The 58,304-nt window shown below is 47.0% G+C and overlaps 1 protein-coding gene across 1 annotated transcript; it reads left to right on the top strand.

Moving 5' to 3' along the window:
- The first annotated feature begins 10,890 nt into the window (after nt 1-10,890).
- Nucleotides 10,891-32,411, top strand: Bmf (Bcl2 modifying factor). The gene is given in 7 exon segments (XM_047534103.1): nt 10,891-11,014; nt 11,397-11,441; nt 11,444-11,524; nt 13,656-13,787; nt 13,790-13,951; nt 15,520-15,680; nt 28,299-32,411. Coding segments are annotated over 7 exon segments (807 nt in total). The 3' UTR covers nt 28,401-32,411.
- The last annotated feature ends 25,893 nt before the right edge of the window (nt 32,412-58,304 follow it).

The following is a 58,304-nucleotide window of genomic DNA, read 5'->3' on the forward strand; positions in this document are numbered from 1 at the left end:
TGAACCCAGCAACATTCTACCTTTGAGCTATGTTCCCAGTCTTTTTAAAAACATTTTATTTTGAGACAGGGTCTCACTAAATTGCTGAGGTTGGTCTTGAACTTACGATCCTCCTGCCTTAGCCTTGCAAATTGCTGGGATTACAGGTGTGTACCACTGCACCCAACTTAATCCTTTCCCCTCATCTTTTATATTAAAAGAAAAAGAAACTAGAACTCTAAAAAGTTAAGTAAATTAGAAGATGCACGGAGGATGTCCATCTGTGTCTGAGGATTCCAAATCCATTCATGACTAGCTACTTTTCAAAAAAGTGTCTGGCAGTCGAACGCTTCACCTTTTCTGACAAGCCCATGGCCATTCCTTCTCATTGTGGGTGAGTCTGCAGGTGAAAATCCATGGTTTCCAAAGACTAAATCTTGCATTTACATAGGATGGCACACAGGCTCTATGTTATCCCAGCTTCCATGTCACTTTCATAACTCTGCTGAACTCCACCTCAGGTTCTCTTTCTTTTTGAGAAACTAATCTGGATTTTGGAGGCACCAGGATATACCAGGTTGGGCAGGGTGTGTGGCTAGGACTGGGGAATGGTAAAGGATTGGCAGCATCTTGGGCAATCTGGTTCAAGCTCCTGGGGTGCACAGTTGGGCTGATAAAGAATCTTCCTTGTTTCACGAATAAGTAAAGGATTTGGGTGACACAAGACTCTCTTGTCCTAAAGAGGGAACTAATCATGGAGTAATTACAAATGAACACCAGGCACAAGCTCTCAGTGTCTTTTCTCTGGGATGGCAGGACATGGCAGTGTCTAAGGGGTGGGAACAGGGTGCATTGTTCTAAGACCCTTGGCTCAAAGTCAGGTAAGGAAGAGGCTCTGTTTTCCTCCTGGGTCTCTCTTCTAGTAAAATAGTATTATGGTTTAGTTATTAGATGTCCCCCAAAAGCTCATGTGTGAGACAATGCAAGAAAGTTTAGGGATGAAATGATTGGGTTATAAAAGGTTCACCCTAATCAGCGCATTAATCCCCTGATAGGGATTAACTAGGCGGTAACCCGCAGGCAGGTAGGGTGTGGAGGGAGGAGGTGGGTTCCTGGGGGTGGGCTTTCAGGGATATATACTTTGTCCTTGTTGAGCAGACCTCTCTGCTTCCTGGTGTGATGTCTTGAGCTGTTTCCCTCCACCACACCCTTCTGCATGATGTTCAGCATCACCTCAAGCCCGGAGGAATGGAGCCGGCAGTCTGTGGACTAAGACCTCTGAAACTGAGAGCCCCAAAATAAACTTTTCCTCTAATATTTTTTTTGTCAGGTCTTTTGCTCACAGCAGTGAAAAAGCTGACTAAAACAGGTAGATTTGGAGGAGGACATGATGGGAAAGGGGTATTTTAGGGCCTCTTCTGTATCCTGCATTAGAAAGCTTACTAACTTTAAAGTTTGAAGCTTCTACTGTTTGTTTGTTTGTTTGTTTGTTTGTTTATTTCTGCAATACTGGGCATCAAACCCAGGGCTCCAAACAAGCTAAGCAAGGGCTCACTGCCCAGCCCTATTTTATTTTAAAACAGGATCTACACTGAGCTCCCCAGGCTGGCCTAGAATTTGCCATCCTCCCACCTCAGCTTCCTGAGAAGCTGGGATTACAGGCCTGCGCCACTGCACCCAGCTCAAAAAGTTTATCTTGTATGTGCTGCGTTTGTCTCCCCAACTAAAACACATATCTTCTGGAAACAAGGTCAATGTTTTGGTTTTTTTTCATTCTTCTTGTGGACTTTCTTTCCCTATCTTATGGTTGTCACACAGTGTTGAACACATAGTAATAGCAACCATTTGTTGAGCATCTATTATGTACAAAGGCACACTACTAGGTATTTTGTATACTTTATTACATTGTCTACTTCCCAGCAATCATATTTTGAGGATGCTATGATTATTTCCACCTGATAGGTGATGTAATTAAATTCAGAGAGGTTAATTTACTATACCCAAATCACCAGCAGGTGCGTATGCTAGAAATTGAACCTCTCTTTGTCTGACTCCAAAGTCTTGTTCTTACCCTGTTGTACTGGCTTCTTAACTGAGTCACATCATTATCTCACAGTTATCTGTGGCCTCCTAAGGAAGTCATCCAAGGAGTCCTGGCTTCTTTTTCAGTGGCCCCTGGGCGTAGAGTGGAGGAAGGCTGGGACAGGCAACTGGGAAGGCAGGCAGGAAATGTGTCACACTTACCTCTGGCCTACCCAATCCTCCTTATGTGGTCTGTGGCACATAGTAGGTCCTCAATAAAGACTTAATGTAAAGAAAGAGGAAAGTAGTAATTATTTCAGTTAACCATTGGAAGTGCGTAGAACTAGGAAGGAACTCTGTTGGCAAGGAATGAAAAGAGATAAAATGAAACAAGATTCCTTCCCCCCCCCAAAAAAAAAGAGACTAAAATGTTTTTTAAAAATCGAATTTCAAAGACAGAAGCAAAAACTGTGTTGTAAGTAACAAAGAAATGGACTGGGGGTGTAGCTCAGTGATAGAGCATTGCCTAACATTCTTGAAGCACTGGGTTGAATTCCCAAAAGTGCAATAAAAAAAAGGTGGTGGGGATGTAGTTTAGTAGTAGAGCACTTGCCTGAAAAGCATGCATGAGACCCTGGGTTTGATCCCCAGCACAGCAACAAATTAAACAATTAAGCAAAGACTTCCTGTAGACAAGGAAATTTATAAACTCCAAGGATGCTTTCCAAAAAACTAATTCCAAAGCAACATCAAGATTCTTTTCTTCTCACTTCTGAGAACTTTTCCTAGTTCAAAGCCACTGTAAAGGGCATATTCTATGACATGTTTTGGAGTTGATATAAACTGGAGGAGTAGTTTCTTCCCAAAGTCCCAAAGTGTTTTTTGTTTTTGTTTTGTTTTTGTTTTGTTCCTGGGATTGAACTCAGGGGCACTTAACCACTAAGCCACATCCCCAGTCCTTTTTTGTATTTTATTTAGAGACAGGATCTCACTGAGTTGCTTAGGGCCTCCATAAATTGTCAAGTTTGGCTTTGAACTTGCCATCCTCCTATCTCAGCCTCCTGAGCGGTACAGGTATGTGCCAGTGTGCCCCATTCAGTGTCAGTTTTCTATATTTTATACCCTCATTGTAAGAGGAGTCAGGATTGAAAATAATCTATTCAATTCTGCAACATTTTTTGTCAGTTTTCTCCAGTTGTGAAATCCAGGATTGATCTTGACATTTAGCTTCTTTATTTTGAGGTCACATAGCATCAGATGATGTGTAGGAGTCCATGAAACCTGAAATAGCCTCAACTTCTTCTGGGTGGGGGGGGGGGATTCAGAGTCCTTGAGATCTCCATTTTTTAGAGGTTTAGTACATCTAGAACAGGCTTAAAAACATCAAGGCCTTAGGAGAGAGCCTGAAATAGCCTAGGTTTGGTCCCCAGCATAGCAACAAATGAAACAATTAAGCCTATCATTATCTAGTTGGACATTCTTTAAACAAAGTAAAACTGTATCGATAATTTAAGGCTGGACTGGTTCTAAAAGAACACTTGATACTTGCTCAAATCACTGATCTGGGCACTCTAACCCCTGTCATGGAGTAAATCAGGCTGAGTATGCCAAGAGCAATCAGAGAGCTGGGAGGTTCCCGTATAACAATCTTTGGTTTAGTGTAGATCCTTCACAGGGTGAAGGATAGTGATAACTCCACTTGTACAACCACTTAAAATGTCTCTTGTACTCAAGAAAACCATTCTGAAATAGAGATGATAATATTACAAGAAGCAGCTCTCAGACAGCTGTGGTGGCACATGCCTGTAATCCAGTAACTCCAGAGGCAGAGGCAGGAGGATTACAGGTTTGAGGCTAGCCTTAGCAATTTAGTGAGACCCTGTCTCAAAATAAAAAATAAAAAAGATTGAAAATGTAGTTCAGTGGAAAGCATCTCTGGGTTCAATCCCAGTATACTCCCCACCCCCACCCAAAACACACACAAAGAAGCAGACTCTCCACCTGGGATGACTTCCACTACAATGTGAAGTATTTTGAGTCGATAAAGGGCTGACTGTTGTTGCTGTGGACCAAGGTGTGGGCAGAGAGAGGTGATAGACGCAGGAGGAAACCAGGGTAGAAAGAGAGATTAAAAGATACAGAGAGAGATGCATGGGGGAAAGAGAGAAGGAAGTTGGCAAAGAGGGAAAGTCCAGGATGGGCATAACTATAGGGTAGAGGATCTAATCTAATCCTCTGTCCAGCAGATTCCATGGCAGTATAGGGAGGAAAGCAAAGCCCAGTGCTGCATGTCTGCCAATCTACCCTGCTCAGACACCACCAGAAACGTCCTGGCTCTGTTGCCAGCTCTTGGGGGCCTTCCCCTTGCTGGTTCACCTGACAGCCAGACCTGAGCCAGACATGGGGGCACTCATCCTTGAAAGGTAGATGTGAGGTAACGGTGGCTGCCTGGGACTCTCTTCCTTGCTTATTTCCTGTACCCAAGAGGCCTTTTCTCTGAGCGCACAGGATCCCTAGATCCTTAGTGGGGAAAGCCCCTTTAGCCAGATCCCCCTCCACCATCTGGCAGAGTTCAGAAAAGAAATGAAGTATCTATACAAATTCTATGTGGGTGACAGATATTAACCCAAACCCACGGGGGCAGGGCAGAGACCAGAAGATAGGGCAGTGTGCTGAATGGAGGAAGGGATGGAAGTAGGAACTGAAAATGTACCCCTGCTGATGCTGGGCCACGGGCTGCTTCCTGTGGGTGATGCAAGAGCTTCTGCCACAGGTGGTGTCGTGGTGGCAGTGGTGGGAGTGTTTGCGACTGAAAGACTGGAATTTACCTCAACAGAGCTGCCTCAGGTTTGACCTTCCTGTTCTGGGGGCAGTGAAGACAGTGTGTTACGGATGAGGGAAAGGGAGAGAACCCGGTCTGTGGGGAGGAACTGGGTGTGACTTTAAGGCAGTGGATCCAGGGGATGCCAGCACCAGTTTCCATGCTTCAAGTTGTAGTTCTGTTGCTGTTTTCCTGTCCTTGGAGAAGTGACCTTAGTTTCCTTAAATGTAAACTAATGGTAGTAGCTCCATCTTAGGTTGTCAAAGATGGCATGAGACACATTTCATAACACTGCGTCTGGCACTTAGTAGGTGTTCAACAGGTGGGAATTGGGACCTGGGTAGGATTGGGATAAGAGGCTGGTGTCAGTCTCAAACCCTAAATCTGTTGAACCTCACCATTTATCCAAGTTCTGCCACCTCTGAGTCCATAGGGGTAACAATATAAGTGTGAGTAAGAGTGAGTGTGGAAGACCATCTGTTGTTGGCAGAGCTGGAAACTGAACCCAGATCTCCTGACACCCCACCTGGAGCTCTTTCTACTCTAATGATAGGTGGGCTTTGACAGCAGGGAAGAAGTGGAGCATCAGATATTTCTAGATCACTCCATACAAGAAGAGGCAAGACCATCTGGGAGGAGACTCACCCTTCTTGGGAAGGTTATTTTTCCTTTGCTTGCCCAGGTCTAGCTCTTTCTTCCTTAACCCAGTGTCTTTTTGAGTTTATAGTGTACATGTGAGAATTCATGTTTGGGAGGAAGGCTGCTGACATGCTCAAAGGTCTCCCCAGGGGTTGTATGTATACCTCCAGTCCTGGTGTGGAACCTAATACACGGTATATTATACCTATACCTAATACAGAGGCATATGTTGGTAGACTCTCAGCTGAGTGATTGAGCCCCTCCCTCATTACCAGAGAGAGACCCTTTCCCACTCTAGGAGAGTGGGGAAAGGGGCTGGCTGGGAAGCAGCTGATCTAATTTGCCTTCTCAGTTCAGGGTCTTTTGAGCACCAACTTCAAAACCTGGGAGAATTTAAGCCAGGAAGGGACTGGCCCCAACTCTTCTGGGTGGCAGGTTTCCTTGATAACAATCAATCATTCTCTGGCCTCAACTGGAAACTGAGATTTCATAATACTGTACCTTTGTCCAGGAAAAAAGCTGCCATCTTGGTGGTAACAGAGTGAAAGGAAGCAGATGTCAATTGGATTTTTCTGTCCCTTGGCAGGATGAAGCCAACTTCTTTTCCATGAACTGGGCAGTGGGTGGGAGGGGAGCCAAGGATACTGCTCAGACAGCCTGGCTTGGAGTTTTTCTGTAAATTTGTCTTCACAGATTTAATGAGTGTCATGTGACAAGGCAGGAGGAGTGGTCTGAGGGTACCAGGAGTAGGTGGCATCACTCTTACCTCTTAGGAAGATTCTCTCTGCTGGTGACAAGGAACTAAGGTAGACCAGGCATCCTGAGGGGCAAACACAAGGTAGAGACAGGATATTTATTGGAAATCCCCCACTGCAGCTTTCTTCCCACTTTGCAACACAGGGCTAATTGTACTTTTTTGTGTGTGGTGTTGGGGCGGGGGGTGTTTACCCGGGGATTGAACTCAGGGGCACTTGACCACTGAGCAACATCCCCAGCCCTATTTTGTATTTTATTTAGAGACTGGGTCTCACTGAGTTGTTTAGTGCCTTGCTAACTGTACTTTTGAAGTGTAAAAATGGATATTTGTTCACTCACTCAGCAAATATTTACTGAGTGGTCCCCAAAATAAAACTGAATGTATGCTGCATGTCATAATCCATAGAATCCTGAACTTCACCCTTGTCTTTCAGACTGATCTGGGCTCTAGCCTGGCAGCCTTAGTCCTTAGTTTCTGGATCCCAGTTGTTCTGCTTAGTACCTGTTTTTTCTATTTGAATCCCACTGACTTGGCGATTGGCACATAGAGACCTTATTATCTGGAAGATCGGGTCTCCCCACTTACCCAATTAGTGGAAGCCAAACTGTCTTCTGTTCTACTCTATTATTTCTGTCTGTACGTCCAGCTGTCTGTCTCACTCTCACACACACTGTGCAATTCAGAAAAGAGGAACTATCTTTTGCAGACAGATGGAATGATGCAGAGATAAATTCCCTGTGCTAGGGCAAGTCCATTGAGGGAAGGACACCACACCTTCTAGGTTCCCAGTCTTTCTTACATACATGGTCCCTCCTAGGGGGAGTTAAGAGGTAAGAGGGTCAAGCACTGTGGACTCTCCAAGACCCCCACCTTACCCATAAATCAGTTTCCAATCCATCCCCTCCCTGGGGATTGGGTTACAAACCTCAGTAACCCCAGGGCAGCCTGCCTGGTAATTCGTATTATTCAGCTGTCAGCTGGGTTTTTAAAAAACCACCCTTCTTAGTGATCCAGTTACTGGAGTTTCAGAGCCTATTCCTTTTCTCTGAGAGAAATCCTATAGCCAGGTGAAACAATGGAGAAGGCTCCTGCCTGTTTTCTACAGGGAGCTGGCTTTTCTCTTTGGTTGGGAGCTACCTGCCCTTAACTCTTTACACACCTCTCAGATTGTTCGGAAGGACCACCAATCTCACTCTCCATGCTGCTGTCTTTTAGAGCAACTTTGCCTTTCTCTGGGGGCCTTCCTTGTAGAGCTGGCATTGGTCAAGAGAGAAAACATATTAAAGTAAGGGGTGACAAGAGAAAGGGGAAATTCTCCAAAATAGAGGTTGTTGTGGCTGTAACGGTCATTTGCTCCATTCCCATTTGAAAGTCGGGGTTCATCTATTTGCAGAATGCTGCTGTTGGTCAGAGGGTTTGGAGCTCAGTTATCTAGTCAGTAGGTTCTGACACTGCTGAGCCCCTGTGTTGGAAGAAGAGAAAGGGCACAGAGGGGGAGGGCCCTGCTTTGACACTGATGAGAGGTGAGGGTGAGTCTCCTGACCTTCCTGACCCCTTTATCCCTTCTCTGACAGCCCTTCTCTGCTCCCTCCAGCTCAGAAGCCTGGGCCTCCTGCTGCTTGACCTAAGAGGCAGAGAGCACAGGAGGCCAAGCCACAGGTGTCCTTCAGAACCAGCCCGAGGGAGCAGGCTGGGAAGGCATAGGAGAGAGGTCTTAAAAGCAAGATCCTAGCCAGTGTGACTCTACCCCCATCTTCCAAACTTCCCAGGCCCACTAGGATGACCTCTTCCTGCTTCCCAGGTCCCCTTCCCCTAAAATGATGATTTTTAACTTTGTGTATGTGTGTTTCTGGGGATTGAACCTAGGGTCTTGAGCATGGGAGTTAAATGCTCTACCACTGAGTTACACTCACAGTCCTTTAAAAAAATTTTTTTTTTTATTGACACAGGGTCTTACTAAATTGCTCAGGCTGGCCTGGAACTTGTGATCCTCCTGTCTCAGCCTCCCAACTAGCTGGGATTATAGGCCTGTGCCACCAAGTCCAGCTGATTTTTAAACTTTTATGAGGCCTCAGGGAAATTGGTGTAAATTATATTTGTGTGCACTCACAAACACAGTTTAGCCATTTTCAGGGGTTTAGAGACCCTGAATCTCAGAACTCTGGTGAGCCTACTGAGTTTGTGGATGTGGATGCCAATTAAAAACCCTGCCCTCCCCGCTTCCTTTCCTTGTGACCCAGTTCGATCATACATGACTGTGGTGAAACAAAGGACTTTAGCATCAGGTGGATCAGGAAAGCTAGCATGAGCCTTACCTCTCAGGTCTGAGCTGACTCAGAGGGCAGGTTTGAAGCCACTTTGTCCATCACTTCCACTCTTGACCCCAAGGAATGCTCATGGACACCACTGGCCAACCTGAGGCATTGACCCAGGTAGAAAGTCAATGAGAAGGATGAAGGGAAGGAAGGGAAATAGTGGTGGGTACCTAGTACCTTTCTCAGCAGCTGGACTTGGTCTTCTCATCTCCCCACATGTGGCATGAGTGCAAGGTCACCATGACCAGCTCTGATACTCCCTCTTAGCCAAGATTCCTGGTAGAATAATGTACCTCCTTTTGGCTCTAACACCACTTACTGGATATCTATCAACTCCAGGGCGGTCTGGGCAGCTAGCCAGCCTTGACTCTCCCCATTTCCCTTTACTCTCTTCTCTGACCTTTGGGGTCATTATTTTCCTACTCTAGCAACCACCCCCTTAGTATACCTGCTTCATTCTTTATCAGGTGCATTCTGAAGGAACTGGGGAAAGAATGGATTGGAAAACTGTACAAGGAGACTTCAGGTACCATTGGGCTGATAGTCCTGGATCCACCAAATTTAAATCTGTCTGAGTTTATAACCCAGAGAGAGCAGCTTGGTGGTCAGATCACTTCCTAACCCCAGTGCCCCTGTGGGTCAGGTCCTTATCATGGCTCATCTAGGCTGTTGCAAAGATTGATTCTCCTCATTGATTTCTTTTCTTGAGGGCCTCACATATGCTAGGCAAGCGCCCTACTTCTAAGCTATACCCCCAGGTCTTATTATGTTTATTTTGAGACAGGATTTCACTAAGTTGCCCAGGCTGGCCTTGAACTTGGAATCCTCCTGTCTCAGTCTCCTGAATAGCTGATGGCATGCACCCTATATCTGGTTTCACCTCACTGATTTCTGCTCTTCATTTATCTTGCCTGAAATTCTGGGTTGGTCAAATCACTTATCTTCTATAAAATCTATGCTGTCTCTCCATTATATAATATAGATTCCTCATCTTGGTATTCCAGGGATACCTCTGTAATCTAACTTGAACCTACCTGCCCATACCCATTCTTCCTAAATCACTGTGCATCTGATGATTCAGTCATCAAACCTGCCTCTGCTTTCTGCACAGGATCTCCTGTTCAGGACTTTATTCTGTCTGATTTTGTTTTGTTTTGTTTTGTTTTGTTTTGGTACCGGGGATTGAACTGGGGGCCTTGCACAGGATACACAAGCATTCTACCACTGATCTACACTCCCCACCCCCAGTCCTTCTGTAAATTTTATTTTGAGACAAGGTCTCACTAAGTTGCCCATACTGGCCTGGAACTTGTAATCCTCCTGCCTCAGCCTCCCCACTTAATTGGGATTACAGGTGTGTGCACCACTGCACGGGCCTGGGCTGTTTGATCTGGTTTTCCTTATCGAAAAATTTCCCCATCTTCAAGGCCCAACTCAAAAGCCCTGAAGCTGTCCCCAGTCTTTGCATTCTGACCTTTTCTGCATCCCTCAGCAGTCATTGTGCCTGGAATGAACACAACTCATGCTGCTTCCCATTATTTCCAGGTGGATTGTAAATTTCCTCAGGGCAGGCACTTAATTCAGTACCTGGCACAGAGTTGGTGCTCAATAAATGTGCCGTAGTCCATAGACTCCCCTGCAGATAGTGCTCCATCGATCTGCGGAACGTTTTGCTCTCCTGGCAGCACTAATACTATCTTTAGATGCCGCCATGAATAGGGATGTGTGTCGACAGCCCAAGGAGCACCGGCCTTGATCGCGCATCTCCTCTGCCAGATACTTATTTCGCCTGTGTTCTCACCCGGTAAAAATGAGGACAGAGGGGCCTGAGCTTGATCCGAATGTCATTCAGTAACAACGCCACAGATACACGTGTTCTCAGGCTTTGGGGTTGGAGTTTTCTTCTGAACCGCCTGAAAAGCGGGAGGGCGCTTTTCCAGCTGCTCGGGATCCACCAAGACCCGCAACTTGTACCCACTGGACACTGCCGGTCGTGTCTCAGAGCTCCCTGCCTCCTCATCTCCCTTTCTAGAGGTGCCGCAATTATTCAGTTCTTTCGCTAAAAGAAGACAAAAGTCACTTTGGCGCCCCCTCTCCCCACCCAAGAGAACTCAGGGACTCTCTAACGCTTCTCTAGCCTGCATTTGGAACGGAATCCACAAGAGCGACGGCGCTTCAACTGCGCTTCTGGCGGCGGTCAGAAATTTGTTTGGCCCCTTACAATGTTTCCAAGGCAAGGTTCCACATTTGTGGCTGTCCCTGGCAGCCTCCCAGCCCGGGACTTGGGGCTCCACTCTGCATTGGCCAGAGCTCGGCGTGACGCGCTGGGAGGCGGGGCCTCATCAGCTGTTTGCGGGATGCCCAGAGCGGGCGTATTTTGGAAACAATACCGCGCGGTGCGCAGTGGCCTCCTCCTGCGCCCGCCCGCGCCCGCAGCCGCAGCCGCCCCTGCCAGCGCCTCCCGCCTCGTTCCAGAGCCCGGTGAGCGCCCGGGCTGCCGGGGGCTGGGCAGAGTTGGATCGCACCTCCTCGGGGAGGTGGGAGCCGAGTCGCGCTGCGCGTGGGGGGCCCGGGAAGGATTGGACTGTGGGCAACTCGGGTGACCATGAGGAACTGGGGCGCTGGGGTGCGGGAATGAGGTGCAGAACCCACATCTGGGTTCACTGCTCCAAGAGGGAATTTGGGGTTTGCATTTGGAACTCGAAGGAGTTGGGTCCAGGTGAGCAGGGGATCCTTGGGTGCCCTACTAAGTAGACCTGGGCGCCTAAGAACGACCAGCCTCTGGGTCTGACTTTAGGGTAGGGCAGGGAGTTGTGGGGCGTCCTACCTCCCTGCGGAGTCTGAAGGCTCCTCTTCTTAACAGCTGGGCTTTTCCCCTCCTTCCCAAACGAGTCTGGGCGCCAAGCCCCCAAGTGCTCGTCACGCTGGACCCTGGCGCAGAGCCCTGGCATCACGACTCGGAGGCCGAGACTCTCTCCTGGAGTCACCCAGGTGTGTGTGTGTGTGTGTGTGTGTGTGTGTGTGTGTGTGTGTGTATTCGTTTGTTCTGAGGACTTAGCTACTGTTGAGGCTCAGGGTGTCTGGCTACTGCCTTCTCCTAAGAGGAGGAGGAGTCTAAGTTCAGCATCCCTGTTCGAGCCCTTAGGCACTGGGATGGCTCCAACGGGGTTTAGTTCCCTTTGCTAGGAATAAAGCTTTTCCAGTGTTCTGAGGAAGTGCCCTCCTCCTACCAGTCTGGACATCATTACTTCAACTCAGGAAAGAGGTAGGAGAGGGGCTCTTTACTCTTTCCCAGTTTGCACTTGACCTTGCTAAGCACCCTTCTGGAGATTCCCATGGACAGGAGAGCCACCTGCAGTTCTTATGGAGAGTGGGAGGGGTCCCTGGGGGCTTGCGGAGTCACACCCTCTGGCTGCACCTCCCCCACTGTCCAGTCTAGGCATGGGTTGAACTTTGGGGCTTTGCTGGGAGGGGGAGGGGAGGTGACAGGCTTCAAAGGAAACACCAAGACAATGACTCTTGCTTGTGATTGGCTCTGGAGGGTCCCTTCTTAGGTTGGGATTGCCAGCCCTCAGAGAGGAGGTTGAAGGACAGGAGGGGAGCCCCTGCCAGGTGACAGCACTAGGTCCTTTCATCCGGGAATTTTGTTTCCTGTTACTGATAAACTGGACACCCACCACTCCCCACCCCCGCCCCCACCTTGGGAAACAATGTCCAAAGATGCCAGCTTTGTCATTCTAGCAGTCATGCCTCTAGGGAAGAGGACAGAGACAGGACCATAGATAGCTCAGGGACTAGATGGGGTAAAGGGAGACTTGGAACAAGCACCTTAGAGAGCTTGCACTTGGGAAAGGCAGGATTTCTGAATTCTACTGAGATTCCTTTAAGAACGTCACCAACTCATAGATCATTTAGCTTGTTCTTCAAAGGCAAGACAGGGGCGGGGGGCAGAACTCTAATATCGATTGACAAGGACAAGGACAAACTTGGTCTCACCACCTCTTAACATTCAGGTGGTTGCTGCTGACTGCCCTAAGGCCCCTAGTGGGCGTGTGCGAGAGATAGAGAGAGAAGGAGAGAGAGAGAGAGAGAGAGAGAGAGAGTGTAGGGCTATGTCTGAATTTCAAGCTGCTCAGTGGCAGACTTCCTTGAGCCATCAGGTGGAGCAAGAGGAACTTCTTTATCACCAAGAAACTCACATCAACAACCCAAATAGTGTAGGCAGCGAGTGAAGTCACAGAGTGAGGGCTGAATTTCACTTCCTTCTGTGAAACACGTTGCATCAATCTCAGGTTCAGTACAGGCAGGAATGGGAGGTTGTAGGGGATGAGGATTTGAAGTTGCAGAGACTAGTGAGTAGACTAAGCTTGGGGAGACAGGACAGTTTGACCGAGGCTGGACCCAACCTAGAGGACAACCTAGAGGTGGGCAGATGCCTCTCCTCTGTTCCAGGAGAGCTGGGAAGGCAGCTGCAGTGACTAACTTGAGTCTTTATCCCCTCTCCCAGGACACTCACCACACAGCAGAGCCTGTTTGTTGTGTTGTGCAAGCAGGGGGTGGAGACTTGTGGATGGGCAGTAGGGCGGGGCTTAGCAGGTTTGGAGGGAACCTGGCTGCCTCAGGATTGCTGGCTTTTGTTTTTGCTGCTGAGCTTGGAGCTCAACTCAGACTAAAATGAGAACTTAGAGGTTACTCTTTAGGGTAGTTGTGTGTGTGTGTTGTGAGCCCTATTTGTATGGTCAGTCATGGCCCCTTATATGCTCCCATAGTCACTTATAGAAACTAGTGTTACCTATGTTTTCCCATGCATTCTGCATGCTGGTAATACTTGATCCTATCTCTGCTATTGCTTACAACCCTCAGAGTCAAATTTTATGACCAGCCTAGGTCAGAAGTGTTTGGGGGAATGGTGACTCTGGCAGTCCCTAACATTGAAGCAGTTCACATGAAGGGGTGGGGGGTCACTCTTGGCAATGCTTTAATACCAGGGTTGTATGTCATCAATATCTGACCCAACTCCCTAAATAAGAAAGGGAAGCAGGAAAAGAAGAAGGGGAGGGAGCCCTTTCAGATGTGGACTGGATGGGGCAGCATCTCACATGCCTACCTTGCTCCCTGACAGGGGAGATGGAGCCGCCTCAGTGTGTGGAGGAACTGGAGGATGATGTGTTCCAACCAGAGGATGGGGAGCCAGGGACTCAGCCCGGGAGCTTGCTCTCTGCTGACCCCTTTGCCCAGAGCCAACTGGACTGCCCCTCAGCCGGCTTCAGCTCTTCCCTCTCACCCACTGCTGTGGCCCTGGGCTTCGACCCACCAGTCAGGAAGACAAGGCCACTCAGACCCTCAGCCCAGCCTCCCCAAGCCAGGGTGTCATGCTGCCTTGTGGAGTGACTGAAGAACCCCAGCGACTCTTTTACGGTAAGTACTTTTAGCCTCAGGGCTCCTCCCATAGAGATTGGGGGAAAAGAGGGGACTTTCCCTCCCCAAAGGTGGCCTCTGCTATTTCCTTCCCCAAATTGATGAGAGGGGGTTGTTGATTCCTCGACTTTCAACCTTCCATCTTGCTGCTTGTTATTGCTTCTCTCCTGTGTTCATGCCCCACCAAAAGCAAATTGCTTTGCCCTTTTTTTGGCTCTTTTGTGCTATCTCTTTTTATATCCTGTGCCACTGAGTGACAGTCTTTTATATCTTGATAGTGATTTACCTTCCCTAAAGTGGCTAATGTTGCCCTAGAGAAGGTTGGGAGATCTGTGATTTGCTGTTGACACACAAGGAAAAACCCAGCCAGTTCTGGTAGGGAAGGTTCTTGAGAAGGCAGAAGGTGGCCCCCAGTTGTCACTTGGGACTTTCTGTGCTTGGGAGGGGGACTGGAGAAAGAGGTTGGGCCTGCCTGGGCTCAATGCCAGCAGAGGGGCTGTTTCCAAGGCTAACTCAGACAAGACCCCTTCATTTGTGGGCCTAAATGGTTTGTTTTATGAGGACTGTGCCCTCCTCTGGCAAAAGGGCAGGATTACTATTCAGTCTTTTTTCTTCTTTTAGCACACTGGCTTGTGGAGGGAGGGTAAAGGTTCAGAGGCCATCCTGCTGTGTCTGCCCAAGCAGATTAAGGAGGCTCTGCAGTTATTCCCAGAGGGAGCTGCCCTGGCAAAGCAGTTCTGGAGGAAGCCTGAGAAGTCGGACCAGGCCAGTGACTGGGGAAGAGGGAGAAGAGGGAGGAGGCAGTTGGGCTGGCGCCCCTAGTGGAGGCTCTAGTGCCAGCACTTGGTGAGTGTTGTGCTCTGGCCTAGAGGGCTCTCCTGAGGCTGTTTCTAGAGAGGAACTTGGCTCTTCTATGGGCCTCAGGAGTTTTCTCTGACTCACTTTGTATCACCACCCAGTGCTTCAGGTGCTGAGCTGAGTTTCCTCTAGTATACTAAACAAATGAAGAAAAAAAGCAAAATACTTTTTGTTTTTTTGTTTCTCTCTGTATCTTGCTTTGCTCAGCCCAGGAACTCTGGAGAGCTGCTGCCTGTGCTTTTCCAGAGAAGAGCTTCAACCTGCTACTACATGACTAATAAATTGTGGTCAAGCATAGCTTGATAAATAAGGACAGAAGGTTGGCATGTTCACTCACACAGGTTACCACCCTGCCCTATGTCATGGCATTTACAGGGAGTGGAGAACTAAAGTGAAGACTGGGACCATTCCTTTTTCTTCTCCTGGCATCAACATATTGTGTGTGTGCATGCAGGGGATTGAACCAGGGCCTCCCACGTGCTAAGAACAGCTGAAATATACCCCCAGTCCCTGCATCACTTTTCTGTGCTTGGGCAGCAGGCAAGGCAGGCTGTCCAAGCTTGGCAGAGTGCCCTGATGAAGGCAGGCAGTTCTTCTCCATTCTCATCCTAGGGTTTACCCTCAGCCCAGGTCTTGGCCAGAAAAGGCAGGCCTGGGAAGGATGGGACAATGGTGGAGAATGCTGAGATGTGAGTCCTCTGTCTTTGCAGGCAATGCTGGCTACCGGCTTCCTCTCCCTGCCAGTTTCCCTGCAGGCTTGCCCCTCGGAGAGCAGCCCCCTGAAGGGCAGTGGCAACATCGAGCAGAGGTACAGATCGCCCGAAAACTTCAGTGCATTGCAGACCAGTTCCACCGGCTTCATATGCAGCAAGTAGGCATGGGGGCTCTGGCGAGGGGGGTTGAGTCTGCTGGGGCTTGGGCCAGTGCTTGCCTGTTCTCTTGTCAGCAACTTGGTCTCTGCCAGGCCTTGAGGATATGTTCCAGAGTTTTGGCCTTGACCATTGTCATTCCTATAAACTGGGTGGGCCTGACTGGATGAGCTCTCTTGCCCTCATCTCTGAGCTCCAAGTTGGTTATCTGCCTACTCCAGCTCTTGCATGCTCCATAAGAGAAGCAAGGTGCTTGTGATCCATTCCTGCCAATGGGATGGCTTTCTGCAGTGTGACTTGACAGACTATCTCTTCTCCAGGGAGTGTTGGGGGCTTGTCTCTTATAGACCCGAGGGAAAGATTTTCAGGGTGCTGCAGTAAAACTGGACTGTTGGGGGGGGTATGCCTGACTGAGGCACAGAGGGAAATGGCTAATCAGGCCAGGGGATGGGGCCTGAGTGGGGGAAAGCAGTGGAACCGGTTGAAACCTGACACTTTCCAGCTGGGGAGCCACTCCTCACTGTCTGTGTCTGGGAACCCAAGGCCTGGGACTCTGGAGAGTGTACCTCGGAGAGTCTCCCCAGACTGGCGGCCGGCCGGGCTCTCTGCCGTGTGCTTGGCCGGCAGCCTGGCACCAGCCCCGCCAGGGCGGAGCATCGCGTGTCAGCCGAGCATGTGGCAGAGTCCATCAACAAAGGCGGCGGCTGGCAGGCTCGTGCTGGAAGAGCCCTCCGTGCCATGAACTGGAGGCTGCCCTGCTCAGCAGCCACTGTCTGCACTGGGTCCGCAAGCACTTAACCCTTCCTCTCCAGTCTGGCTTTTGGGTGGCTGCCAAGACAGAGAGAGGAGCCCAAGGCTGGATCCCTGTTGGTACAGCCAATGCTGAAACAAAGCTACACTACCTGTAAATGAATACATTCCCTATCTCTGGGACTGTGTCCTTGTCCCAGAAGGCTGTGTGTGTGTGTTATGTGTGTATGTGTCTGTCTGTCTGTCTGTATGCCTGTGGCCGTGTGTCTGTCTGGAAATCAAGAAAATAAATCGCTACCATGACTGGGCAGATCCTGAGATTAGATGGGTAACTTCAGGTGATCAGAAGAATTATTGGTAGTAGTAAGTTTGACTTAAGGGCCAAACCATTGCCAGTAGCAGGGGGAAAAGGAATTAAGTTGGGTTTCCTGAGAACAGGCTATTGGGTGTTAGATGCCTTCTGCCAAGGAGTGCTGGTTTTTTTGTTTGTTTGTTTGTTTGGTTTGGTTTGGTACTAAGGATTGAACGCAGGTGCTCATCATGCTAAGCAGGCACTCTGTCTAAGGACCACCCCCACACCTTTTTTGGAGGAGTACTGGGGTACTGGGGATTGAATCCAGGCACACTGTACCACTGAGCTATACCCCCAGGTGTTTTGTTTGTTTGTTTGTTTGTTTGTTTGTTTGTTTGTTTGATACAAGGTCTTGCCAAGTTGCCCAGGATGACCTCAAATTTGGGAGGTCAGCCTCTGCCTCAAGAGTAGCTAGGATTTATAGGTGTGCATCATCATGCCCTGTTTCTACCCCTTCAAAAGTTTTTTTTGTTTTAAGATGGGGTCTTCCTAAGTTGCCTAGGCTAACTTTGAACTTGTGATCCTCCTGCTTCTGCCTCCTAAGTAGCTGGGATTACAGGTGTGCCAAGGAGTTCTGAGGGAAATTTGGGGCTAGACCTAGTATCGGTAGGTTATCTCAGCTCTTAGTGTTCAGGAAGCAAGGGCAGACCTGTGCTTAGATTATAAGGCAGCCTGGCTGCCTCCTCCGGCCCTAGCTCCAGTCCCTATTCCCTTCTTTGATTGTTTTGTGGAAACTTGGCTTAGAATTTCCCCTTCAGTCTATGTATGGACTCCCTCTGATTCTTGCTTTTAGTTTCTTGGCCTTCTTCCTGCCCATTCACTCCACCCTGGTTGTACAGGCCTACACAGCTGAACCTAGCTCACAGCATCTGGTCCTGGTACCAGTGCCAGTAGGAGGACATGGTGGCCTTGGGTCCCTAGCCTTAGCTAAAGGATATCTAGAAGGCAGCTCCTCTGATTCACAATAATCTGACCTCTCTCAACAGTTGTTTTCCAGAATATTCTCTCATCCACTGGTGAGCCTTGATAGCCTTAGGAGTGGGCTGGTAGGTCTCTCTTGCCCAGCTGGACCCAGGCAGGAAAAGGAGGCCCTTATCTTGAGGTCTGACCCTGCTCTTTGCTGGCATTGTTTCTTCCAACTGGAAGGGCTGCCTCTTTGAGGGCATAGGTCAGTTCTAGAAAGGGTGCTATCCTCTCAGCCAGAATCATCCCAGCTGGGGAGAAGGAAAAGTGGTGAAGAACTGCATGAGGGTTTCCCCTGCCCTGTACCTCACCTCACACTGGCTCTCAAGTTCCTCATATCCCTACTTCTATCTGTGGACTGATCTTGCCAGAAAGTCTGAGCCTCAAGGCTGGCCAGTAAGGCCTTTCTAGGCCAAAGACCTGGTTTCCCCAAATTTTCCAGTACAAAGAGATAGACTTTTGACCTCTCCAGGAGAATTCTCTCTAGTCCTCTTGCTTTTAACTCCCTCCTTCCCAGTAAGGTGGCGCCAGGGTGATTGCTACAGGCAGGTGGAGCACTAGCACTCTGGGACCTCTTAGCAGCTGGGCCCTTTTAAGTTAATCATTTTCTGAACTTGATTCTTGTGTAAACTGTGGTCTAATATTTCACATCTAGAAAGTATTGTTAATTACTCCTACATTTTGATCCTTTATCTTTTTTCCCTATTTCCTTTCCTCATTTTTGCAGGCAGAGACACTGAGGCACTGGGAAGGAAGTTGTTGAAGATTAACTCTCTAGGCTTCAGGTACAGAGTCAGAAGGCCCAGGTTTAAATAACAGCTCTGCTATCTACTAGCCATCCGGAAGTCCCTTGGCCTTGCCAAGCCAATTTCCTTTTCTGTGAATTAGAGCTAAAACCACAGAATTTTATTGAAGATTAAGTGAGAAAACACCCTATGAAAGTTCTGGGCACATAGTAGATGTCCTTGAATTGTTTGTTTCCTTCTGACTATAGTCCTGATCATCCCCCACATTTGTTCTTGTTGATTCACAATTCATTTCCCCCTCTACATGCGAAGCTGATCCCTGAGCAGAGCTGCCCTCCCTTAACACCACCACCTTCACCTGCCCTGTCCAGAGAAATCAGTGTCCAAGCCGCTTGGTTATGGACCTTGGTCTTATCCATTTCTCTTCTGAGAATGAGAGTTGTTCCCTATCATTGTGGACTGAATTTAAAGACCTGAGAGAGGTAGCGAGGAGGCTGAGGAGACCTGACCACCTTCTTTCCCCCCAGATCTGGGACGGTGTCCTGGGGCCAGATAGTGGCCATTGGACATCAGTCTTTTAGGAAGAGTGAGCTCCCCTATTTTGTCTCTGGTTACAGACCTCAGTTATTCTTTTTTGCCTGCACCAAGGGAAAACCCCCCTTGGAGATAGGGAGCAGAGGAAGGGAGCATGATGATGAGGAAGGTGGGCATTATGGCAAATTGAGTGTATCAACCTGATCCTAGATGTAACCGTTTCCAGATTCCCCAGGGTGTCAGTTTATGCATGCCATGTAACTTCTAGGCATATTTCCTGAGGAATGTTCTTCGTGGAAGGCTAGCCTGGTTTACCCAAGAGACCCACAAGCAAGAATCTAGAGGCAAAAATCAGAGTCAGTGGGTGCTCATTGTTAGACCTTAGGGTTTCTGAAGCAGCGAGAGAATTAGAGGCAATATATATGGAGGTCCACATTTTTCCAACCTTGCCACATATCCTGCTTCCTCTGGCTGCATCAGGAGGAAGGTTCCCCTATTTGTTCCTCTTGGGCTGATGGCTACAGCAAAGATCTCTGGAGTTCTGCTGACAGTTATGTACTTCCACCTGGGTTCTGGGAATGTGGCATCTGAGTGTTCTTGTGTTCATCCAGTTTTTGCATGGAAGATGGAAGCAGAGATTCACTTCCTAAGAGCTGACAGACTTCCCTGGCTAGAAAGTCTGAGCCTCAACTTCTTTCCATTCTCCATCCTGTGATCTCTAGCATGGGTCTAGAGAGAGACAGGAAATGATTTCTCTCCCTTTGGGAGAGTTTCCTGTCCCAGTGGCCCATCTTGAAATCTATGGTGATATTTCTGGGCAATGTTAAGAGGACAAGAACCCTCAATAAAGTAGCTGAGTTAGGTCAGTGAGTGAGTAAAACTACAAGAGGATTGGAATTATTCAGACTGGAAATGACTTTTTCACTTGGACCAGGAGTGACTCCATTCAGAAAAATCAGATTCGGAAATTCCCCAAATAGTAATTAGAGTTTTTGGAAAATGAAATCTGAGAAAACTTTCAGCCACTCAGTTGAAACCATCTTCAGTTGTGATATCACAGGAGGGATCCAGGATTTATAGGCAGAGCTAGATCTGGGCTAAAATCCCAGTTCTGCCACTTAAACATTCTGTCTTCACAGGCAAATCACTTAACTCCTTCAAACCTTGGGTGCCAACAATTACCTTGCAACGTTGCTGTGAAAGGTCTTTTGGAATTGTAATGCAAATGACTGGGGCTGGGGATGTAGCTCATTTGGTAGAGCACCTGCCTAAGTATGTGTGGGAGCCTGGGTTCAATCCCCAGCACTTCAAGGAATAACAGCAACAACAAACTAGTAAAGAATGGACAAGTTGACCACTTGGAATTATGTTAAAAGATGAGTTTGGGATTTTACTTGGACCCGACTTTATAGTTCTTGGAAACTGTCTTGGATGTTGTTACCCAAGTTGGTGTTTGCATGGTTCATTAACTGACAGCATCTCTACCTAGCAGCCTTCATTCTTTGTTCAGGGAGCCCTGACTGGATGTTCTTCATGTTGGTAAGTGATTTTATGGGGCTGAGACCATGGCTAAGGAGGTTGCTGGGGCTCGAGATGGGACAGTCTGGACTGGAGCCCAAAAGATTTGTCTTAGAATAAGAAGTTCCCTTAGGAAACCAGCCTCAGGAGTGTGAGGTCTACCCTGGGTCGTGCCAAGGTACAGTGAAGCTGGGGCAGGGTATGGAGAGCGGGCCTGCGTGAGAGCTGCTGCTGGGGCTTGGGGGCCCTGTTTGCTCTGTGGCTGGCTCTGTTTATATCACTCGCTATATTTAGCGTCTGAGTCATCAGCGTGGCAGACTAGAGGCTGAGTTCCCCACACATTCTGCACCTGACTGTTCTCCCTTCCAGGAGAAAGGCCTTATAGTTCCGGACAGTTCATCCGTCTCTGCCCACCAGGGCAGACCATGGCATTGCGAGTTGGCTTTTTTTTTTTTTTTTTTTTTTTTTTGTAGGAGGAGGGGATTGGGGAAAGCACAAAGAAGAATAAAGAAGAGTATCTGGTTTGCTTTTTGATCCATGTCTGGCAGCCAAGAGGTCATGTTCCATGACCAGCACAAGAACAGTCAGCCTGTGTGCTGAGGGGAGGTTCCAACCTTTATCTGCACCAGTTTGCCTTGTCCTGTCTAGTGAACTGACCCTAGATAGAATGAGAACAGCCAGCTGCCAAGGCTCCAAGTTGGTAGTCAACTTGCCCTCCTCTTTGACCAGGGCATGCAACAATGCTTCTCCTGAGCTCTTATTTCTCCTGAAGTTGCCCAATCTTCTGATAGTGCTGCTCTGAGATTGAGGGAAACCGAAACACAAGGCTGTACTTGGGAGAACTGGATAAGGGTCTCAATACTTCCTACATCCAAACTATGGAGGTCCAAAACAAGGGTCTAGGGACCAGGGTGATGTCACATAGCCCTGTCCCCCAATCCTTCCCTCAGCCCCCAGTAGCTGGAACCAGTCCTCTCCAGTGATGTTTGAGAAAGGCCTGCTGTCTCCAACTAGAACAGGGGCCCCAGGCTGGCCTTTCTTCCTTGGAGAAATGATTGGCATTGCGATGGTGGCTTCAATACCTTGTTAGCACTGCTGGCTGGGCTGAGGAAGCTCTTGGCAAGGAGTAGATTTTTTTTTTTCTTTTCCTTTTCACCACATTGCCAGGTACTTGGGTGTCTAGGTCAGAGGCAGTCTGGAGCAGAGTGCCCATTGGGCCCACAGGTTGCCCCCTGGTTGTCAGAAGTCCTGGTTCAGCATGGCAGCCTGGGATTCAGAGCCTAATTGCCTCTGGCTACTGTGGCCATTCTGAGTGGTAAGTCCTGGATCTCCCTTCTCTTTGGAAGGTGGTGCTCTTGGCACTGGCCCTGTGAGCAGAGTGTGTCCAGGGAAGTGCTTGGCAAGGTGAAGTGGGTGCCAGGTTTTCCTTGAGCTCACCAGGGAAAGGCACTCTGCCCAGGGCCTCACTTAATATTTTCTCTGTAATCACCAGAGCAACTTTGTACTTCTAGACCCCATTATTCCTATTTTATAGGAAACTGAAGCTCAGAGAAGTGAAGTAATATGCCTAAGTTACACTGTAAGTCACTGAGCCAGGAGCCATACAGATTTGATTGATTCTAAAACCATGATCTTCCCACCTCTCCGTACCTACTTCTCAGCCAATTGTGCCAGGAAGCAAGAATACAATGGAGCTCTCATTTATTGCCCCAAGCTGTCCTCCCTCATATGATACCTAGTTCTGTGTTCTTGCTTTCCTCCCCATCTGATTGTAAAATAATTGAGAACGAGATTTATATCTGAATTATCTGTATCCCTCATAGCTCTTAGCTCAGTTGGGTGCTTGATCAAAGCCTGCTAGACTGAACAAAAACATCTTCCCAACTTCTCCCAAGTGGAATTTTCCCAGAGTTGCCCTTATCCTGTTCCTGTTGTCAGCTGCAAGGCTCTTTCCTTCAGCCTTGGCCTGGAGGGGTTTAGGGTATGACAGGGGAAAGGGAAGGGGTAGGAAAACTTGACTTCATAGAGTGTGGATCCCCCTGTGAAGGAGAGTATGTCCAGTTCTGCATTTTGAAGAAAATGAGGGTGGTTTCAGAACACAGTCTGGAGTTCTGATTTCACACCAGTCTTGCTTTATTTCTGTTTGATCTTCAGCTAGCTCTGCCTCGGAAAGCTTTATTTTTTATGGTCTACAGCATCCTTTCTAAATAGTTAATGGTCTGTAAAGGATGTCTTTAAACATACCAGGGGGAGCAATTCAGGAATGATTCTCCTTGAAAAGGTAATACTGTATTCATGATGTGAATAAATAACTGTAGTATTTTAGTGAAAGAGCATGGTTTTAGAGTCGGAAATCAGGGGTTTGAATAACCTACCTAACCCATGTGGGGTAATTTTTGAGCCTTTGCTTATCCATCTGTAAAATGGGGTCAATACTACCTGCCCTTCCTATGACCCAGATCCTTGTGGGGATCAAATGAGAACATAGGAAACACTCTGTCCTAAGATGGTATAAATTGCTGTTTGATAAATTTGCATTTTGTTTGTTAGGTCCTTTTAAAGCTGTGTGCAGCTTGGATGTGCTTTTTCCTCTAATTCGTTGGGTGACTTAGCTCTGCTGGAGCATCTGGAACACGGTGACACATGAAGCCCCCAGAGGGTGTGAATTGGATCTGAATGGGAGAGGCAGAGAAGATTCTTATCCAGAGCAGCCCAGGGTCATGCTTTGTGCTAAGTGCACAGGCTGTGTGGGATGAACAGAGGTTGATTTGTGTAGTCCAACCTTGTCAGATACCATAGCCAGCTTTCTCCCCTTCAACCCCCGACATCCTTTTACTAGAGGGCCTCTACCAGGCGAGAGGCCATGGCTATCACATAAAGTTCATCTTTTGACCTGGTCAGACATCAGTTGTTCCTGGCCTCACACAAGTTGGTTATCCTGCAGGGCCAACTCTTCTGCAGTCAGTGCAGCATGTACTTTGTTGAGTACCTACTACATGCCCTCCATGTTCCCTCTAAATGGGGTGAAAGATGGAGCGTTCGGTTGTAATGCTTGGCACAGAGTGGGGATTTAAACACTTGTCAATGGATGCCTACAACCCCTGACTGCAGCAGGAAAGTGAAACTGAGCCAGAGAAGACCTGTGGGTCTTTGGTACCTGCTCAGGTTTTCTCAGCTGAGGATAACACACTTTGTATGTTTGTGGTACTGGAGATGGAACTCAGGACCTCTCACATGCTAGACAAGCAACATCCCCATCCCTTTTTTATTTTGAGACAGGGTCTCGCTAAGTTTCCCAGGCTGACCTCCAACTTGGAGTGCTCCTGCTTCAGTCTCTGGGGTAGTTGAGATTGCAGGTGTGCACCATCACACCTGGCTTGAGGAGAACTATTTTAACCCCCATGATAAGGCTTCTTTCCTGGGACATTCTTTATATTCTTTCCCTCTATGCCTTGGTCTTGGGCTCTGTATGATTTGTGAGGACTCTGAGGAAGTTTTCTGTCTCCTGTGCTCAACCTGCTGCCTCTGAGCCACCCTGACTGGGAACCCTCTTCTGTGAGGGGTACTCATGCTGATTTGGAAGAGTCAGAACTTCTCCACGTGTTTGTTCTCATTGATCTCAGATTGTGTGCTAGGCTATGCCAGGTACCCAAGAGTCAGAGACCGGGCTTACTCTTTCCTGGTTCCCTTTTCGTTTTCCCTTCTCCTCCGCGAACTCCTCTGGAAAGACTCATTCTGGTGTTTTGGTATCTTTGTATCCTTCATCCTGTTAGGCTGATTTCCTTCCTCCTTACTGTTTTTCTCTCTGGCCTCCCTTCAAATCCTTTTTCTTTCTTTTCTAGTCAGGTTCTTTTGTTCAACTTTTAGAAAATATTTATTTTTGTTGTTTGTCATCAGGGCATTCTTTGATTCTTTTGGTGTGAGTCAGCTTGGTTTCCTTTTGGGGGCTGCCCTGAGGCAGGAGAGAGTCAAGAGGGGTATGCACTTCATTGCTTATGCCCAGGGAGGCTCCTGGGCCTGTGGATGGGTTCCCAGCCCTCCCCCGCTGGTCTCCAGGCCCACCCAGGCCCGACCAGGCCAATAGGATCCATTCATTGGCACTCTGCATTGTAATCCTGAAGGTAATCATGATGACAAATTCCTTAGGGTTGGAAAACACCTCAGTGGTTTCCAAAAGCCTGACTGTGGCCTGGCTGGCAAAGCCACCTCCGTGTAGGACTCAGATCCAGCTTTGTCACCAGAACAAGGCATTACTTTGCTGGAAAGATTTGAAAGGGACTGAAGAAGATGCTCAATTATGAAATGTTTTCTTCTAGGCTGTAGGATCATGAGCAATTTTATCTCCCTTTCTAGTTTTCTGTATTTTCCAGTTTTTCTACCATCAGCATGTATTTCTTTTATGAATTAAAATGTGCAATAAATGTTACTTCTGTTTTGCTTTGTTTTTTTTTTTTTTAATTTTTAAATCTTTTTGGCACTGGAGATTGAACCCAGGGTCACTTTACTACTGAGGTACATCCCCAGCTCTTTGTATTTTTTATTTTGAGACAGGGTCTCACTAAGTTGCTGAGAGTCTCTTGCTAATTTGGCCAGGCTGACCTCAAACTTATGATCCTCCTGCCTGCAGAGTTCCTGGGATTACAGATGTGTGCCACCATACCTGATATTATTTCTGATTTTTAAAATGTCACTCAGGGAGTTTGTTCAATGTCCAAATTCCTGGGCCCCTTTCCTGGAGATTCTAACCCTAGTGATCTGGGTGGGGCCTTCAATAGCACCTCAGCTGATTTTGTGATAGTTGAGTTTGGAAACCATGAATCTTACAGAATACCTGCATTTTCCTTCTGAGTCAAGTGAGTTCTCACAAATAAGTCAGTGGGAGATCCCAACCTAAAGCCAGGTTCCCTGATTCCTTGCCTGAGGATCTAGCCAGTACCCATAGTGACTTCCTCCAGTTCCTGAGTTCTGAGGATTGTCAACAGGTAGAGATGTGGAAGCAAGGTCTTCCCAAAGGCTGGCCTGTGTGCCCAGTTCCTATATCTCTGCCTTCTAGTGTCCCCACAAACCTCAGCCTACTGTCTGACATTACTTACTGGCCCACAGTTGCTTCTGGGTCTCTAAACACCTTCAAACAATGGAGGTGAGGGTTGACTTGTCTCATTCCCAGAGACCTCGAGACCTAGGAAGTTACCTAGTTAGCAGGTGGCCTCCATTAGTGGAATATGGGAGAAACTGAGGCACATAGAGATGGGATTTGTCCAAATCTCTTTCCCTTGGCTATTCTGCTGTTTTGAGATGATCCAGTGAAGGAAAGGATAGAGGTCTTAAATAGATGGTAGTACCTGGAGCAGAGTGATAATAGGTAGGGATATTGCTCTCGGGATGGATGGTCTGGATTCAGTCCTGTCCCTGCCACTTACTAGGTATGGGGTGTTTAAGTTATGTCTCTGGTTATCTCATCTGTAATGGCTGGTAATATATATCAATTTCATCAGGTCTTGATAGGACCAGATGTGTACAGAGAGGAGTATTTCTCATACTATAGTGTGCCTGAGAATACGTGGGGGTCTTGTTAAAAATGCACATACTGATTCAGTGGGCCCGCGTTTCTAGTCAGCTTCCAGATATTGCCAAGGCTGCTGGCCCATGGACCGTAGACCACTTCCCCGCACTGCCCCGGTACTGGGGACTGAGCCTAGAGTGCTCTGTCACCGAGCTATACCTCCAGTGCTTTTCTGTTTTTTATTCTGAGACAGTCTTGCTAAATTCTAAGGCTGGTCTTGAATTTGGAATCCTTCTGCCTCAGCCTCCTGAGTCACAGGCTCACCATGGCTGATGATGAACCACACTTTGGGAAGCAAGGATGACTCAGTGCAAAGCCTGGCATATAGTCCATGACACTGTTACAGTTACAGTCATGGTTGCCCTTGCCACTCGGCCTTTTCAGACAGGCACCTGAGGAGTGAGAATGCCAGCAGACTGGCCTCTCCAGGGAGCTCTCTTTTCCTGGATTCTCCTTCTGTTCCACCACATGACCTTTGCACCTGTCCTGGGCAGCAGCTGGGGAGGGGTTGCAGGAGGAGGGGTCGTCTGGCCAGCTGCTGCAGTCCCGAGTTCCAGGTTTGCAGCTGAGTCCATTTTTACGCTGCTTTACTCTAACCAGATTTGGTTAAGCCGGGTGTGTTTCCTCTTTTTACTCATCTTTGTTTACAAAACACGAGGAAGCCATCAGTCTCCCAGCCGCCTGCCAGGCCTCTCTGTGGCACACCCCACTTCCCTTCCCCTGTGAGCAGGCACTGTGCCTCCACTTGCTGGATCGTTTTCTAGTGTCTTTTCAGCAGGGGAAAGAGGAATGTTCTTGCCGTGGATGTGGGGTGTTCTGTGTTCACCTGGGTTGTCAGAGCCCTGAGGTTAGCCTCAGGGGACACCACTTTTATCTGTGGCTGAGCAGAAGGGAAGGGGAACCTCTGCATGGTTCCCTGGGGAAAGGTCAGGGAGGCTGGGACTGGACATAACCTCAGACTCTGGGAGTCTAGGAAACTTGGGTTCACATTTCAGTTATTTCACTGGCTTCTTCTATCCTTTTCCCATCTGACCAGAAGTTGCCTGGTGGGGAACCAGGGTAGCTGTGGCTAAAGATTGTCTAAGGGAGGGCTCCAGCTCCCCTGGACACATCACATAAACTTGCTTGCAGACTGGGTCATCGAAGGAATCCAAGGCTGGCCTGTGCTGGCCCCTTTCTGCACACTAGGTTTTTATTCCCCTGTCCACTGAGAACCCTGTGGAGAGGCCCCAGCCCAGTCCTCCTCCCCTAGTAGACAAGAAGAGAACAAAGACTGCCTCTTCCAGCACCCCCTCATCCCCTCCGGGCCTCTGCTGGCCCCTGGGAAGTGGTACCTGTTTGGGTAGCACACTAAGCACAAACCTGTGAGCCACTGACCCTTGAACTTTGCTCCCAGCTTCTCAGCCTGACAGTAGGACCTGGGATAACCTCCAGAGCGTGGTGTGCATTCTTTGTTTTTGTTTTGTTTTCAAGCATGTTCTTGCTTAATGTTTAATTGGCTCCAGTCAGTAGGAAGGCGCTCCAAGAGGGATTATTTATGGCTTACTGTCAAGAGCAGCTATAAAAAGGGCAGCACGGAGCTGGAGATGCTGGGAAGGGGGAGAGGGCGGACGCGCAAGTGTGTGTGTCTGTGTGTGTGTCTGTGTGTGTGCGTGTTTGCACTGGATGAAATCAGATTTTTGCTGCCTCAGCAGTGTGGTTTAAATTGAAGATTAACCCTTTGACCTTCACAGTGTCAAATCACTTGCAGATGGAGGCTCCCCCTTCTTTCTCCCCTTGTTCTCTGTTACTTTAGAGTAGGGGGAGGGGGGACTTCTTCTCTTTCTCTCTGAAGCAAGTTTGTTGTTCATGCAGCTGAGGTTTGGGGGGCTCAGGAGCCAATCTGATTAAAAGCAGCACTTGGCTAAACTCTGGAAAATCCTGCGAGCAGGGGAAAAAGTCTAATCCTCTCATGCACGGTGCACATAGAACCAGTCTTTTCTTTTGAATGTTAAAACTGTAATTGTTTTTGGAGAACCCAACCATCTCCTCCTCATCCCCTGTCTGTTGCCTGCCCACCCCCCCAGCTCCCCCCAGTTTGCTGGACTGTTGGGATTAAAGTGCGGCCCTGAGGCATGGAGATTTGAACTTTTATTGGAAATGGTCTAGGTGGTGTTTGGCAGTTATGGTGATTTTTTTTTTTTTTCTCTTTCAGCACCAGCAGAACCGAAATCGTGTGTGGTGGCAGATTCTCCTCTTCCTGCACAACCTGGCTTTAAATGGAGATGAGAACAGGGATGGGGCAGGTCCTAGGTGAGGCTGGGCTGCCTGCTTCACTTGGGGCACCAGGAACGCAGTCTGGAGTTGTCCAGGAGGACCAACACTGTGTCTTGGGAAGTCGTTTTTGTTATTTTTAAGTTTTTCCTTTGTGTGTACATATGACATACCCCATCCGGACCTTCTTTCCCTGTTCAGGGACTTGACCTTGAATTGGGGACTTTGTCAAACACTGTTGATGGAGAGGCTCATGGGTCTGTGATGCTGGGAACTCCCAAGGGCTCTGACAAGTAGGTTCTTCAGTCAGAGCTGTCAAAGATGACCAGTTAGTGATATTCTCCAGGAAGTGGACTATAGTTATTCTACAGAAACTCAGTTAAGAAATAGGAGACTGGATTAGACCTCCAGTCCCACCAAACCTATCATCCTCCCATCATGCAAGAGGGGCCTTGATCCTCATGGTCATACTGCTCTAACCAAACAGGGCCTTGGCCAGAACCTTTCCAGCTACAGATGGCAGCATCACTAGGCCGGTCAGCCAGCTCCACATCTGGGTTCTTATTGGGCCCAACCAGTGCCCACCCTGAGGGCTCAGGGATTCTTACCCCAGAACTGTCACCTCCAGCCAACTCAGGGAGGGCTGGGCTTCTCCAAGGACCCCTCGAAAGTGCTGCAGAATGAACCAAGCATTCCGGTAGACCTCAAATCTGATTTAATCCCACTTGGAGGCTCTGGGATTGGTCTAAGGCACAGAAGCACTGCTACTTCTGCTGCCTGGGACCAACTGGGTGTCAGCCACAGATAGGCCCGGCAGCCAGTCAACTTGCTATGCCCAGCAGCCTGTGCCTTTGTCAACTCTGTTTTCCAAAGATCCTGCCAACTGGACTGCATTCCACCCAATATCAGCACTGTGGCACAAAAAGGGGCAGGTTTGCAGTGGGGCTAGGAAATGTGGCAGCCATCCCACAGATAAAAGTCAGCCCCAGAGGCCCCAGACCCCTTGGTTTCCTTGGAAACGACATACCTCCTCCCCCTCACCCCCATTCCTTTTTCACACCTAGTGGGATAGAGGAAAAAGCCAGAACAAGGGGCTTTGTCAGCTGAAAAGTGACTTTTAGAGTCATAGACAGTGATCAGAGTGTGGAACCATCAAAGCTGGGTACACATTTCCTGTCTTCCTTCAGCTTCCAGCCAAGCCAGGAGGGCAAGCTCTGGAACTCAGCAGGATCACAGCTGCCTCTGAACTTCTTCCCTTCTCTCCCTGCTGTGGCACTAATGGAGGGAATTTAAAGCAGCTGGTCTGGCAGCTTTGATATCAGACACAGGGAATCTGTTAACCAGACACTTAGAAATTAAATTATAATTTTTGCATATGTAAGAAAAGACAACATTGGTGCTAAAGATAAAGCAAGGCCCAAAGAAAGGATGACTTCCCCCGGGCATAGAAGATCCTGGGACAACTCAAGGATACTGGAGGAGTCCAAAGTAGACTCTTGAATCCGAACAAGCCCAAGCTCCTCTAGTTCTGCAGAGAAGAGATCTTCAGTACTGTTGAAGGACAACTGATCTTCTGGATGTACAGTTGGGCAAGTTGTTCACTGTGCAAGGGCACCTGCAGAGGGAGCTAATGGAGGCTGAAATCCAGCCGTTACTCTGCTCTCTAACCTGTGTGCTCTGATGTGGGGCTGCATCTGCTCAGAGTTAGGGGTGCCCTTCCTATTTGCACAAAGGTACCGGATGCACTCACAGTGGTCCTGAGAGGGACCTCCTGACGGTGCGTGTAAGCCTCTCTTCTGTTCTGCTCAGACGATCTGGAGATATTACCTCTTCTTGGCCAGAATCATTTTCTCAGGGTCTGTACCATGGTGTGTCTGCTAAGAAGATGGGTTCCTGCTTACAGAAGCCCAGGGAATGGGTAAGAAGACTGGCTCTGGGACAGGCTGGCCATTGTGAAATCTAGCCTTCACTGCATGTCTCCATACTGTTTTGTGACATGTATAGGACATACGTTGTTTTCCCCTCCTGGATCAAGGCTGTGACAGTCAGGCTGCTGGTGTATGCTTGAGTGGTACACACACACACAGGATTATTTACACCAGCCACTTTTAACCCCTCTTGGCAGACTTTCCACCTGAGCTGAGAGAAACAGTGGGCTTGACCTTGGTGTTGAGGCCAGACCATCGGCTTCAGACTTTGCCAGGTCCAGGCTGGATGCCTGTTGGCCTGTCCTGAGAACTGAGTGCAGTTTGACAAGTCCACCTAAACTGATTAAGCCAGGTGGCAGCTGGTCTCACTGTACCATCTCCATCTTAAGCCAAGCCAGGAACACCCTCACTATCTTAGGCCAGGCAGGGCAAAATTTAAACCCCCTTTTATTTCCCCTGCCTCTCAAAAAAATCCCAAACCAGAATGGGGATGTGACTCAGTGAGATGGAGGCCCTGAGTTAGGTCCCCAGCACCGAAGAAGAAAATAAATAAATAAATAAATAAATAAATAAATAAATAAAATATATCTATACACACGCACACCCACACGCACACGCACACACACACACACATACCTCCAGAAGGGACCCAGCAATGCAGCCCCAGGAGGGAGAGGTTCCTCCTGGCTGACTGGTTTAATGGACCTAGTAATCCAGGCTGGCCTCTTTCCCTCTCCTAGTGAATTGACTTTATATTCCCCAAGTCCAGCCTCAGGAGATGCCCCTTGCCTGGGCCCCTCCGACTCCATCCCCCACCCCAGGAGCCTGGCTTTCTCTAGTGAGGGGGTGGAGATTCAAATTTAGAGGGAGGGAGAGTCTGACCTGGGTCCTGACCTGTAACCAGCTGAAGGCCAGTGGGGCTTTTGTGGAGTGCTGAAGGTGGGGGTGGGAGAGGGACTGGAAACCTTCTGAGTGTGGAAATGCCCTGGAGGAAGGGAAGTCTGATGTTCAGGGTCCAAACAGCCCCTCTAATTCAGAACCCCATAGGAATTTCTAGAAGGCAGTATACAGATAGGGATGGGGGAGGCCAGACACTAACTCCCGGGGTGAGGTTGCAGGACTCAGCCTGGATTGCCTTGCCTGCTTCAAAGATTGGGCTGCCGCAGAGCTGCCCGTTGTGGCTTTTCTTGCTCAATCTGAGGTGGAAAGATCACCTGTCAGTGACCTCCTTCGCCCCCCAGGGGAGTGGGTTGGTGCCCAGAGCTACGCAACAGGCTTATTTGGAGGGTTGACTTGTCTTGTTGCCCCTGGCATTTCAGCTGGTGCCTGGGCATGACAGGGAGCGGGTTATTTAGGATGATCCAGCCAGGGACCCTGTCAGCCCAAAGCTTTCAAGAAAACGAAGCCACTGTCACTCTCCGGCCAGCAAGGAGCATACTACCCCAATGAGAGCTTTTCTGGGGGCTTGATGGGGAGATGGGGAAGGGAGACTACAGAGTAGCAGAAGACCTGTCACCGCAGCTCTGCTGGGCTTCTGCAGATTAGTGCTACTGCAGCCAGCCCTGGTTGGAGAAAGCTGCAGGGTCTCTCTGTGTGAAGATGAGGACCCTTAGAGGCAGGCCATTCTGACCAGACACCCTGGCAGGAAGGGGTTAACCCATTAGCCTTCCAAGCTCCCTGGAATTACCATGGGGACTGAGCCTTGAGGGAACAGCGGAGAAAGCTGAGCTCCGCAATACCTGGGCCAGCCTCCTCCAAAGGTGCTGTGCATATGTTGGGCCCTGGCTGGACCCTCTCAGTGTGCAGATGAAGTGCCTTTCCCTGATCTGAGAGCATTGCCTAGGGGTCCACCCCATCCCTGGATCCACAGGGACTGTTGGGGAGACCCAGTGAGATGTAGCATTTTATTCATGCCCAGGTAGTTGCCCTGGGATCTGGGCATTCTACCCTGGGGAAGGGAAAAGAAAGGGCATCCTGTTATTTTTTAACCTGTACAGAGCATCTGACTTTCTGTTCTTCACATGCATATATGTGTATGTGTGTATATCTTTTTCCCCCATCAATTGGTACAATTTTTAATAAAACCATTTAAAGCAAGGCTGGTCTTTCTTTTTTGAGATGTGATAAGATGCAAGGGGATGCCAGGTGTGGTGGCGCATGCCTGTAATCCCAGAGACTCAGGAGACTGAGGCAGAAGGATCACAAATTCAAAGCCAGCCTTAGCAACTTAGTGATGCCCTGTCTCAAAAAAAGGAGGGGGTGCTGGGTATATGGCTTAGTGGTTAAGCACCTCTGGGTTCAATCCCTGGTACTCTCCCCCGCAAAATGCAAGGGGATCATTGGAGAATTAAAGACTACTGACTGATTTCTCAACTGCATCCTGAGTTACCCAAAGACTCTGGGTTTTTGTCATGACTTCCTTTTCCCTTTTGGAATTGAGAAGAGCAAAGTCTGACTGCACAGAAAGCAGCACTACAGAGACCCCATAAGATGGAAACAGGCAGCTTTCATCAAACCTGTATTTGGATCCCGGTTGGGTTCCAGCCTCCACCAGCTGAATGATCTTGGGCAAATTGTAACCTCTGGGCCTTCAGTTCTTCCATGTGTAAAATCCAGCTGTGCCTGCCTTGCAGGATTAAAGGGGATGTGTCAAAGGATCTGCCCACTGCTGGCACTCAACAACGGCAGCCTCAATGGTGGAAAGGACCTCCAGCACCCTTTCCATGCCCACCTACCCTCCTTCAAACTGAGCTTTGGTTTCCCTTTCTCCATGTAGCATCTCAGATGTAGGGGACTTCCTGGCTTGCATTTCTCTGTGGATTAACAAAGTGTGTGCTCAAAAGGACAATTTAAAGCTCTTGACAGAGTTCTATAAATCCTTGGGAAAAAGTATTCCTGGTCCTATCAGCAGTAGGCTGTGAGCAAGAGGGCCATTCTAGGACTCCAGCTCCTACCTCCACAGATGGTTGCAGCCTGGATCATATTGTCTAACCTCTTGTTTTACAGATGAGTAAACTGAGGCCCAGGAAAGCATTGTAATTTTTTGTCTGTGCTATTTATTTATTGATACCGGGGATAGAACCCAAGGCCTCGGGTATGTTAGGCATGCACTCTACCACTGAGCTATCTACCCAGTCATATTTGATCTCTATTTATTTTATTTTTTGGCAGTGCTTAGGATTGATCCCATGACCGCATGTATGATAGGCAAATGCTCTACTGCTGAACTACACCCCTAACCCTGGACTCTAAATAGCTGAGTCAGTCAGGGGGCTGTGGCACAGCCTGTAATATCAGCTTTTCTGGAAACTGAGGCAGGAGGATCACAAATTCCAGGCCAGCTCGGGAAACCTAGTGAGACCCTATCTCAAAATAAAAAATAAAAAGGTTGGGATATAGCTCAGTGGTAGAGAGCCCCTGGGATCAATCCCCAGTACCCCAATCAATCAATAGTTAACTTAGGCTGAGGGTTCTCAGCCCATCCATCTGTGCAATTTGGAAATTGCACTGCTCTTGCTCAGCTCTTTGAGGAAGCCAAACTTGTCTATTTTTAATGCCAAATAACTGCCTCTTCTCCTGTAAAACATGGCACATCTAGTCACTCTATATTTGGATAGTGAGGTTTGTTTTTACTGGAGTGTGGCAGAAGTGGGGCCTGGTGCCACATCCGGATGTTATTCTGTGTTTCACATGCTGGGTTGTAGTTGGGTCCATTGAGCAGCTCCTCCTAGGTACACAGGACATCAGTAGGTGACTGGGTGATGGTCAGGTCTTTAATACATCTGTTCCTACTTTAAGTAGCAACCTGAGAACTCACCCTTGTCCCACCCTTTCTCCCTTCCTTTCTCTGACCCCTCCAGAGGAAGCACAGTGTGGAAGTGAGGGCATAGTGGCCCAAGTTTGAACCAGACTGTGCTGCTCCCCAGTTGTGTGGCATTGGACAGGTCACATAATTTTCCTGTGCCTTGGTTTCTTCCACTGTGACGTAAGAGGACCTAGACATAGGGTCATTATGAGGGTTAAATATGTGAACTAAGTTTTCAATAAATGTTGGTTATTAATAATATTACTTTTATTATTGTTTGTAAGCAATAAGCAATGAATCAATAGGTTGTGACTATTCTTACTTGGAAATGTCTCTAGCACCTATCTTCCCTCTTCTCTACCGCATTGACATTTTTTTTTTTTTTTTTTTTTTTGTACTAGGGATGGAACACTAGTGCTCTAACACTGAACTACATGCCCAACCCTGTTTATTTTTATTTCAAGACAGGGTCTTGCTAAATTGTCCAAGCTGCTCTTCAATTTGTGATCCTCCTGCCTTAGCCTCCTGAGTCACTGGGATTATAGGTGTGCACCACCACATCCAGTTGTATTGTCTTAATGTAAATCCTCTTGTCTGGACACCTGCAAAGCCTCCTAACTGATCTCTTGTCAGCCTTGCCCCTTCTACTGTGCCACTTGCTCACCTGCCACTTCTCTGCTCTGGGGGCAGCAGGAGGTTCTAAAGACAACTCTGATTCCATCAGACCCACTAGAAAACTTGATTTACCAGATTATTCCTTAGCCTGCTGCTCTAGGCACCTACCCATCGTATTAGAATTCTGTATGTGTGTCCTATACAACAAATTACCCCCAATTTAGCACCTTAAAATAATAGACATCTGGGCTGGGGTTGTAGCTCAGCAGTGGAGCATTTGCCTAGCACATGTGAGGCACTGGGTTTGATCCACAGCATCACATAAAAATAAATAAATAAAATAAAGGTATAAAAAAATAACAGACATCTATTGTCTCATAGTTTCTGTGGGTCAGGAATTCAGGCAAGGCTGCAGCATGATGAGATGCTATTGTTGAGGGTGGAGATTCCTGGGCTGGAGAGTAGCTCAGTGGCAGAATGCTTGCCTAGGATGCATGGGTTCAATCCCTAGTAAAATAAATGAATGAATGAATGAATCAATCAATAAATAAATAAGTAGTTCCTGAAGCACCCATTTACTTTGCATGAAGTCAACTGTACACTTCAGCTGAGAGAGAGGAGGAAGAGAGATTGATACATAGTGATGCAATGCAGCACTCCCGTCCTTCATTCCATAAGCAGCTGGTGCCTGGAGGGAGTGTGATATGGGAACACGCATGACAGCCCTTCCCTGGCCTCACAGCACACCAGCATCTGATCACACTCAAAGATAGGTTTCTCTACTCCAGTAAAGTTTCAATGCAAGCCAGTGTTTTCCTCTGCTGCTCAACTGAGGCAACAGAAGGAAAAGTGGCTGGGCTGGGATGTCCTGAGAAATTATCGTGTCTGCTTGTTGAACTTCATGGGTGCTCTAAAGGATTTTCAAGGACAATTTTCACTTTGTGTGATTTCTGCCTCATAGGAGGTCTTGGAACCAATCCCTGTGTAAAATGAGACTCCTTTGGACCACTAACCCCAACCACTCTGCCCTTAATCCCCTGCTTCCTAGGAGATATGTTTGCCCTCCCAACTGCGAAGGCTCAGTGTGGAATTAGAATTGGAATTGCCCTAGAGGAAGGGTGAGAGTAAGTGATGTTAGCGATGGCCTGTCTGGTGCCATTCAAAGGCCCCCTGGCTTCATGCCACCCTGCAGTTGAATGAATGCCAACTCTGCCTGAGAAGACGAGGTCCACTGAATGAGTCAATAGCACTGGCTGTGGGGCAAGCCACCCTAAACCCAGTGCAAAGATTCAAAAGAAACAGGCCTCAGCGTCTGGAAAACCTGCCTCGCCAGGACGAAGGAGACTGAGTACTTACACTGACTCTACGACTGACTGGTTGAATGACTTGGGGCAAAGAAGTGACTTTACCTCTCTGGTCCTGGATGTCCTCATCTGTCAGTGGGGTAGGACCAGACTGCATATCTGTCCACCATTTTACACAGCAGTTTCTTTTTTCAGTCTTGAACTCTTTTGCTTCTGCTGAAATAATATGTCAATCCTTTCCTTGGGAAAAGGTACAGAATATGCACAGATTTAAGAATTTGTGTGTAAGATTTCAGGCAATTAATTGAATGTCTGAATCTGTCACATGGTCATAAAATTTAATGACTATTGGTTTTATGCAAAGCAACAAGAGAAAGAATAAGCACTGAAATAAACTTAGAAACCTAAGCAAGCTTTCTTTCATACTGTAAGGAGCTGCCTCTGTGTCCCGTGAGGGAGAATGGTATAATCTCTGGAGACTTGTGTTTATCATACTGTATTCTTGATTTCAGAGATCCATGCTTCTCATCAGCACACTCAGAGACGAAAGTTGTGACAATGGTCTGGTTCTTTTGGAGGCCACAGCCCCAATGCAAACAGGGTATTTGTGTCCACTGTTTTCTTTGTAGCCCTTCTATCTTAGCTTCAAGAGAGCATGGAACCTGGGTGCCTTTCCACAAACTCTGCAGGGGATTTCTCTGATCAAAGATTCTTGAGGTTTGTGCTGAATGAGCTGGTGGAAGCAATTAGACCTTGGAGGTGTAGGAGAACGTGGTCAGTAGCCATGCGAGACCCAGAGCAGAGGCCCAGGAGATCTGCACAATCCTGATAAAAACTTCTCGTTTTTCACCTGAGTAAACCCAAGGCTCTGACCCATGATTCTATCTTTGAAGTGGAGAGGGTTCAGTGCCTAGTGGCAACCTCATTGCTAACACATCATTACATTTGCCAAATGCCCTCAAGCCCCAGGCACCAATTGCAAAGGTACTGGAAACCCTCTTTCTCTCTCTCTCTCTCAAGTGGGCTGGGTACTGTTCTAAATAGCAGCCCCAGAAAAACCCATTAGACCCTGAATCTGGTAGGATCAGAGTTGTGAGACTCTCAGTACTAACCCAGTATTTGCAGCATATAGCCATTGCAGATGCATAATTTTGATGATCCCTTCCTGAAATGTAGAGAAGAGCTCGTCAACCGGGGAAACTGAAAGCCACCTGTATGACTAGATTTTGTACCATTAAGGACCAGCAAATATTACTTTTCTCTTTCACAACAAATGGTCACCATTTTCTTGACCACCAATGAACATAGTCGTGTGAGTAGCTCTCTGCTTTCGGTTTGGACAGACTGAAGGTCCGTGGTGGGCAGTGACTGGTCTGTCAGATTCACCACCACAGAGAAAAACTATCCAGCAAAGAACCTGACTCTGCCGAGGGACTCAGAAGTCTTTGGAAAGAAGTAAGGAGTCATGAGGGAAGACTGCTGATGGCAAAATGTCCAGCAAGGTGTGCCCAGGCTTTGAGTGGTGAAATGAGCCTTGTTTTCTTTTCTCCTGCCTCCAAAGTCTAAAGGTCAGATTCTGCAAACTTTTAGGAAATTTGACTTGCTCACTTCATTAAGTCTTCATGTAGGAATTTCTGGGTTGAGGTGGGATTGGGGAAAGGGCATGCTGGCACTGGGGCAGATAAGCTTTGAGATGTGCTGGATGGTGGGCCCCCTGCCTTGCTTTGTGTGGGCAGTGAACAGAGCCCAAGCTCACCAAGTGTCCCTGTGGCCAAGCACCTAGGCAGGCTGCGTCAGCAGCCTACTGACTTCCCTCTGGCAACGCTTGCCAACCACCTCCCTCCCGCTCCTGAGAGGGAGGGACAAGGGGGGTGTGTGGTTCTGACTGCTCTGCTCTCCAGTTCACCCAGTCACACAGGAGGGGAGGGGGATGAGTCGGGGGAGCACTGGGAACAGGACCAGCCTGCAGTGTTTAGATGTGGGGACCCTAAGGAAGTACTGTGGAAAATCTTACACAAGGGAGCCCTGGACATTGCTCTTGCTTCCAGTGCTTTGGTGTGACTCTCATCTCAAGGTTTGCTGCAGGAATATGTATGTCCCTTTGCAAGCTCTTTTTTTTTTTTTTTTTTTAAGGGCTTTGCTCTACCATGAACCACAAACAGAAGCTCTCCCCATAGAAGCCTGGGAGCCTGAAACAAAGAGTTAACCTCTCTCTCTGGTGTCCTACCAGCCCCTGGAACCTGTGTCAGCGTTCTCTTTCCCGCTCCCCCTGTGTTTAGCCTCAGGACTGCTGCTTGCTCTCTGCACACAAAGGCTTCTCTGTTTCTGGCGGAGCTGAAGTCACATGCTTTCACTCTTAACCCCAGAGCTTTAAAACTAAACACCCACCCTCTTTGGCCCCAGATGACCCTGTTTACGTCTGTGGAGCCAATTCCAAACAGCAACAGTAGTGAAAACTTCTGTCAGGAGAGACTTCTTGACCATTGGTGTAGAGAGAACAAATCTTCACTTTGTATAATGTGAGGACTTTGAGGAGTTTGGGGAAATGGTTTAGAGGAAAAAAAATACAAGGAAACCAGCAGCCTGCCCTGACTTCTCTATTTTCTGAAGTATCTCTTACCAGAGACCCCAGGGGCTCAGTAAAAAACTTGTGAGAAACAAAATGGTGAACAGAGTTTTAACAGCTGAGAGGCAGAACATTCTGGATTTTCCTTAGGAGATTCTACTTTCTTTAACCCATAAAGAAAGTGATTCTTTCTTTTTAAAGAAAAGAGGAATCCCTCGGTCTCTCTCTCTCTCTCTCTCTCTCCTCTCTCTCTCTCTCTCTCTCTCTCTCTCTTTCTGTCGTCTTTTTGGTATTGAGGATTGAACCCACTGAGCCACATCCCCAGCCCTTTTTATTATTTTTTTTAAAATTTTGAAACAGCGTCTCACTAAGTTGCATAGAGCCTTTTTAAGTTGCTGAGACTGGCCTCAAATTTGTAATCCTCCTGTATCAACCTCCGGAGCTGCTAGGATTACAGGTGTGAACCACCTTGCACAGCAGGAACCTCTTTTTTTTTTTTTTTTAATGAGGGATATTCTCTTTGTTCTATGTCACACGGGGGTAGGAAAGAATGGCTTCCTTTCCTTCGTTGGCATAGAGGAGTGCTCTTGAAACCATGGAGACTTCTAGAGAAGCTGGGTTGTTGTTTCAAAGTTCTGTTTGAGAGGCATTTATGTTTCTGTTTGTACCTAAAAGATTCCTTTTCTTTCAGTTTATGGGTAGTAGACCATGTTAGCTATGAAGGAAGTCAAGTTTCCTTTGATTGTTCTTACCCTGATCAAAGTGGTAGAAGTTGAAGGGAAAATACCAGAACCCAAAAATGTTGTTAGCATTGGAGTTCCCAGATTAGGTACAATTCATGAACAATACAGACAACAAAAATGAGCAAGTGCCTACAGGTCTCACATCCATCTTGAACACAGTATTGGAATAGTGAAGATGGAACCAAGGAAACCAGTTCCAGTTCCATGTCCAGAGAAAATCCTCAGGTGGAGAAAGACAAACAAGTTTCACCTCTAGTGATGGCATTGACAAACTGCAGCTACCTGTGTTGAAAAGGATTCTGTTGCTGCTTCCAGGTTAAGCAGAAAAGAGTACCATGGTCAACAAGCAAGGTCCAATGGGCACAGGAGGAGGGCAGAACAGCAATATTTATCCTAGCACAATCTCAGAAAGACAGATTCTCGTTTGTGCAAAGATAAGTAGAAAACAGGCAGTGCCAGAGGGGAAATGATAGACAGGATGATAGAAGCAGTGGTAATTAAGGCAGAGACAGTGGTGCTCACTAAAAATTGTAGTCCTGCCTATTAGGTAAACCATGTGACAAGTTCTAAGCAATGAAATTAAGCAGAAATTATGTTGTCATTTCTGCTTAAGGCAGAAAATACCTGGATTCCCTTTTTTAAGTTCTCTTTTTTTGTTTCAGTGATTAAGAGACCTCTTCTTTTAATAGTGCATTTGCAAAAGGGTGTAACCAGGGCTGGAGATGTAACTCAGGGGTAAAGTGCATGTCTATCATGCCTGAGGCCTGGATTTGATCCCCAGCACCAGAGAGGGGAAAAAAGATGTAACTCTGTCACCCTAGGTCCTTGAAGGACTATGTAGAGGAGAGCCCCTAGCCAACCTGGCATGAACATGATGTAGCACATGAGAGAAAGAAATCTTTTGTGTGTCCCCTAGAATTTGAGAGTTATTTATTACAGAAGCATACCCTAGCCTGTCCTGACTAATATAGTTTATTGCTATTTCAATAAATGAAATGATATAACCCTGAAAATCATCTCTGGTATGTATATAGAAGACTTGACAGTTCAGACAAAGTTGCTTGAAGTAAGGATTATTTTACGTAGAAAAGTGGAAATACATGTGAAAGTATAGGCAGTATAAAAAAATACATATATATGTGTATATATATATATTTGTGGTACTGGGGATTAAATTCAGGGTACTCTACCACTGAGCTATATCCTTAGTACTTTTTATTTTTTATTTTGAGACAAGGTCTTGCTAAGTTGCTGAGGCCTCCTGAGTTGCTAGCATTACAGATGTGCACTACTATGTCCAGCAATACATTTAACATACCTCCAAAGTGGTACCTACCCTACTAGTATGACCATCACCGCCTGTTACCACCTTGGAGAAAATGGTGAGAAGAATCAGTAACAATGAGGAGAAGAAAAACTTTATAATTATGAAAATAAAAGTGTTAGGGGACTTGGGCTGGAGATTTAAAAGGTAAGAGAGACCTTGGAAATTTAGTAGTATGTCAAAATATTTCTTAGGAAAAAATGCTTATTACAATTAACAAAATATTTCCATGCCAGTATCCTTCACCATCCTGTTTTAAAATGTTTGTACAAATGGTTCAGTTTATGCACATTGAACTCAGGGCTTGCTGACCAGTTCTTTTCCCCTTTTCTTCTCATTTGCCCTTCTTCCTTATTCCCATCACAATTATTAGTATGTGTACTACTGAGAAGTTGCCCCATTTATTATCTGTCCTCAGTTGGCCACTTCTCATTCCCATGTTCCAGAGTTCTCTGCAGCATGCCCTGTGATTATAAACATTTAGGCTTCATTCATTGTTCTTGGGTCTTATCTTCTTTGCATCTCTGATTATTTCTTTAGGAAATATTCCTATAAGGGCGATTTCTGGGTAGTAGATGTAAAGAATATTAACTGCTGTAATAGATAAAGCCCCAAATCACACAGACTTAACTCTATAAAACTTTGTTTCTCATTCAGTTGTCTAACAAGAGTGTGGTGGGTTGACTTCAACATGGTCATTCAGGAACCCAGGTTCCATCTAGCTTATTACTTTGCCATCATCAGCATGTACCACTATAAATAGGAAAACAAAGGATGGAAAAGCTGCTTCTTCCTTTCTCCTCCTTCTCCTTCTTCTTTTTTATGGTACTGGACATTAAATCCAGGGGCACTATACCAACAAGCTGTTTCCTATTTCCCCAGCCCTTTTTATTCATTATTTTTCATTCATTCATTCATTCATTCATTATTTATTTATTATTTTTGAGACAATGTCTTGCTAAATTGCTGAGGCTAGCCTCAAACTTGCAATCTTTCTGCTTCAACCTCCTGAGTTGCTGGGATTACAGTGTGAGTCACCATGCTTGACCAAGTACATCTGCTTCCTAACCATTTGTCTTATAAGTGACACACACCACTCATCTTTCATCAGTGAGGGCTAGTAACATGGTGTGGTGCTTACCTCAAGCGGACCTGGGGAATATAGTTCTTGACTGGGTAGCCACTTCCTAGAACTGCCTGTACACTGTGTAAGGGAACATAATCAGTGGATAGCTACTGTCACTGGTCAAAAACAGAATGAATTTCTCAAAGGTCTTTGATGCCTGTCCCCAAATTGTCTTTTAGAAAGTCTGTCCCAGGATATGCTTTCATTTACAGTGACTTACCTGGAGAACGTAATTTTATTATTTGAAACATTTTTATTTTGCTTATTTTGAATGAAAGCAGACATTTTATTGCTTAGTTCACACTTTATTATTTTTCAAAAGAATGAGAAATTGTTAAAAACTTGATCACCATAGTTTCTTCTGTAAATTGCCTCTTTCTTATACTTGGTGCTTTTAACTTGTGGGTTTTGTATAATTTTTCTGTTGTCTTATAATTTCATTTATATGAGTTGTAATTTGTGTGTGTGTGTGTGTGTGTGTGGTACTAGGAATTGAACCCAGGGGTGCTCTACCACTGAACTACATTCCTGCCCTTTTAAAATTTTTTATTTTGAAACAGGGTCTTATTGTTACCCAGGCTGACCTTGAACTTCTGATTCTTCTGCCTCAGCCTCCTGAATAGCTGGGATTATGGGTATGTGCCACTGTGTCCAGTATATTTTTAAAAATTTTTATTAGGAATTGAATCCAGGGATGCTTAACCTCTGAGTCACATTTCCAGTCCTTTTTATATTATTTTGAGACAGGGTCTCACTAAGTTGCTTAGAGTCTCACTAAATTGCTGAGGCTGACTTTGAACTTGCAGTCCTTCTGCCTCAGTTTCCTGAGTTGCTGGGATTACAGGTGTGTGCCACCATGCCTGGCACAAAATTTTTTAAAAATATAGTCAAGTTAATCAAGCAACTCCTATTGCTTTTATGCTTATGAAACTTTTCACATGCCCAGAATGGTAGTTCATACCTATAATCCCAGTAACTCAGGAAACTGAGGCCCTGGGTTCAGTCCTTAGCACCACCACCACCACCACACACACACACACACACACACACACAATCAAATATCCTTCTATATAGTCTTCTTGTTTTTCTTATTTTTGAATTGCTTCCCTTCAAAAATAATTATTTAGTCTAACTGGCACTCATTCTGTTATGTATTTGAGGTAAGGAACTACTTTAAATCCACCCCACACAAAAGGTAGCCAGTTACACATAACAATCACTATCCTGCTTTGTGATCTAAAATATCAGAAATATGGATGTTAACCAAGCCAGGAGTTAGATCTCCTTCAGTAGCCCTTTGGTCAAATGAACATGAGGTCATTAACCACTTCCCTGGTCTTTTCTATTTCTCACTTAGTGCTCCCTCTAAAATAACATATACCTCTGAGTCCATTTGTACTAATTCTGTGAGGGAAGTCCCCTGCATTGGTGGGTCACATGGGTGACTAAAATTCCAGCACTTACTCACTTCCCTTCCTTCTTTTATCACTAGTCTCAAGGTGAATCACTTAGATTGGATGATGTTATTTTCCTGCCCTGTGTATCTCTTGGCCTTTCAACTTTTACCCAGCATCCTGCCAGTCTTTCTTGATGGAAATTTCCATTCTCCCTCCTCTTTCCTTTGGGGAGGGGGATGAGAAGTAATTTTGCTGACTCATTTGTCCTCTGCCCTTTTTTCTGCCTGGCAGTCCTGAGCCCCCTTTCTCTGCAGCCCAAACAGATTATTATTCTGCCTTCTGAGTCTTGTCCACAAGGCTTATAGTTGGGGCTTCTCTGGAAACCAGCCCCTCTACTCTTGAGGGATTTAGGTTTTTCAGATCATATTCAGGCTAACTCTGGGGGCCACTATGCACCTGGTCTCCTGGCCTGCTTATAGTTAGTCCTGTCTCTACCTAGTTAGTTCCATCTCTGGAAGGGTGGACTTGGAGCCCTGCTTCTCCCTGGGCCTGGCAGACTCCACCCAGTGGGTATGGAGGCCTGGCATGGGGGCAGCAGGAAAGGCCCCTCTACCTCCAGGTCCTGTGGGCCTGTTTAATAGAGGAAAGAGAGCAGGATGGAGGAGAGCTCTTAACTGAAGGAGTATAGTTCCCTGAACACTCTGCTGGAGTTCCTGGGGTACTTAGGATTGAGGGAGCATGGTACTGAGCGACACTTCATGCCTTGGGAAAACTAAAAAACTCCAATCTGAGAGAACGATGGCCTTGACAAAAGTGATTGCCACACATTCTTGTTTCTGAGGTCTGTTCAGAAAGCCCTGGGATCCAAGACTCTTCCCAGTGAACAGTCTCAGCAACTAAGCTTCCTCATCAGGGAGGCAGCCTTGGGGACAAATTCTCTTTTGTCACTGGCCACTAGGAAGCATGTCCCAGAGAGTAAATCATGAATGATCCATCAGCTTCTTTCGGGATTAGTGACCATTCCCACTCCAGAAGTTCTCTTTCCTTCCCCAAACCTCTGAGGGTCCAACCCCACAGAGGCTTTGGTAGCCTCCCCACCTACCATGTGTTTCAGATGACCCCCCCACTTCACTGGCTTTCAGGATACATACACCCAAGAACAGACCTTTCTGGGGGGTGGGAAGGGGAGGAAAGAGATCAGTTTCCTCGAGAGACCTGGGGCAAGGGAGCAGCAGAGAAAGCTGCATGTCTGGAGAGGAAGTCAGAAAGGAAGACAGGCTCTTTGAACTTCTCCCACCAAGCTGACAGGAAAATTGCAAAAACACCATTAGACTGGGTCAGGATGCGAAGGGAGCAGCCAGGAAGGACTGGCTCCTTTGAAGGCTTCCCGCTCTGCCCTTCATGAGGTATGCACGATTCTGTAGGGAGCTGCAGCTGGGGTGAGAAGCAAGCCTTCCTCTCACACCCAAAGCCGCACTGTTTGCTGTCTTGCTCTCAGCAGTCAACATAGGCAGGGGAGGGGAAAGTAAGAAGCAGACCAGATGAGCTGTCATGGGCAGCCTCCCCCACCCCCACCCCCACACCCCGCCCTTCCCCACCAGCCCTGCAGGGAGAAGCAGGAGTTACCCAAGGGCAAGGGCATCCTGGATACTGGAGAGATGGCACTGGTGAGGCCTAACCCTGGCCCAAAGGACTGGGGAAGGACAACATTGGCCTCAGGCAGGGCTGTGAGCAGAACCAGCTACCTGACTCGTGGGATTCAAGCAAATTGAAAAAAAAAAAAAAGTATGAGGAGTTTTAAGGTGACAACAACCGAGTATTAAAACAAACCCAGTGTTCACAAGGGCCCTGTGTGAGTGACCACACAGGTTAGGGTGTGAGCTGATCTAGTGAGGAGAGTCCTGTGTAAAAAGACATCTAAAGGATGAGTCCAGACTAGATGTGAAGGTCGAGGAGAGGGGCGATCAGACTCCCCGAAGGGTCTTTTGGTGTTTAAAGGTATTGGAGAAAAATAAAAGACTGTCTATAAAAAGCACATTTTTAATTTTCAGACAGGACTTCACATCTCTGAAACTATATAACAAAGGTGACAATTTTATGAGTCAAGTTATGCATAGCACGTTTTATGTTCCTAGACGACCAAAGTGATTTTTGTAGGTCCTTCAAGGACACTAAAAAAGTAAGTATTGTGAGAAAAGAAAGAATTGCTTGTATTTCTACTTCTCCATCAAATGTCAATATTTATTTTATAGAAGCTTCGTCCTTCCTACCTGTTCAAAATGCCTGGACAGTTCGCATTCCTAGTCTTACTTGCCACTGGTTTGGTTTTCACACTCTGGAGGCCATGACTCTCTGGTTATTAGAGTTGGTGTCATTTGGGCTACACATTTTCCCTACCCACTCTAAGCCCAACCCTCCCTCAGCCAGTTAGTCAATACTCCTTCTAAGAACAGAGCTCACAAAAGAAGTAAAAGGTAGAGGATGGAAGAAGGGGGATCAAGGGTGAGAGGGGGCCTGTGGCTTGTAGGAGAGGTAGCTGCCATTCCTCCGCTGTCTCATTCCCCTCTCAGGGTAAAGAAAGTGGGAGAGGGGAATAACTTGCTGGGAGGGGGTGCATCTCTCCTTCTGCAGCTCTGAAGAGGTAGGATAATCAGGCCCAGAGGATCAAGTCTAGCAGCCACTCTGGGCCTGAGTACCCTCTCCACCTGTGACCTCAGAAAGCTACTGTTTTCTCCCTTCAGTGGTGGTTTCTGAACCTCTTAGAACCATCTCCCATGATATAGAGAGATTGCCCAGTGGAATGATCTGTCTCCCTGATGTTAAGCCAAAGAAGCAAGATCTTTGCTTTGCAAGACTGGGAGGCCATGGAGATGCTGGGAGCTAGTAATAAACTCCAAAGCCAAGGAGCCCTTGCCCCTGGCAAGTCCCACTGTAAACTGCCACCTGAACAGCAAGCATCTCTGAAACACAGTTTAGAAGAGCCTCCTTGGCACCAGGCCACCCCTCCCAATTCCTCTTCAGGGTGAAGTTGCTGAGTGGAGTACAACCTAAAGGCCTAGAAGAACTTTTGAGGGACTGAAAAATAAAGCCCCCTTCCCCACCTCATCCTCAATCTGGAGACCAGAAGTGCAGGGTGCTTCACCTGTTCTTCCTGCTGACAGACACCAGCCAAGCCCTGCAGACTCCCTCCGTCCTCACTGCAGGCCACTGCCCATCCCCCACTCTCTGCCTATGGGGCCACAGAGTGGCCTCCAAACAGCCTGGGACAGGAAGAGGCCTGATCGGAGACAGTTCCCGGGACTGGCCCAAAGTCAGGGCCCAGGGCCTGGGGACCCAGTAGGGAGCCCCTCCTCACTGGCAGTAATGGTGGCAGCAGGAACACAGCCAGTGGGTGGCAGTGGGTGCCCAGGGTAGGCCTCATGCCCTCTAGGCCAGGGTGACTGAATATGCCAGCTGTGGGGCCTGTCCTTGCCAAGTCTGTCCTGGCTCCGTCTAGTCGTAATCGATGCTGGCGCCAGGCCAGGCCCCCTGCCAGCTCCGGTCACACTCGGCTAACGCGAGAGGCCCAGCCCATTAACTCCTTGCCAAGGCCCATTGTCTGGGTCCCTGCCCGGTGGTTTATTTACTCCAGGGCTGGACAGGCTGGGGCTGGGAGGTGGCGGGCCATCAGGACTCAGGCAAGTGGGAGGGGTTGGGGGTGGGGGAGAGAAGGGGGTGGTTAGAGAGGATGGAGAGGGAGGCTGAGGCCTGGGGAGGGGGTGGAGAGCCGACCAGGCTAGGACTGGGGCGGGCAGGACTGTGGCTTTCAGAGCCTGAGGGCAGGACACACTGCTGAGGGTTGTTTTTTTGTTTTTTGTTTTAGCCACATCAAAGATTCCCTGTACAAGCAGATGCCCCTCCAGAGGCCTTAGGGGTGGGGTCAGGCACTGGAGACTCGAGGTTCTTAACTCCCCAGCCAGACACCTTCAAATTCCCTTAAAGATTTTTTCCATTAAATACTCTATTGTATTTTTTAAGTTGGCATTTAAAATTTTCAACACAAGTTTACATAGTTCCAAAGAATATCCTTATGAATACATCCCTTTTCTATCTATGGCAGTCATTATCAAAATTCAAAGAAAAATTAATAGTGACATTTAAAAATAAAATATTGGCAGATTTATTTTAAATAACCAATGGAATCTAAATACCATAGCAATTCTACATCCTTCACTATCCATTTAAAAAAGAATAGGTATACAAACTAATTATTTAACAGTGGGAAAGTTTATGTTGTTCCTTTCCCTCCATGAACTTTGTTCCTTTCCCTCCATGAACTTTCCATTTCACTTCTGTCATAGATTTTATACTAATGTAATTTTTCTTTCTTTTTTTTTGTACTGTGGATTGAAGTCAAGGGCACTTTACCACTAAGCTACATCCTCAGCCCTTTTAAGTTTTTTTTTTTTTTTTGAGGCAAGCTTTCACTAAGTTGGCCATACTGACCTGGAACTTATGATCTTTCTGCCTTAGGCTCCTGAGTTCCTGGGATTACAGGTGCTAATGTAATGTGATTTTATGCTTGCATTGAAAAATTCCTTTGTTCATAAAATTCTGAGTGTTAGAAATTTTTATTGCATTTTCAGTTGTTAAGATAGTTAATATTCAATTGATCATAACAACATTAATAATTTATAAAATTTTATAAGCAACTATTAAACATAAAATAATAAGATTTTTGCCATGTGCACTGTGCATGCCTATAATCCCAGGTACTCTGGACACTGAGGTAGGAGAACGGCAAGTTGGAGGTCAGCCCGGGCAATTAAGCAAGATGGTCTCATAATAAAAATTAAAAAAAAAAAAAAAAGACTGGGGATGTAGCTCAGGGTAGAGCACCCCTGGGTTGAGTCCCCAGTACAGACTTGGGGGTGGGTGTGAATTTTTTTCATAAATAGGTCTCCTTAATGAGATGATTGGGGCAATTTTCTTTCTACTTAGAGCATATATATGTGGGTGACTGACTTTTTGCTAGGCTGACACAGGCTCAACATCAATATCATTCTCCTTGTAAGTCATGAGGTCATTCCTTCTTTCCTTCTATTCTGCTGGACATTAAACCCAGGGCCTCATGCATGCTAGGAAAGTGCTCTATAACAGCCATATCCCAACCCCAACATCAATTTCATTTTCGTATTTTGTCTTTATAAATATTGAGGAACATTGTCTAAATAAATAAATAAATAAATAGATGGAAATCAACAAATTTTTTATAGGAATGTCATTCAATTCTTTAAATTTCTTCTAAGTTACATGCTTCATAACACTATCATTTTTTTAATGACCTTCTGACAATTTGATTAGTGTCTACTTCAATTTTGTTAAAAGCAGAGACCCAGAAGCCACTTGACTTGCAAAAAGATTTGCTCCCCAGTCATTAGACCCCTGCCTCCCCACACCTACTCCAGTATCTTTCCAGTTCTCACTTTGGTGTCCCTGAAGTGAGAAGGGTTGGCTCTGTGTTGGGAGCCTATATAGCAACTCCTCATATCAATGTGCCTGGAGATGGGGAGCTGTCTCCTTGCTCTTAAGACTATTTCCAAGTTTCTTCCTCTTTCTTTTTCACCCTAAAACTGAATTCTTTTTCTTTTTTCTCTTTTTGTGGTGTGGGAGGTTGAACACAGGACCTGGCACATTCTAGGCAAGTAACTCTACCACTGAGTTACACTCAGCTCTGCCATCAGACCAAACCAGTCATCATCCCTTCCTGTTATTCACAGACTTTAGTATCTGACTTACGGTCCTCCTCTCCACCATTGCTTCATTTTTTTTTTTTTGGGGGGGGGGCTTAACATTCATTAATTCTTTCATCCAATTTATTTTTATTTTTTATTTTTTGTAGTACTGGAGATTGACCCTAACCCATTGTGCTACATCCCCAGTCTTTTTATTTATTTATACATTTATTAAATGTACTTAAAAATACCTTTATTTTGTTTATTTAATGTTCTGTGGTTTTGTTGTTGTTGTTGTTTTGTTTTTGTTTTTTTATATGGTGCTGGAGATCAAACTCAGTGCTTCATATGTGCTAGGCAAGTGGTCTACCACTGAGCTACAGCCCCAGCTCTTTATTTTTAATTCTGAGACAGAGCTCACTAAATTGTCCAGGCTGGCCTCCAACTTGTGATCCTCCTCTCTCAGCCTCCCGAGTCTCTGGGAATGCAATCCTGTGCCACCACACCCAACCAACAAATATTTTTGAGCACTTATTGTGTGCCAGATACCATTCTTAGAATTGAAGCTTAAGGAAAAAATTAGAGAGAAAATTCCTTATCCCTCAGGGGCTTTTGTTCTAATGAGAGAAATGAATAAAGAAATGAGTCCTTCATGGATAATGGTAGGCAGAGATTCTATCAAAGGGGAAAGACAGATGAGGCGGTGGTAGAGGGGTCGGGAGAGCTGTTTTGGAGATGGTGGATAGGGAAGGTAATCTACGTGGGTGACCCGCCCAGCACCTGCTACTCGTGGGCGTTGACCACCACTCTTCTGCCACGGCTGCCACCCACTCTCATGGCCATAGCTTATAACTTGGCATTTCCAACCCCCACTTCTGTAACCGCCACTTTCTGTATTTTTAGCTTATTTACTCTGTCACCTCCACTCTATTCTTTCCCCACCCCTGGGGTAACAGGCATGATGAGTTTATTAGAAGGAGTGGAAAAGGAGAAGAGAGGACACTCTCAAGGGAGAGAGTGGGTCCTCTCAGACAGGAGAGGGACTACCTCCACTCTATTCTTTGTCCTCTTTCATCCCTCTATGCCACTGAACTTGCCCCATTTCACTCTCATGAGCCCCCTCTCCCGCTTTTTTTGGTACCGGGAATTGAACCTAGGGGCACTTAACCATCAAGCCACATCCCCAGTCCTTTTTTTGTATTTTATCTCGAGACAGGGTCCCACTAAGTTGCTTAGGGCCTCACTAAGTTGCCGAGGCTGACTGAATTCACCATCCTCCTGTCTCAGCTTCCTGAGCCACTGGGATTACAGGTGTGCGCCACCGTGCCCATCTCCAGGAGCCCTTTTAACCTCTTCCTCCAGCTGGATTATGTGGTCCATGACAGTCATCGCCTTTTGCCCAAGCCCTCTTCTCTCTTGCCCCTTTTCCTTCAGTTGGCCTGCCCTGACACAACCTCCACTCAGCGCCCTACCTACTCTGCACCTGCCCCGAGAAGCTGAACATTGTTGGGGGAAATTCACAGGCGTTTTGACTAGCTGCACTTTACATTTCTGACCACAAAGGCACTCAGCTTGCCCAGTTATTCTGCTATTCTTCTGCTGAATTCACCATTCCACCTTCCTGATGATTGTTTCACATTTCCATCCCTGCATCTCCCCTTTGTTCTTTGTAATTAGGAATAAAGCAATGACTTTGCTTTATTATATAGCTGAGAAAATAGATGCAAATTACCTGCTTTCTCAGCACCAGATCTTCCAAGGTGCTTGCCTCTCTGCCCTAGCTGCTGCTCTCCTTTCTCATGCTGGGTGGATGCATACCTGCATGGCCTCCTCTTAATTCCAAGCCAACCATTGCGCCTGTGTGCCACTTCCCAAGCCCTTTTCTTACTCAAGGATTTTACGTGAAATCATCCTTCTTCCCCTGCACTCTTATTCTCTTTACCAGATCATTCCCTCCAACACATAAATGTCCTGCAATCTCTCTCATCCCAAAGAGCAACTCTGCCTTGACCCCCACTTGAGCTCCCTTTCCACTTCCTCCACTTTCAGCATAACTCCTTACATTGGTGGCCCCAATGGCTGCCTCTCTACCTCCTCACCCCTGTTCCCTCTTAGCCTGCTTCAACAAAACTTTTGTCTCTTCTGCAACATTGAAAATGCACTTGTTCAAGTCATCGGTGACCTCCTTGTTGGCACATAAGTTCCAGTTTCCTTTCTTCATCACACCAACAGCTCTACAGCACTTGCCCAGAAAAGTACTAGCTCCTCCCTAGAGTGTGGTCTTCTCCTGGAGTCCAGGACCCCACACAGGTCTGGTTTCTTCCTACCTCCTACCTACCTCTTTGGTTCCTTCACTGTCTTCTCCTCTTTTGGATCTCTAAATGTGAGCATGGTATGGGGAATTTTCCTTATTTAATGTCTCTCCCTGGTTAGATTCCATCTAGGCCTGTGCCTTTAAATGCCATTTAGAGGTTGGACTCTGAGAAGCGACTTGGAAGAGAGTAGAGAATGAAGCAAAGGATTTTGGAATGCCTACCTGGGTGGCAACCCCTGCTCTGCTCCCGAGGAGCTGTGTGGCATTGTTATTAATAATCCTTCCTGCCTTGGTAAGATGGTGGTGTACATGAGGTCTCCCCAGAGCAGAGTTTGAGACAAAGGTCTAAATATGAGTAATTTAATGATCCCAGAGGGCAGGAGTTAGGGAGAGGAATTGTGAAACTGACAGAAGGGAACCAAAACAAAGGTGTGCTAAGAAGCTGGCCACCTCTGGGTGACTATTGCTGGATCCTTCTCAGAAGCAGTATGAAATGTATTTCAGAACCTGCCTGAAGAAGTGGGAGTGCTTTCCCCTTGGCTCCCATCAAGTCAATGAATATTAACTTTCCCACACTTCTCAGTGACTCAATGCCAAGTTCCTGTCAAGTTCCATGAGTGTCCCCCACCATCACTGGGCCAGGAGGTAAGAGGCATTTGTAGAGGTACCATCAAGTTACATTTACATGACACTTGTCAAGACCTGTGCAAAACTTGTCACTGCAGCAGGGGCTGGAGCAAGAGGTGAGACCAAAGGCATTTGAAGTGGTACATAAGATGTGCGAGGAGAGATGGGGATAACTATAGTGCTTGCCACCACAGGACTACCAAAAGGATTAAATGATTTATTGCATGTAAGTATTTAAAAGAGTGCCCAGTGTTTAGCAAATGACCATCTACATAGTGATGATCCCTACCCTGACATCCTCCCTGCCTAGTAGACCTGTCTGGAGGCCTATCATGTTCAAAGCAGAACTCTAATTCCCCATCCCTCCCCTCACCCAACTCTTACTCCAGTCTTTTCCATTGTAGTTAAATGACCTGGATTCATCTCTCTTCCATCCCTTGAATCCAGTTCATTATCAAACTCTGACTTCAAAATATAACCCAGCCTGGCCTTCTCACTCATTTCCACTGCAAAGTGACCACTCCAGGCCAAGTCCCCATCACCCCTTGCCTGGCCTTTGTTGCAGCCTTCCAACTGTCTCCTGCTTCCCCTTTGCCTCCCACAACAGTCAGAGTGATTAAAGCAACCATCTAACAGCTTCCTATTATCCTTTTTTTAAAATAACAGCTTTATTGAGATACAATTCATGAACCATATAATTCACCCATTTAAAGTATACAATTCAATGCCTTTTTAGTGTAGTCAAAGGGTTGTGCAAACATCACCACAATCAATTTTAGGACATTTTCATCATTCCTTCAAAGAAACTCACTATCCATTAGCAACTTTCCCCCCTTCTTTCCAACCCCCCAGCTCTTGACAACCACTAATCTACTTTCTGTCTCTATGGATTTGCCTATTTTGGACATTTCATATAAATGGAATCATGTAATATGTGGTCTCTTTTTCCCATTATTCCTAAAATAAAATCCTATCCCTTCTCTTTGCCATCAGAAATATTTATTTATTGGTGCACTTACTTTACTGTTTCTTCCTTAAAACCTCTACAAGAACAGGGCTTTTGTTCTGCCCACTTTTGTGTCCCTAGCACTCACACTGGTGCCTGGCACCTAGCTGATATTTGGCATCTGCTGCAAGAATTATGGGGTAATACTTTTGGACATCCAGTTGAGGAGTTCCCACACTTCCTTCCACCCCTAAAACAGCACAAGATATCTTTCACATGTTCTTCCCTAGGTCTGATGAAAACCCACCATGCCGCATAGCTTATATTTACTTTATTTATTTATTTACTTATTTTGCCAGAGCCATTGTGATCTGGAGTCTTTTATACCACCCTGCCATGTTTGTGTCTCCATCCCACTCCCAAAGTCACCTTTTGAAATCCTTACACTCAGGTGCTCCTCCTTCCTTGGATGTAGAACATTTAGGAGGTGATTAGGTCAAGTGGGGGTAAAGCCCTCATGGATGGGATGAGTGTCCTGGTCAAAGAGTAAAAAAGGAGGCACCCTTCCACCAGGTGAGGATGCAGCAAGATCCAGGAACTGGCCCCCTCCAGACACCAAATCTGCTGGTGCCTTGATCCTGGACTTTCCAACCTCTCAAACTGTGAGAAATAAAATTCTGCTGTTTATAAGCCACCCAGGCTATGTTATGCTGTTACAGCAGCCCAGATAGACTGAGACACTGCCTCACATCCCCTTATACCAGCTAAGCTCTTTCTTTAGGCTTCCTTTGAAGTTTCTCTTTCTTGAGTCTCTTGCTCCCTCAGGGAAATAATTCATTTATCAGTTGGGAGGGTTACTACTCCAAATACAGATAATACACCATGGCCTGAAGATTCCCAGTCCTCAACTGCCTGTATCATCGTGAGCGGAGCTGCAGGCAACCAGGGGCATGGTCAGCAGTGGTCCTGAGAGCTCTGGACTTCTGTTCTGGAATTTGCCTTCTTCCTACCTCTTCTGTAGGGCCCCGATATTGACCCCCTCCTTTCTCTTTAAAAACATCAGCCTGGCTGTTCATGGTGGCACATGCCTGTAGTCCCAGTTACTTGGGAGGCTAAAGGAGGAGGATCACTTGAGCCCAGGAGTTCAAGAACACCCTGGGCAACATAGTGAGACCCCCATTTCAAAACAAATAAAAGATCCTGAACAACAAAAATATCATCCTGGTGGGACAATAGGCTTTTTCATACATTGCTTGTGAGAATGAAAGGCGGCACAACCTTTATGAAGACAGTTTGCAATGTCTAAATTAAATTAATATAATATTAATTATACATATATATCAATGTCTAAATTAATATAATATTAATATTATATATATGTATATAAAAAATCAGGAAATATTTTTAGTGGTACTGGAGATTGAACCCAGGGCCCTTCACATGCTGGTCAAGTGTTCTCTAATCACCCCTAATCCATCTGTTAAGTTAAAATGCGCAGACCCTGAATTCATCCTACAGGGGCCTGCACACATCTGAAGGGACACATATATCTAGTAGCAGAGGACTGGAGAGCCCCTACCTACTACCACATACATAGGACTGTGTGGTTTAGAACAAGGAACACTTTGCTGCTGTATAGGGAACATTCTATGTCCAAATATGGAACAATCTCCAGGGCATGTTAGTAAGAAAAACCATGATTATAGTAAACTATCTTTTTGAACAATAAAGAGGGAAATTAAATACATTTACATAAAGAAGTCCTAGAAGAATATAAAAACTTTTTATCTCAGAAGTTGAGAACCGGGTTGGACATGTTGCTCAGTGGTAGAGGACTTGCCTAGTATTTGTGAGGCCTTGAGTTTAATCCTCAGCATTGCAAAACAAATAAACAAAAAACTGTGAGGTGTTGGGAATGTTAAAGAAAATTAGGAGGAAATTTTCTCATTTAACTTTTTATTCCATTTTATGTTTGGACTGTGTTACTGCTGTAAATATTTAAAAACAAAATGAAAAATTCACCATTCTTTTCAGAGGATTCTCAACTTTTGTGGACTTTAAAATCTTTCTTTCCAGAAACTTAAAGTGTTCAATAGTCATGGTTGGGTGCAGAGAATTACCCCCCTATGATGCCAGCTGTGATGTTTGGGGTGTGACCTGTTAGCTCACCAAGGATAGGGGCTTAGTTTTATTGATCAATGAGTCTCTATCACCATCACAATAGATGACACATAGTAGGTACTCCCTTAATGTCAGTTGAATGAAATACAAGATAAAAGTAAGAGCAAAAAGATTTTTGGGGGGTGGAATGGGAAGGGTTTACCAAGATTGAATCCAGGGGCACTTAAACACCGAGCCAAATCCCTAACCTTTTTTATTTTGAGACAGGGTCTCGCTAAGTTACTTAGGGGTAAGTTACTCACCAAGTTGCTGAGGCTGGTCTTGAACCTGTACTCCTCCAGCTTCAGCCTCCGGAGTCACTGGGATTATAGGCGTACGCCTATAATGGAAAGATTCTTAACTCAGTAATGGGTGGAAAGATTCTTAACTCAGTAATGGGTGGAAAGATTCTTAACTCAGTAATGTCAGCACTGGCAAAGGGCCCATACTAATAAAAAAAAAAAAATCAAATATGGGTGAACAAGAAGGAAACTGACAATGCTGTTTGTGAAGGTCAGAAGGTGCCCTGCAGATGTGGGCCATCCCCTTCGAACAACAGATTTCCTGTGATTTTTCTTGACACATGGGTTCTAGACAGCCATAATGAGTAAATATGAGTATAGTGTCATAAAAATGAGGCAGCAAAAAACTCAGCGTGGGCAGAATCACCTTATCATGGGCTTTTTTTTTATCTAACCCCAATTTCTTAGGAACTCAAAAACCCTCACAGGGTTTTGCTTTTATACACACTCAGGCAAACTGTAAATCAGCCTCCGGCTCCCAGCCAGAACTCTGCACTACAGGCTGGTCGTGTGGCACTGCTGTGAATGGGCCAAGCACCGTCTGGAACACACAGTGGACTCCTGGCTCTGGCCCTAGTGTTTGGCATCAGTTATACCCTGACAGGAGTGTCAGGTTCTGTGGGGGCCAAGACTGAAGCTTGCGCAGTGCCAGCCCAGCATGTACCCTTACCTCCTCTGGGGCCTGGCTGCCACCTTGCAGTCAGTCTCTTCCTGAAGCCAAAAAATGCAGACCCAACTGTAGCTTCTTCTGGGCCCCTTCTTTCTCTTTTCCACATCTGATCCAGGGGTCCCTGTAGCTGGGTCGTTCCATTTCCTCTCAAGCCTCCTTTGCCAAGTGGCCCTCCCTCTTCCTACACTGAGTCTGGAATTATCTCTGAGGAGGTGATGGGGCTTTTCTGCAGACTAGAGGCCACTGAAGCCCCAAGCCTGAGGCAGGGACAGAAGTAGTTTGCCTGGAGCTGAATGTGAGATAAGCCAGAGTCCTGGAATCTGTCAAGCCTGTGCATGTCAGATTCCTAACTTCCTATTCCTCCATAACCCTAGGCCTTGGCTCTGGACCTCTTGACTGTAAGCACCCTTTGACTGTGACCTGGGAGGAGCACCCTGGACATCATGAGCCAGATGTCCCTCTGGGATTTGAGCATGTGTCTGGTGGCCCAGGGGTGGAGGATGGGCAGGCTGTCAGAGCAGGATGAGCCTCTGAACCCTGCTAATGCTGTCTTGGGGAAATGTCCTAGCAGGGCAGCTCCTAGCACTGGCCTCATTGCCTTAGCATGAGCAGTTTCTAGAGGTGTCCCTGGAGCACGTGTGACTCACCCAAAATGCAGCTGAGTATCTGCCTACGGCTTTGTGGCAAGCTGCCTTTTGTAGGACAGATCAAGAACAGGCCCTGCCTGGGTCATAGCATCGTGTGTACAAGGCTGTCTTGACCAGCAGAGACCTGGCCCCTGAATCTCACTTCCTTCTCTTTCTTCCTGTCCTTCCAACTCAGCTCAAGTGCTCATTTCACCCTCTCCCTCTGGAGTTCTATGTCCCATCTTGAGGGACACCAACCCTAAGCTAAAGAGGCCAGTTAGCTTCTTCCAGAAGTCAGTAGAGTTGGGACAAGTGAGGGGCCCTGTGGTAAGGGCCTGTGGCTAGTTTCCCTTCTCAGTAAACCTCTCCCAACTTTCCCACTAGAATCTCTGCCTTTGGCTTCAAAACTAGAACTCCAGATTGGTCACTCCACCAAAGGACTCCTTGTGGCAGGTCTAGGCTAGGCTAGAGGACTACAAGACCCTTCCATGCCACCCCCAGCAACTGGCTGCAGGGTGAGGAGCCCCTCCCAGGCGCCTCAGGCCTGGGGCCTCTCAGGTTCCCTCTGAGGGAGAGGGCTGCTGAGGAGCCAGCTGCAGCTGTGGGAAACCACACACCACAGCTTGCAGGTGCAAGGGGCCTGGGGGAAGGGGAGAGGATTAACTATTTCTTGGGAGCAAGCCTTCTCCGGTCCTTCTATTCCCAAACTGTGACTTCCCCAGGATGCTGGGTAGCATGCTTAACCAAGTGTGGGGAGGGTAGCAGGCCACAGAAAAGTCAGAGGACTTGGGAATCAGAGGTAAGAGACAAACCCCTGCCTCAGATGCCCTAAAACCTGGAGAGGTCAAAGCACTGTCATGAACTGGGCAGTTTTTGGGCCACCAAAAAACCTTGGCATGGAGTCCCTGTTCATGTCTAGCTACTGCTCTCCTAAGCAATTGATTCCTTCTAAGTCATGGCACTGTGCCTGGGGGGAGGCCTAAAGAAGCCCCCTGCAACCCCAGGTTGGCCATCGAAGACCTGCAGTGGCTCCCGCAGGGGCAATGGGCCCAGCCTCACGGGAGCAGCTGGTGGCTGAGCAGGATGTTCCCACTCAGCCTGGGGCCTCCGGGTAGTAACCATTAGTGTGAGTGAGTAAACCTCAGCTCACTAGGGCTTGGACATGCTCTGGGGTTGTCAAAAGGGCTGGAAGCCATTCAAGGGGAAAGCTTTCACACAATCTCCAGAACAGCTCTTTTCAGCTATTCTGTCCCCAGAGGCTAGTGTGATGCTTAATGCTGCCCAGCTGCCTGCCTGCCTGTTCATGCTGGTCTGACTTCTCATCCTGCCAGTTCACCTGCCTACCAGAACAGCACTACCAAGAGTAGAGTCTTTTGGCAAGAGGGCCAGGAGACCCAGGGTCCTATGGGAAAAGCCAGTCTTGCCCTTATTTAGTCCTCCCCTGCCCTCCTGCCACTTCCTTTTCATTTTTCTCAGTATAATTCATCCCCCACTCTCTTTATTTTTCCTAAATGTGAGAAAGGTGACACTCTCTGGGAGGAGCTGTGTTCGTTCTGCACACATGTTGGGCATGCACTACTTGTCAGGCTTGGAAAGTAGGCACATGTCCTTGCCCTGGAGGAGCTCGCAGTCTGGCAGGGCAGCATTCACACTGTCTCCAGAGAGATTCAGACTCAGTGAGGGAAGGCACCGAGTTCTTCAGGGGCAGAGGAAGGGCTGAAGATGCCAAAGGATGTCCGCACAGGCCTGGAAATGTTACACAAAACACACAGTGCTGGAT

This window comes from Sciurus carolinensis, chromosome 2 (assembly GCF_902686445.1).
Source record: "Sciurus carolinensis chromosome 2, mSciCar1.2, whole genome shotgun sequence".
Lineage (NCBI taxonomy): Eukaryota > Metazoa > Chordata > Mammalia > Rodentia > Sciuridae > Sciurus > Sciurus carolinensis.